Here is a 72,089-nt window from a genome sequence, read left to right as displayed (position 1 = left end):
GGTACTGTGCTTGAGCAATTACTTGCTCCTCAGTAACAACTCCAGCTTTAGAAACATCTTCAGTGATCTTAGGCAACAAAGATTTTACAAACCACTCGGCCAAGATCTGATCCAAAACAAACACCTTCACTAAACATCGTCGACATCTCCACTCATGAATATGATTTGAAATATAAGTAGACGTCGATTGATTTAACGAAGTTAACAATTCCGTGCCACTGTCATATCGGACTGGCAACTGAAAATGAGTTAAAAATGAGGTAGCTAACTGACTAAAATTATAAAAAGTGCCTCGCGGTAACTTAATGTACCACTTGGCCGCGAGATCAATTAGAGTGCGCTGGAAAAGTCTAAGACGGATTGAATCATCTAAAATGGAGTTAGACACACATCAGAGGTGGTAAGTCATCACATGGTTCGACGGGTCCTCTCCTGATTTACCTTCGAACTTGGGAATGTCACTGGGAAACTTATTCGGCATTGGCGGTCAAAACGAAAGATAATTAATGGGATCGTTCGTTAGGCGCGACAATTCAAGCAAGTCCAAAGTTGCAATAAACGGTAATTGCCGATTAGGATCCCTAAAACTCTAGGTCATGAGACCAGCCCCAGGAGGAGGATATCCAGGATAACTAGGAAAAGGAATTGCGTTTGGGATATTGTATCCTCCCGGAAAACCAGGATTAACCGAACCGTAATGGGGTTGTTGAGGTTGTTGATAAGTGTACCCAGGATACGGTTGATACTGATAGACTGGCTGCTGCACAGCAGGACCGAATTGGTACTGTCCCTGGTATGGTTGATAAGTAAATTGTGGTTGACTTGTGACAACCATACTTGAACCAGGTTGTCCTACAGGCATCTGAACCGAAATTTGAATCGTAGATCCAGACGGTGGTAAATATGTCTGAGGAGTAGATACAAGAACAGTAGAAACCAAATTTGTCGATACTCCAGAAGTAGGTGGGGTAGATTGAACAGATGTTGCGGCAGTTGTAGCAGTCGTTTGAGGCGGAGTACGAGGTGTACTAGGCCCAGGCTTAGAAACTACCGAAGGTACATAAGTTTGAATGTTAGACTGGACTGGTTGCTGGGGTGCACCAGAAACTAAGGGTTGTCCAGTTTGAGATGACAACTGTACATTTGGCTGCAACACCTGTTGAGTTTGTGATGGACCGCACACTATATTCATTCCGGGGTACTGACCCATAACAGGTTGAGAATACTGAGGACCATAACCGGGTTGAGGGTAGGATTGATAATTGAAAGGTACATTTCCCGTTCCTTGAACATAAGTTTGACCGAAGGGTGGTTGGAAACCTTGGTTCGAGTACTGAACTTGGGGTTGATACCCTTGAGGCACGTACTAATACTGGGGTTGACCTTGAGGTATAAATTGATACTGGGGTTGACCTTGGGGTACATATTGAGTCTGGGGTTGACCTTGAGGAACGTACTGTCCCATAGGTATGTACTGTCCTTGAGGTGGCCCCCCAGATGCAAATTATGTACCTTGAGGTTGCCCCCCATGCGAGAATTGAGGTTGCCCCCCAGGCGGTAACTGGCCACCTTGAGGTTGAGGATTGGGAATAGAACCTGACATCATAAGAATGTCTTCTACGCTCAACGGCTTAGTACCATTGCTTCCAGTTAATAACCCTTGCTCAATGGGTTGAGGAGATGCTCCCGAAAAAGTACCAGAAAGTGACTGATACCCGGAGGGAACAGAAGGACCGCCGTACAAAAAGGATTCAGGCAATTGAGTAAACATGGATGACTGTCCTGACATATTTACGGGAGTATAAAAACCTCTAGGTGTTGGGTGATAAGGAGCGCGAGGTGGTGAAAAACTTAACCCTGAGTTTTCTAAGAAATTAGTCAAAGAAAGATACCAAGAACTGCTCCTAGGTGGACTGTAAAAAATTGATTCACGCTCCCTTAGCTCAATAACAGGTTGATTTTCAGGGATAGGGATGCCTACTTCTTCTTCCGGAGCAAGTTCTTCAATAGCAATAAGTCCAGAAGGAAGATCTTGGGTGATTACTCTTTCTACCCTAGGTGAACCAGGACCACTAGAAGCTGGAGAAACAAACCCCGATGTCGGAGTAGCAGCAAATTCACTTTCAGGCTCGGATATTTCAGGTTCCTCGCCTATATCACTAGTAGATGAAAAACTACCAGTAACTTCGGAAACAGACACTGACTATGGATTATAATCTGCTACTAACGGTTGAAAATCAGGATGTACTATCAAAGAAGATTCTCCTTCTTCAGGTGACCCAACTCTACTGTCTCTAGGAGTTACGATGACTTTCAAGCCTTCAAGTTGGCTCGGTACTTCCTCAGGAGGTTGGCCCCGAAGTCTACGGGACTTCTTCAGTAACTCAACCACGTTTACAAACTCAGGAGATTGGCCCCGAAGTCTACGGGACTACCTTGGTAATTCAGCCATAGTTAAAAACTTTTAACTAATTCACACGCAAACAAAGTAAAATCTCAATGAAAAGCACCTAAAGTCTCTAAAGAACCAGACAAATTTGAATCACACGCCTAAAGAATCTAGGAGATCAAACACACACAAACAGTAACTTTCCGTACTGAAAACACTAGTTGGTGATGAAATCCAACGTCGCAGAGTTCAATACAGAAATGGCAGTTGGAACAGTTACCCCGGCAACCTGCTTAATGAATAGACTGGCACAAGTTCCTCCACTTAACTGTCTCGAGTGAAGAGAACCCCCCAGAAAATCCAAGTGAGTCTAGCCGACGTCTGCTCCAGGTACATTGGGATCTTCCCACCACTGTCACCTCAGGAAGAGTCCTAAAGAATATGGCCACTAAGGTTACCAACTGAAACAAATATACCTGGGGGAACAGTCTACGATCCGATACGCACGCAAGGGCAGAGTAGCAAGCTCAATCCCCTTGAAGGCTCCTTGACATAATCCAAGGATTACCAACAAGTGACCCCAGGCTCCTCGACAATGGTTAATCCGAGGTTTACCGTTTTTAATACGTGAATATCTGGCGTCGTTCCCAATGAGGAAGGATTGATTCCCACACTAGTTCGGACACGATCCCGTGCTTCTCCTTTAAGAGGAGCTTTCCCAGAGCATAAATGCAACAATTGGATTTCTTCCCTACCACAAGATACAGCTACTTGTTTGTTTTTACTGTCTTGGAGAGTTTATTACTTTCCTACTCCAAGACACTAGCCTAAGCTAAGTTGGTGTATCAGAGCCCTAGAAATAAAAAATGTTACTAGTTGAATTTTACGTTAAGCGTTATTTTTGTTGGTTTTTGTTTAAGTCCAAAGGTGCGGAGATGAAACTCGTGGTATGAAGACTCGACTCAAAACCACTAAAAATGCACCTAAGATGATTTAAACAATCTTTTTCTCTTCGATGAACTTCTAAACTAAGAAAGAGTTTGAGAATGCAAATACTTTTGTAAACACAAATCTTTCCTAATCAAACAAATTAAAAGAAGAGTTTTGTCCTTTCCAATGCACTCAAAACGAGACAACTATTGTATAGAAATCTTCGGCAAAATCACATAACCAATATTTCGTCGACGCGTTTCGAACCAACCAGTGTGGTTCATCGTCAGGACAAGATGAAGAACTGATCTGGCGTAGCGAGAATAAATAGAGTGTGCAGAGATTCCAACAGCTAAATCCTAACGGCTAATTTTGACCCGGTCAAACCACTAAATTAGTTAGTTAAAATTTCTTGAAGAAAGTAAAATAAGGTAAATTAAGGAAATTCAATTGCTAATTTAAGGAAAAGAATAATATTAATATTATCCCAAATATTAAGAAAAAATGATATTTTAATAATAATGGTCATATTATATAATAAATAATCTCTAATCCCTTATAACCCATTATTAAAATTAGAATTTATTTATCCTAGGTAATTTATTGATAATTTTCTAATGGTAAAAAAGATCGTGTTTTTTAGAATCAATCATAAATAATGTTTAAAAACCCGGGTCAATATGATTATTACATCATCTATATCCACCAATAGTTAATATTTCTAGAAAATAGTCACAATAGGTAAATCCCTAATCTAGGGTTATTGATATTAAAAATAATAATAATCCTAATATTAATACTAATATTAATAATATTAATATTAATATTATCCTAAATATTAAGAAAATTATAATAATGATGGACATACTATATAATAATTAAGCTATAATCAAATATAACTTATAAGTAAAGACAACACATTATTAATATTATTCGAATTTTATTTACCCTAGGTAATTTATTCATAATTATCTAAGGTAAGATATATCATGCTTTTTAGAATCAAACATATAAAGTGATTAAATTAATTGGTCATTAATTAATTATAAACAATATATGTCTACTAATAATTGATATTTCTAGAAATAAGTTCCATTATATAACCTCATAATCTAGGGTCATTAACACTAGGACTATTAATATCATAACTAATAACTAAATCAATATTAGAACTATAATGTTATAGGTAAGTAAATTAATACTAATAGAAGAATGACGAAATCTAGGGTTGATATATCAAAATCCATCCTTAAAACTTAATGGTCAAAATATAAAATATAACTATTTTAATTCTATATAATTAACTATGCCAATAATAAGAAACATAAAAAGTAAAATTAAAAATATATAAAGAGATAGGGGAAAAACTCATATGCCCAATAGTATGAAAGGTTAATATTACTAAGCCCGAAACTCAAACAAAGCAAAAAAAGGACCCAAACCACAAATAATAACAGGACAAACCAGCCAAAGGAGAGAAAAAAAGAGGGGGGAAAAAGGTTAGGAAGACAAGGCAGGGACCCAGCAACTGCTAATCTTCCAGCCATCATCCCTATTAAGATTGATCGGCCTTTTTTCAATCTCCAGGGCCTCTCTAAACTTGCGGTGGTGAAACTGCGCAATCCTGGCAATGACTTGAGCATCCTCTATACACACATGATGCATAGTCTTTCCCACATGCTCAGCCAGGGCCGAGGACTTGGTCCTCCCATGTCTTAAGTCAGCCGAATGCTCGCTAATCCGCTGATTGATCGAGCGACCAGTCTCACCAATATAGGGGGTTCCACAGGAACAAGGAATGATATAGACGCCCTTCATGTCCTTAGGGTCGATCGGGTCTTTCACAGATCTGAGGGATCCACGGATAGTACTGAGAGGTCTAAAAGTAGTAGGAACATCATGCTTCTTCAGAATCCTCGCAATCCTGTCCGTGGTTCCCTCGATGTAAGGAAGGTTCACACCCAAGATATGACCATCGGGATTCCTTCGGATAGAAGGCTCCTTCTTGGCCCTGAGGAAGGCTTTATGACCGAGGCGTCTATTGTAACCATTCTTCTCAAAGACATCAAGGAGGTGAGCCTTCTCCTTCTCCAAGCTCTCCTCATCCGAAATCCTAACGGCACGGGTGGCAAGCGTGCTAAGCACTCCTAACTTCTGAGCGGGGAAATGATGAGAAGAAGCATGCAAGTATTGCTCAGTATGCGTCTTCTTTCTATAAACTTGATGAGAAAATGAACCATCCACCTTTTTAGAGATGAGAACATCCAAGAACGGAAGACAACCATTAACTTCTTTTTCCATCGTGAATTTAATGGCGGCGGATTGGTTATTGAGATGACAGAAGAAGCGATCCAGCTCGGCCGGACCATGAGACCAGACAACACCAGTGTCATCAACGAATCTTCTCCAAAGCTTAGGTAAGAGACGAGAGGAGGCCAAAGCCTTCGACTCAAAATCCTCCATGAAGAGATTAGCTACGACAGGGGACAAGGGGGATCCCATGGCAACTCCGCAAGTTTGCTCATAGAATTCTCCCTCGAAGCTAAAAAATGTAGAGGTAAGGCACAGCTCAACTAACTTAGCCGTATCCGGGTCAGTTAGCTTATTAATAACCATCAAGGCCTCATTGATAGGAATGCAAGTATAAAGAGAGACCACGTCGAAACTGACCAAAATGTCCTCGGGCTCAAGATTAATTTTCTTAAGATCCTCAATAAAGGAAGCCGAGTCTTTGACAAAGGACTCAGTCTGCCCAACCAAGGGTCTCAACTTTGCAGCGAGGAACTTGGCCAGGAGGTAAGTAGGACCACCGATGGTATTGACAATGGGTCTAAGGGGGACCCCATCCTTATGGATTTTAGGAAGACCATAAATCCTAGGAGTGATGGGGTTACCTTCAATAAGCTTCTGGGCCAGAGGAGTCGTGGAATTGCACGACTTGATCGCAAGAGCAACCGCTCTGGAAACCTTCTTGAGGGGATTCTTCGAAAGCTTCTTATAACTCCCACTGTTACAAAGATGGTCCAACATCTTACTCCTGTAATCCTTTCTATCCATGATGACAGCTGCCCCACCTTTATCAGCTTTTAAGACCACTACGTCAGGATTGCCGTTCAAGCTCTTCAAAGCCTCAAACTCAGCCTTGCTGAATTTGAATAACGAGACAACTAGTTATTTCACAAAAAATTCCCTTTTTCATTTCAAAGCACTCAATCACTACAAAAGCAAACCTTTTTTTCCAAAAGAGATTTTTTATATTTTTTATAAAACACTCAAAACTATGAAAATGACTAACTTTGAGATCTATAAATTATAAAAACCTATTTGAAGTCAAAGCCTACTAAAAGTCTTTTTTAAGGATGTTTTACTTAGCTATATGTAAGCTAAGGACCAATTTATGCAGAATCACAAATAAGTCAAGAACAACCAATTTTGTTTTCTTTTTGAAAATGAAAATCCAAACTTTTAAACACAATATTTTCGAAGTTTTGTAAAGAGAAAACTCAAAGCGGATTCCTCAACAAGGGGAGATTTCATAAATGGTCAAACTCATAAGAAGGCTGGTAGACACTAAGGTGATCTGAATTCCCTACAACTTCTAAGCTCAGAGCCACTACACAACCAAAATGAAAATCAAACCCAACAAGCAAAACTCCTAAGAATTTCACCTAAAACCCTAACACAAACGAAATCAACCTAAAGAAAGCTTCTGACAAGTTATATGCAGGTCTGGGCAGTGGATAACAATTTCTAAACAAAAATTAAGTTGGCTAACATAGGAAATCTTAGGTTTTTCAAAATTTTGACAGGGTCCGCAGGCCCACAGTTGACACAGGTGCGGTCCCGCTCTGTGCTAAAAGCCAAGCTGCGGGTAGGTACGCACTATGTCAAATGGATAGGGTGAGGTCCTCTCCCAAAGCTATGAAAAACAAAAAATAACCCTGGATCTACAAACTCTACCCAATTTTACACACAACAAGCCAAAAACAGAAACAAAAACACAGTTTCTCAAGTCAAAGTAAAAACAAGGAAAACAATCAAGTCCCCAGCGGAGTCGCCATTTTGTCACACGGAATAAGCCGATCTTGTGGACAAGATAGACCTTCCTAGAATCTAAAGAAGACCTAATGACAAGCAAACCAATCAGACACTATCTTTCTCTAAATATGCTTTTATAAACAATGGCAAACAAGTGTTTTTAGGGCCTACCTTAGGTCCAACACAAGTTTGTGGATGCCCTCGCTCCTTTGATCCAAATGAGCTCCTTTGTCGCGAATCTGCAAACACAAACAAGGCAAACAAATTAAATAGCACCTGAAAAGCCAATATCATAAAACATATTTAACATGAAAGTCAAGGAGTCCATGAAACAAATAACATAAGATACTTGTTGAGAAAAATGATTTTGATTGTATTAATTCAAAAGAATAAGAACTTTACAACCTTTGCCTTGACGCTGTACAAGCTCCTCCCAGGGTCCAGCAAGAAGTCTCCTCTACTTTGACAAGTTTCACTCACTCCCCAATGAAGCCAAAAAGGTATGTGATCTCTCCTCTTAAGCTCAACTAGAAAGTCTTGATTTCACCAGCATTTACCCTCAAAAGTGTTCAGCTTCTAACCTCTCCAACAACCAGCCCAATGCCTGTATTTATAGTGCAATGGAGGGAGGTTACTAAGTCCTCCTTCAAAGGGATAAAGCCCTCCTTCAAAGGGATAGCTCCTCTCATCAAGGGATTAGCTCCTTCTCTTTTGGGATGCATGAACCACCTCAGAGCAAACAATCCACGTCAAAATTCCTTCTAGAATCCTCTAGAATTAACCCAAAGTGAGTTTTTTAAGATAAAACTTGTGCCTTTTGACTTTCACAGGGGTCCGCACCCACACCGTTAGGGACAAAGCGGGCAGGTCCGCAGTTTTTGTAAGCAGAAGGTGCGGGACCGCAGGTGACAGTGAGAGAAAGTGCGGAACCAGAGTTACATTGATTTTTAATGTCTTTCTCTCATTTCCAAAGCTTGACTTGAAGAGCTGAGGTCTGAGACTTGCTTAGGAGGACAGTACAAGTGATGATAGACCCATACTAACTGCAAATAATCATGGTGATGATATTTTTGTGTAACACCAAGAATTCTCCCTCGGGATTTATCGTGTATCCCACCAAAACCAATCAAGGGATTCCTAGGCCTTTGGGAATGAACCTTGAGACCACCTCTGCCCTAGATTCTAAAATCCATACGGAAAACCAAAGCTAAAACTGAGATAAACATCCCAACATACCATGGCACCCGGAAAAAGGAAAGGCTAAGCTAAAGACCACTGTCATAACCTAACAAAACCGTGCCACCGACGGCAAGAGAACCATACACCAACATGAAAATCCATGGATGTCAAAACCAGCTAGGAAATCACACATGCAATACGTTACCTGCAAGTATTCCTGTTAAACCTACCTAATCATGTTCTTCCTTCCTTGATCCTTGCTTTCCTTCCTTTCCCTTTTCTTGCTTTTCCTTCCTTGATCCAAAGCTAGAGTGCTCCAAGAAAACTCTAAGTGACCAAGAGTGAGAGAGAGAGAATAATGAGAGAGCTCCAAAACTTGAACTAACAAAAGGTTACCAACTAATCCTCAGAAGCCTTTTATTTAATGCGGCCTCTATTTTCTTCATTTTCCATTATTTTCCTTCAATTTTCTCCTCACATGCAACCTATGACCTTTCACCTTACTTTTCTCCTAATTTCCTTTATTTTCGTAAATAAATGTGCCAAAAATGAATTTTTTCCTTTTAATGTCTTTTCCTTTGCCAATTTCCTTAGCCATAAACACATCTAGCGATGTCGACTAGGATATATTTTCCCAACATTCAGCTTGGAATAAGTATCCCCTAGGCGTGGTCTTATTTTGCCTTTATTAAATTTTATCACATGAAAGTTTCACTAGGGCTGTTATAATAATTCCCCTAGAAGAGGGCGTTTTATTTTCGGTATTTTTCAGTGCCTGAAAAATCATTTTAAAATCAAAAAAAGGCTAATTTTGTGAGTGGTCATTCCATCGGTGAGTGCTCTAACACTAACACTGACATTGTTAAGCTATTATTTTTCCCAATGATGTTAGAACTCATGAAAGTCCCTTACATAGGCAGGGGGATTGAAAAAATATCCATAAAATCAATACATTGTGCGAAGTACAAAGGCGCCGAGGAAGAAATGAGGGGGTGGGTGGGGTGGGGGGTGGATTAACAAATATCCATAACATTGATACAATGTGCAAAGTGCATAGGTGCAAAGTAAGCCTTTTTCTTCCGCACCTCCACACTTTGCACAAAGAATCAACATTTCATGTCAATGGTGATGCTTAATATCAAGAGCAGAAATTAATATCCTCATCTGCACTACCAAAATATGACCTTCCAAGATTCTACATCTTTCATTCATATTGAGCTCCATCTTATATTGTTTCTTGTGATTGACTCTTCTGGCACAACGCCAGGTCTACTAGGCTTTGTGTTGGAAATCCATGAGGACAAGGATATGCTTTGAACTTCAGAACATCGTCCCTTAACATCATAACTAGAAAATTGTCATGGCTATGTAACCAAAAAGAAAACACTCAGTTGCCTATTATTTATTCTTCCTCGTGATCAATTATGTTTGTTCTCCTTTCTTCGCCATCCTTTTCTACTCACTCAGCTTTGTTTTTTTCTAAGTTCAACTACTTAAATTTTCCTCTCAAATAATTTAAAGGAAATGACTAGGAGTCATGACACGTGGTTACATAGGTATAAGGTAGATCTAGCACATGAGTTCAAAACCCAAAATAGTTCATCCATCATATGCAAGAAATACACTAGAGAAGACCAAACGTTAAATACATAAAGGCTAGAGTTGTTAATTTTGTTGACACCTAATCATCAAGATTGGGTGAATAACTGAAATTGATGTAAATAAATAATAGAGAATATGAAATTTCACCAGGAGATGAAATGAACAGTCTCTCCCTCATGTATATAATAAAGACCAACCTAAATGAATATCAACAAATTGTTTTTGAGGAGTTACTGCCTGGTCTGACATGGTATCAAAGCCAGTGCCATTTTTGGCTTCCCTCTGCTTTGTAACTCCCTATGCTACCTATGTTCTGCCTTGCATACAAAACACTGCTCTCTGTCTTTTATTCATATTCATATTCACCTACATATAAAAGCGTTGCTGCTCTACTCTGCTCTGATATATAATACACTGCTCATTTCCCATATAATATGCTGCCCATGGTAAATGTTGTGGTATGTTGCTGATGGTGTCAGTGCTTGAAGCATGTTCCATGCACAGTATATGTTTTATTCTTGCAATGAATAGTCCACCCTCCAAACCGTTCTGTTGGGTGTTAGTATACGTTTTATTCTTACAGTGAATAGTCCGCCCTCCAAACCGTTCTATTGGGTGTTAGTATACGTTTTATTCTTGCAGTGAATAGTCCGCCCTCCAAACCGTTCTGTTGGGTGTTAGTATACGTTTTATTCTTGCAGTGAATAGTCTGCCCTCCAAACCGTTCTGTTGGGTGAATATCGTTGGATGAGCACAGTTACAGTGTTTACCTTTTCATAGACCTTTTCTTATAGATTTCTCAATCGTTCCTAGTGCCACATTGCAATGGTGTCTATATTGTTTCTATGTTATGTCGAATCAGCGTAGTTTGTGAAATCTGTGGTGAGGAAAATGTCAAGAAATCACCAGAGGTGCTATCAATCTCGCCATAGAGGTTAGTTCTAAATACGGTCCTCTTAGCCCTGTCTTCAACACTTTAGGGTTGTGATTTGTAAGGGTTCCGTTCTCGGTGGCCACGGTCTAGGCATGTTCTTGTCCTGAAAATTCTCTGATCCATCCTCTAGTCCGCACTAACGCCATTGCCCTCACTAAGCCAGAAACTCCAAATGCAGCTTCACTTCATTACATGAAAACGTTCAAATGTGTTTAATCATGCCATTATCTATATTTACCAGATTTCTCATATATAAGTGCGGTGAAGAGCGTGATAATAAATCATGATCAACGCACTTAACTATAACAGCATGCGATGAAGAGCGTGATAATATATATTGCCCAAGATGGTGCTGGTGGTGACGGAAACGGTAGTGGAGGCAGTTGTATCAGTTTAAATTGTATCAAAGCCTAAATCATAAGATTTGAGCTTTCATGCATTTGACCACTCACTTATGAGAAAAGCATCCGTCCAAGTTTTTTTTTGGCAAATTCCAATTTACATCAAAATTCAAGTTATGATAGGTGTTCTTTCACTTTTGAGCAGTTGATATTGTTTATCTTGAAGTGCAACCATATTCTAATGCAAAAAAAAATGGTGATATTTTATATGGATAGAATACAATTTTACTCATTGTATATTAAATCAATTTCTTACCTAATCAAGAAGGAAGAATAAGGCTGTATTATTCTAAAGCACATTTTTTGCTCGCAGAATTTTTTTTACAATACAAGATTTTACAATGCATTCAATCATATCCATTGTGGGAATAGTTCTCACTGGAAAGGAGAACTATCCTGAGTGGTCCCGGATGATAAAACACACCCTCATTTTCAATGAGTTATGGAAAGGAGTGTGTGTTGGAGACGGGGAAAAAGAGCCAGAACAGCCTACCTCAGACAAACAGTTTGCCATTTCGGAAAACAAGAACAGCAATGCCAATGCATTAATTGTAGCATCTGTAAGTGAAGAGGTGAGTCACCATATTTCGCCATTTTCAACTACTTTCGAAGCCTTACAAAAGCTGAAAGAACTCTATGACTCACATTCTGCACTTGAAGTTGTTCAACTCATGATTAAACTCTTCACTCTTGAATTACAAAATAATGATCCTCTTGCTCTTGCATCCGAAGTAAAATCTAAAATTCATGATACCAAAGCCACTAAGGTTGAATTAGATATTCCTCGCTTTTCTCAAGGCACTTTATCCTACTTACTCCAATTATCTTGAGTCGTTGCAAGCAAATGGAAATCTCAAAGATGTTACCTTTGACTCTCTTGTGAAAAAATTTGTTGAAAGAGAGAAAGCTTTTGGAAAGAAGACAGCCCCTAAATCTTCTGAAGAGGTTGTGTGCCTTGCTCATAAAGAAAAGAATCTTGCCCAAGATTCTTCTAGAGGAAGAGGTGCTCAAAGAGGAAGAGGAAGATATTTCAAAGGCAGGGGGGGCAAACACTCTCAAGGATAAAAGTCATATTTGCACTGCATACGCTGCAAAAGAAATGGATCACATGATGCCTCCACATGCAAGTTACCTTGGGACAAAATTGAGCAGCAAAGAAACCAACAAAAAGGTAAAACTAATGACACAAACAAAGGTAAAGCACCTGAATCTGCTCATTATGTTGTGGCACAATGTAATATCGGAGTAAATGAAGATTTATTTAATGCTTCACTTGCTTCTTGGAAAAATGATTGGTTTCTTGATTCAGGAGAAACTTGCCACATGGCTCATAGAAAATATTTTTTTGAAAAATTTACTGACAATGTTGATGGAGCAGTATACTTTGTGGGACCAATAAAAAATCAAGCCATCAGGGCTTGGCAGAAAATCGGGCTCAAATTACCTGTTCTTCCAGACTTTCTTCCGCATCATGTTCTATATCTCCCATAGCTGAAGAGAAACTTTATGTCCTTCATCCACATCCACCAACAAGGTCACTCCATTCATATGTTTGATGGCAAGCTTGAGGTGAGAAAATCATTTGACCACTCACTTGTCATGAGGGGAATAGAAGATGAAAGGCTTCTCAAGCTGCAAGGTACCTCTCCTCGTGCACAACATTTCTCATACAATTCTCATTATGAAGAAGGTACACTTCCATCAAGTTTATTATGGCATGCTAGATTTGGAAATTTGGACTATGACAGCCTCTACTTGTTGAAGAAAAATGGTGTTGCTGGTTTGCCTACAATTCCTAGGAAACTTAAGCAATGTGATGCTTGCATTCTAGGAAAGCATAGCAAATAGTCTTTTCATGATTCACATTCAAGAGCACATAGAAAACTTGAACTCATTCATTCAGATTTATGTGGTCCAATGCATGTTCCTTTTGCAAATGGAAATAAATATATGATGACATTTATTGATGACTACACCAGAATGTGTTGGGTTTATTTATTGAAGAACAAATCTGATGTTTTTCAAACATTCAAGGACTTTCATACATGGATTGAAAATGATGCACAATCTCATATTGGCTCTATTCACACTGATAATGGAAAAGAATACACTTCAAATGAATTTGAAAACTATCTTCACCAACATGGGATCAAACATCAAACAACTATGCCTTATAATCCCCAACAGAATGGTGTAGCTGAAAGAATGAATGGGATAATCTTAAATATGGTGCGCTCCATGATGTTTTTCAAACTTGTAAAGTTGATGTTTTGTGCTGATGTAGTTCTATGTGCTGTATATATAAAGAATAGATGTCCATCTAATGCTATTAGAAACAAGACTCCCTATGAAATGTGGTATGGGCACATTCCTTCGGTAAAGCATCTCAGGGTCTTTGGTTCCACCTATTATGCCTTGATACCAAAGGTACATAGAAACAAACTTGGTGCAAGAAGTCGTAAGTGTATCTTCCTAGGTTATTCAAACACCTCCAAATCATACCGTTTCTATGATGAAGTCAATAAACAAAAAAATTGTATCTAGAGATGTAATCTTTCTTGAAACATCCAAAACTGACAATGTTGTTGAGCGACAACTTGATCGCTTGGATAGATTCGCAAATGCAAAATCATTTCAAGAATTTGATAATCAGATTCCACATCTTAAAGGGGGGATTCCTATACTAGATCAACATGTGGAATCTTCTTCTGAAGAACTCTCTCCCCCACATGAAACTCCAACAACGGATGATACTTTAAGTGATGTGATTGATAGAATTGGGAGACTCAATCTTGATTCAGTCCCAACCCAATCAACGGAGCAGCCTGGACCATCTGAGAAAGGTCTCCCAAAGTGGCTGACAAAGACACTTGAAAGTGTTCATCCAGATGAGGTCGGAAAGACAAGAACTAAGAATTCAAACCGGCAAAATGGAGGTGATGTAGATGACTCTAATTCACCTGTTGATATGGATGTTTCTTATGATTGTGAATTGAATTTGTCTACATATTTTGAACCAAATTCCTTCAAAGAAGTTGCTTCTCATGATGAATGGAAAGAAGCGATGCAAAATGAGTATGATGCCCTGATAAAGAATGGCACTTGGAAGCTGGTTGAACCTCCATTAGGAACCAAACCAATTGGCTGCAAGTGGGTCTACAAGAATAAGTATAAATCAGATGGCTCACTTGACAAGCACAAAGCTAGGCTTGTGGCAAAAGGTTTTTCATAGAAGGAAGGGGTCAATTATGAGGAGACTTTTGCCCCCACAGCAAAATGGGCTACCATCCAGAAACTCTTTGCCCTAGTAGCTCAGAACAGTTGGAAAGTCCATTAAATGGATGTAAAAACTACTTTCTTGAATGGAGATCTAAAAGAGAATGTTTTTATGTCCCAGCCTGAAGGATTTACTGTGAAAGGACATGAACATAAAGTATGTAAACTTGTGAAATCCTTGTATGGCCTCAAACAAGTACCGCGAGCCTAGTATGAAAAACTAACTGAGCATCTTCTGAAACTCAATTTCCAACATTATGATCTTGATGATGCAACTTTATTTGTCAAGAAAGTTGGCAAAACAGTTGTGTATCTTGTGGTATATGTATATGATCTTTTGATGATAGGGAACAATGAAAGCTACATTGCATCCATAAAGAAGGAACTGGGAAAGGTTTTGAAATCACTGATTTGGGCTATGTTCATTACTATCTTGGTATTGAAGTAACTCAACATCCGAAGTCCATATTTCTTTCTCAAAAGAAGTACATTGGAGATCTGTTGAACAAGTTTGGCATGACAGAATGAAATCCTCTTACTACTCCAATGGAACAAAACTTAAAGCTCACATCCATTGAAGGAAAAGAATTTGAGGATGCAACAAAGTATAGACAGCTTGTAGGAAGTCTCAACTACCTAACTACTACAAGACCAGACATTTCATTTGCTTTTGGAATCCTTTCCAGGTTTATGCAAAAGCCTTGTGAGGGACATTGGTCTGCTACAAAAAGAGTTCTAAGGTACTTGAAGGGAACTCAAGACTTTGGAATCAAGTATACACAGATGGACGACTTTAGCTTGATTGGATACTCTAATTCAGAATTTGATGGAGACAAAGAAACTAGGGTATCTACTTTAGGTTATGCTATGAGTCTTGGATCAGGTGTTATCTCTTGGAGATCACGCAAACAATCACTTCCAGTAGATTCCACAACAGAAGAAGAATATGTGGTAGCAGCTGAGGCAATAAAAGAAATTGTGTGGCTCAGGAAAATTCTTGAAGATTTGCAAGTAAAACAAGTACAATCGACTCCACTCATGATTGACAATACCTCGGAAATAAAGTTTGCCAAGAACCCAAAGTTCCATGATCGAACGAAGGACATCAATACTAAATATCATCTGATTTGACATCATGTTGAGGCCAAAACAATCCATCTCCGCCATTGTTCCACTAATGAGCAAATTGCAGACATCTTCACCAAAGCGCTTGGAAGAGAAAAGCTTAAAAGATTCAGAATGATGCTTGGACTCACCGACATCCCTTCAGATTAAGGGGAGAATGTTGACACCTAATAATCAGGATTGGGTGAATAACTAAAATTGATATAAATAAATAATAGAGAATATGAATAGTCACCGGGAGATGAAATTAACAATCTCTCCCTCATGTATATAATAAATACCAACCTAAATTAATATCAACGAATTGTTTTTGAGGAGTTATTGCCTGGTCTGACAAATTTTTTCATGCCCTTTTAACAATAAGTTTCCATGGAACAAACAAATTTCAACCTTCAAGTTAAACACTCTAGAAGACTTGGAATATAAAGATCTCCATTGAGATACAAGGATATATATTAAGATGTATGAGTAAGAATGATGATACAATTGGGAGTGAGGGTCCTGTATATATAGCCAGGTTAATACCCTTTCACGAACGGTCATGTCTTTAGGACATGCCTCTTCCCTACTAATTATTAGGTAATTAATCATTGTTTATGTCTATTATTATTTATATTATTTTTACTATTTATATATATTTTATTCATAACATTGCCTTCCTCCTCAAAAAGCTTTGTCCTTAAAGATTATTGTTGAAAGACTTGATCTCTTTTTCTATTTTGAATGTCTTCTTGTCTTGAAATGGTCATCTTCATTGAAATAAGACAATATGATCCTCTAAGTGATAAACAAAATTGTCACATTGAGAATGGATCTTATCATCCTAAATTAATCTCTTGTGGAATCTTGTGGTTACTGGATACTTCATGTGAATTGTGATCACAATACTGAATTGTACTGACATTAGTAGTCTTTAGAACATAAGTTTGTTGTCTATGTTCAGAGTGATACAGATTCGTAGATTGATTGAGATGAATGTTCTCATGATTCGGATGTAGATAAAGAGTTATTTTGGTTTGTCTTTCCCCTATCATGTGTGTGGCAATATTCTAATTTACTTCAGGTGACGATGTTGTTGAGTTTGTTACAGAACCTTCACTTGGGATGTTCATCATCTGAAATGCAACATCTAAGTGTGTATTTTCTTCAACCGGTTTGACTTCTTCTTGAGTTATATATTCATTGGATCAATGTTTATTCCTTCCTCTTCAACTTGGACTTCTACATTCGATGCTTCCTTCTCGATAAGTTGTTGTACCCAGTTTTCCAATGACTTGTTGTCCTTTTTAAGCTTCTTAATTTTTGTCGGTAGTTTTCCACTATGGTCTTTAACTCGCGAAACTTCTTCATTTTTTTCAGCATTGATCTCGTCAACTTCTCTTTGCATATTTTGTAGTATTTTTTTACCTTCTTGAAAAAATAATTTTGAGATATCTAGTATGTCTTCTGGTATTACTGAATTCAGCTTCATTGTAAGATCTTGTAGTGTTATTTTTTTCTTTTTGTAAGAAAATGTAAAAAAATTATTCTTCGTATTCAGGATGAAGGAACCTAGGGTTTCCATCTAGGGTGAACCTAAAATAATGTCACCTTGATCAACCCATAGATTTTAAACTGAGAATTGTGACATGAATTTATAATCTCCAATGTTTAATTGTAAATTGGTTGTTTCATATTTTTTGTTCTTATAACAGTCAATTTTTTTAATTATATTTGACTTGGGAATCACTAATTGCTTTGCGATTTTAGCTTTTACGTAATTTTTATCTTCGACTAGCGAGATAGTGATAGTAACATATTTTCCTACAATAGACCCTTTAATTCTAAATATCAGTGAGGCATAGTTATATTTAGTTTTGGGGAATCTTCCAGCCTTCATTTCTGAATTAGACTCCATTTTCCTTTTTTCGAGATGAGCTTAGGGTTTTTAAGGTAGCCCCTTCCTAAATTCTTATAATAAATATTATTATTCTCTCTTTATTTTTTTTACTAACTTTTTTTTTTGTTTAGCTTGGTAGATCCTCCTTTTTCATTAATAAAAATAAAGTTAACACCACATACAACAGGCTAGGTGGCCTCAACTTTCCCAATGGGAAACCAAGTCTGTTGGCCACCTATCTGCATTATATGCCATCCAATAGCAAAAAATATTAAGTCTCTCTATCCAAGCAATATAAGTTTCAGTTTCATGTCCACATCCATACTCTAAAGTCCTACATTCATATGTAACTGCATAAACAAATTTAAAAGCTAGCCGCATATATAAACAAAACTATTAGTAAGTAAGCATTCTATTCATGTTGTTTAGTTGACGTTGATTCAACCAGATCTAGGTCTTTGGCATTGGGTCCTGGCAGCTCTGTCTGAGCCAGTATGTAGGGCATATGCTTCTCAATTCGGTCGAGGCAGATGTCTTGTTTATGCAGTTGGAACTGCACCTTTTGAAATTCCTGTTTGTAATTTGGCAATCCCTGAACCGTAACTACCATGCCCACTGAGATTTGTTCCATTGCCTTTCCCAACATGATTTTCATCAACCAGTACAAGTAGAGGGTCTATTTGTACTGGGTAATTCTCCCTCGCATGTTCTTGGGGTCCGGTACGAGGACTCTCCAATCCTCCAGCTCCATTTTTGTCTCACTCTCCTGCCTTTTCAAGTCTGCTTCCCATTCTTCTAACAGTCGCCTAACCTCCTCATTGGTTCCCTCCCGGTAGGCGGTTGTTTCTTCATTGATTAGGCTCTTAAAAGACTTTCTACCTCGTCGACTGCTCGAAGAGTTGGGTTCAGTGTCAGGTTTGGCCTCCTATGGCCTCGAGTCTTTGCTCGTCGTGCCATGATCTCACCGACCAAGCCTCTTGTATTGCATGGCAGTTTAGTCGATTTTCGAGCTTTTTTCTGGCGAGGACTGATGGTTCCATATTTTGGGGTAGGTTACCACTCGGTGAACCTGTTTTACAGACAATACATCCAATTGAGCAGTCAATTGTCACTGTGTTACTTCGTAATTCAATATTTCAATTGGTATAATTGTGTCGCTCCATCCCCCTAGCACTTGCAGTTGCATGCCCCCCTTGGCCGTAAGCATGAAATGCAAAAAGGCCATGCCCTTTCCTCATACATGAAGGTCTATGCTCCAATTGAAGCCCCCCTCTTATCTTCGCTCTTGCATGCATTATCCCCCAGGTCCCGGGTATAGTGGCTCGGCTGCCATCTGGCCACCAACCATACTTGTTTATGTTGCATTTTGCTGCCAGCACGGCAAGCATCATGGGTGCCCAACCCAGGCGGCCAAACATCCCCAAGCCCTGTAACACAGGATTTGTCCCCCCTCCTTTCTATTCTGACATAGTCTGTCTCTATTCCTAGACAGGTCCCATGCACACGACTTCTCTCATATGTCTTCCCAATCCCCTGGTCCCTGCATTCCCAGCCCTGACTGTCCATAGCTAAAAGACAAAAGCTTCCTACCATTATGCGGGTGTATAGGTAGACATTATCCCAATACCCAACCCCTCGAGCTTCTTTAGCGAAGCGACTACATGCTCCTACGCTATGCTCCCTGCCCATTAACAAAATAATTCCCATACAGGATAAGAGAATCTTGAAACAAAGCAAGATTGTTAAGGTTCCCATCAAATTCTAAATGAAATTGCAGGCTATCACCACCAACCCATGCCCCCATCCCCAATTATCCCAACTCCCCATCCCCTTATTTCCCTACATCTCCCGCAAACGAAACCAAAAACAGGGTAGCATAATGGGGGAAAGGAATGAAAAATACATACCCAGTTCCTTCGCTTGCAGTCGGTGGGTTCTCTGTCGCTCATGGAGCCACTACACCAACCCGTCACTCTAGTCCCCTTGCCTTACTTGGTCTTTCTGGTTATCGCTACGCTCCCCTTCTGGGGTAACTGCAAACAGAATTTCTTGCCCTCCTCTCACTGTCACCTTTCCTTATTACTTTGTCCATCTTCATGCAAAAGGCCACCGCACCCATCGCCTCAAGCATGTGGGGGGTGGTGGTTCTGTACCTTGTGGTACAGCACATTAACATTGTCTTAATGAGGTGATCCATCGGCTCGCACCCCGATCGAGGGTTTGGCTTATTGGTTGGCCATGTTGAAAGCTTTGTCTTTGATCCTTCTCTAGGATTTCTTCAGGGTCTGGTAACATTCGTCCTTGGGTTGTATTGGCCATATTTTCTCCATAGGGTCATTTTGGTGACTACATCCCTAGTTGGCTAGGAAATTTATTGCTTTTTTACCCTCTCATCTAACATGATTAGCCATTATGTAGTCGAAATTGTGAATCAAATCTCCTATTTCTTGGATTAGTCTTGCAGTTCTCCAACTGTGACTAAGCTTATCCCATTTGGTGCCATGATTCAATTTTGTCATCATATTAATGACCAGGTTGGAGTCACCCTCAACCATGATATTTTTGTATCCCATTTGGATAGCTATTTGCAGGCCTTGTTTGATAGCAGCAAATTCAGCTTCATTATTACTGGCGTACCCACAGTAGTCAGCATAAATTAGTCTAGTGTAGGTTTGGGAATCCCTGAAAAGACCACCCAGCCCCGCCGACCCTGGATTTCCCTTTGAAGCGCCATCAAAACTCAACTTGATGAACCCCTCCACAAGAGTTGTGAAGTGGTCAAGTGATGTCACTCCCATCCTGATTTCCTTCCAAGATGAGGGGGCTATCATCACTGATGATAGATTCAGCCTCTGCAAAATTCGTGCTTCCTGGGGAGGTACCTGCCAGTCCTCCTGATGCCATTGTTCAGCTAGGATTATTTCCCAGATGTTTTGGATGACTCCTTCCCAAACTTTCTCTTGGGGAAGAAGTTGGTTCTTAAAGATTCGACGATTCCTCTCTTTCCATATGGCCCACAGAGTTAATCCCAGTGCCAACCCCCATGCTCTATTTACCACAGGGCTAGAGAATATGTTGGCTCTCCAAAGGAGTATTGTTTCATGAATGCTTTGGTTGTCTCGGTCCATTCTTCTAATACTTCTTGCAACTGGCACCACTTTTTTTCAACAAATGGACAAGAGTTAAGCATGTGTTCAAGGTCCTCGATGTGTTGTTTACACAACAAGCAATACGAAGGACCATGGAAACCCCTTCTTTGGAGCTGGTCCCATGTTAAAATGCGGCCTCTACATACCAGCCATAAGAATTGTGTCACCTTCGGCCACCACCCTCCTTTCCAAATATTTTTCCAAATCAAGTTTTTTCCTCCCGGATCACTTCCCATCTGTAGATCATATGCCTCTTTTATAGTAAAGGTGCCTTTAGTGGTATATCCCCATCTAAGGATATCTGGGCCATTGAGGATGGTTAGCTTTCTAGATTCAAGTTCCTTTCCCAGTCGGTTCCATTGTTCTAACTTGGGTGCCTATGCCCAGTCTGATTGCCCCTTCCATCTCCTCCACCCTTCCTCCGCCTATCCTTCCTTCCAAAATTGATCAACCGTATGGAGATTCCTGTCACTGGTGTATATAAATATGTCCCTTAAGTCTTGCCTGTCAAGCAATCGCTCTCTTTGTTGCCAAGAATCCTACCAGAACATGGTCGTTTTTCCATTACATATTTCCCTTTTTTTAATAACTGTGAACATTACTCTCTTTTTTCCTCTTTTTTTTCCTTCGAAGAATTTTTTTATTTATTAAATAATAGTAATTTATTTTTTTAACAATTAAATGAATTATAGAAGAGTAATTATATATAATTATGTATAATTATATAATGTAACTAATATCGGCCTTTAGAATGTGAATGATGCAATGTGTCATATGGAAGGAAAGGTCACGGTGGTCGAGAATCAACGAGATGGTGGGGAAGACAAAGACGGGAGACACAATTTGTCAGATGGGGAGTGTAGGTAGGTGTTCAGGCTTAACGTTGGAGGAAGAAGTAATAATAATAGCAGTGGTTGTCTCATCAAAATGCTATGACGATGAAAACGAAAGTCGAAGTGTCTGCAATTAGTGGCAGGTATTGACCAAAGATTGCGGATACGCGCGGCTTTTAGACAGAATAAGTACATCGCCTTCATTTTGTTATGGATACTTGGGTCGAATTCTAGCAGCCACACCCATGTTTCACCATGATGCTTGGTTCCTTGTAAATCTGGTGTGTGATTTATGTCCACCCTATTTTGTTTCTTGAAACCCTTGCAGCATTCACTTCACTGCTTGGCCACCACCCAAGTGTCAATTTTTCCTAATGCCGGGCTAGCAGGTGGATCCTTCGTCAATATGTATTTTCAATCTAAATCATATTCAGTGTCACTTCTTTTATTATTGATAATATAATGGTAGTGTCTTGGGCAATTAAAGAGAGAGCGAGCAACAACGACTTCAAGAGTGGTGCAGAGTGTCGGCAACACTGCAGGCACTCTATCGGGTTTACATTGTAAATATTTTTATGGTTTTTATTTTATTTTATTTCTTTAATTATTTTTAATTTTCTTTTTTTTATAATTTTTTTTGTTAATATATATATATATATATTCAATTTTTTATCTTTTTTTAAATAATGGCCAAAGGCTTAAGATTACAGAATGGAGAAGCTCCAATTTTTGTGTAGTGAATGTTTCAGCCACAACAGCAACAAGGTTGGCGATTTTTATAGCCAAGGACTAGATCGGAGAACGTGCTCTATTCAGCCGCTGAGCGGCTAGAGGATCAAATTGCTCTGATACCAAATGGAATGAACAAAGTTTGTTATAGCAGAAGCATGGTAGGCCCATAACCCACAGGTCCTAGGATCGAAACCTGGCTCTTATACCAAATGGAACAAACAAAGTTCGACCTTCAAGTTAAATACTCCAGAAGACTTGAAATATAAATATCTCCATTGAGATACAAGAATATATATTAAAATATATGAGTAAGAATGACGATACAATTGGGAGTAAGGGTCGCATATATATAGCTAGGTAAGTACCCTTTCACGAACGGTCATGTTTATAGGTACATGCGTCTTCCCTACTAATTATTAGTTAATTAATCATTGTTTATGTCTATTATTATTTATATTATTTTTACTATTTGTATATATATTATTCATAACATTCCACCTACAATTACCCCATTTCTATAGGTGAAAGCAGAATATTGACTATTTGAATTTTCTGTTGTGTTACCTGTGAGGATGCAGGATGCATCTTATAAATAGAGAAACATAATAATAAGTTCGCAAATTGCAATCCAAGTCATTATGTCTACAATATGTATGCCACCCTTGAGCTCTCTCATCCACCACCATGTAATATTTAATCAAAAATTCCAAGTGCAGTGTGATTCAATCACAATAGCACATTTTTTTCATAGGTGCGAGAGATGTGAAGGAAGCTTTCATTGTGGTTCCTCCGCACCTATGTGAACTTGTAATCAAACATTGCTTAAGTGTTAAATCTCACATGTAATGTAGCATTGCTTATGTGCTAAATTTATACCCTTTACTGTCTATTCATGTCATTTTAATTCGAGCCAACGTACTAGGGAAACAAATAATTTGTCTATGAAATGTACATCTCTTGTTCCTTTCTTATCTAAACTATTGAAACCACAATGATGCAGTGACGAGGAGGATATATGGATCGTCATGATTTGAAAGCACATCGAAAGCATAATTTTTTTACATAATCAAGATTCCTTCGTATATAAGGCGGGATTCATCATCAGAATGGCCTTCAAATCTTTGAAATTGTTGCTTCATATCTATGGGACATATAAAACGAATAATGGCTATGTTGTGTAGAGGTGCAGAGGAAGCTTCTGCACACAACGAAAACACATTTCTCCACACCTCTACAAAGTTAAGGCATAACTACCATTGTTAGTAGTACACCTATGTACACAACAACACGAAATTTAAATAATAAATCACAAGACTTAAAAAGATAAATTGAGCACGCATGATGCCAGAGAAGAAACCACTATATAGAATATGTGTGGAGTAGTGAGTGCAGTCAAAACAACAATATATCACCTATGTTAATTCAGGACATTTCATTGGAAAATCAAATATCCTTTCACTACTAAGAGATGTAAATTTCACATCTAAAAGTTTAGCGAAATGTGCATGAAGGACTGTGATGGATTAAATTTGGTCTGTTTAACTTTAGACCATTGTCAGATGATGAACATTACAACTCTTGCATACATACGAAATATGTGTGTTCAAATATATTGCAAATGGTGAGGCTAAGTAGAAGTTCATTGGAAAAAAATAAAATATATCCTCTTGCCATGGGCAGGATACCGGGTTCTCTATCCACGATTTACCCTTTATTTCAGCAATCATTATTTACTGGGTTTAGATGACAATACAATAAAAACCAATGGCAACAGTTTCACATGCTTTCAATCAACTGGATATTGTTTGCCCTTACCTTAGTGAAGTAAATGTTTATTTTATTTTCATCATCGTTTTCAAAGTTTTTCCAAGTTGGTTAGTATTAAATTTTCAAATTATTTTTATCACCAAGTTATTCCAACCACTTTAGTGTTTTGTATATGGTGAATTTTCAACTAAAATTAGTACTTTCACATACGGTAAGACAAGACAATCCACTTGGTGGCAGTGATCATCTCTTGTCGTAGCTAAAGAATTCTTGCTTCACAACTAAAATTTGATGTATTCACTCCTTATGCATCTCCGTGACCAAACAATGAATCCTTATTAGAAGTGAATTAATAAAGGGGAAAATGTTGTGCGGAGGTGTAGATGAAGAAGGCTTCCTCCACACTCCGCACAAGGTATCAATATTGTTTCATATTTACTATTGTTCAAACTTTTTGCATACATACATCTCTTCCAACCACACAGTAAGAACATCTTGCCTCTATTTTGGTGTGCGAGAGTGTAAAGAAAGGGTGTATGGGGAATTTGTGTCCCTTTCTCCGCACACACATTCTCTCGCACTCCCTTTCTCCGCACACCAAAATAGAGCTCCTGCCTTTGCGGATTTGGTGGTCGTTGAAACTGTAATTGATTGTAGCAATTAATCCATTTAATTTACGTTATATGTGACTTGACATGATATTGAAAGTGGGATGCTTTTCAATCTAGTTTGTGAGTTTTCATGGTATATAGTTGTAGATTTTGGAATATCTTAAAAAGCTCAGGGACACAAAAAAGAGTTAATTATATATATTTTTTTAATATCTGTAAAAAAAATCATCTATATTATAATTTCTCACTAGTATACATATTGCATGTCTATCCCAAGGCCCTTAACCATGTCCTTGTGGGTTTGATCCCATTCGTGGGCATGCAAAATTGACTCTCTCTTTATCTCGATCTTATGTATTTTCTTATAAACATTGAAATGATCCCTATAAGAAGGGACTATTGTGGTAGTAGGAATCAAGCCCAATATCCACCAATACAATTTGGAATGATCCCCACAATAATTGTTGGGACTATTGTGGTAGCAGTGATTCGAGCCCGATCTCCACCACCACAACATGGAATTCTCACCATCACCACCAAACTATAGTTCACAAACTACCTCATGGATTGTCACCACCACCAAACTAGAGTTAAAAAAATTTAACTGGACCTAAACTTAGTAATTTGTAAAACCTATATTGATTTGCATCCATTTATGTGTTTCAAGGTTGTTCAATGAGATGAGTGGCCATTGTCTCTTTAGCTCAATGGGTTGAGAGCATAGTTGTTAGCAATGGGCGTCTAGGTGGTTCACCCATGACTATTAAATTTCAAATTTGTTTTGTCGTTTAACCATACTTTTGTATCTCACTAAATGGGTCTTAGAATAATATATGATTTTTATTTTATAGAAATGTATTTGAACCTAAACCCTAACTTGAAATTCAAAGAATTTTATAGGGAGTACTTTGATATTTCATTGCTTGAGAATTAGGGAATCTCTTGTTGCTCTCAGCAACAACACAACTTAATACTTTTCATGATTAGAGAGATTTATAAAAATGTAAACAAATACCAGCCAACTAGGACAATGTAAATTAATGTCAGAATGGTTTGAATGGTCGCTCGACATTCAAAAAATACGACCAACTGACCAACAATGTAGAATGGACAACAATTCCATTTAAAATGTAATCGACTGAGTGACATGAAATCCCATAAACATGATGTTCAGCTTCACAAAAACTAGAAACATTTTGAGTATCAAAGTTGAAGGTTCCTTGTGAACATTCGAGCATTGGAGCAAAAAATGTTGGATGTTTGATAATAGGTGCATTTGATAATAGGCATTCAAAGCTTTGGAGAATGTGAGAAATGCAAGTGCATGGAATGCATGTGTGGAGCAAGGGACACAAACTCCTCTGCACAAAGTTTTTCCCAACATGAAAATAGAGCTCCTAACTTTGCACAAAATGAATTAAAATGAGATGAGAATAAATGGATACTAGCTACCTTGGAGTCGCAAACAATCCAAATTAATTTATTATAAAATTATTTTTGATCGAAATTTAAAATTATTGTAATGGCCTGAGCTCTCATCTGCAATTATGGCTAAGTTCTACATTTCCTTTATGAAAGATCCAAAAATCCAATTAAACTCTACATATCTTTCACACAATCAATAATCCAACGAAACTGCATATATTATACTTTGGTATCATATCAAAAAACAATGGAATGTACACAATTTTTCATATAATTGTGGTAGGAAAACTTTACAAACTGATTAGAAAAAAATTTCCTCCTAAATAACAACATTCTTTTGCACTATACCCACAATGCTTCCACATCTACCAATGGGACTCACAGTCTTCATGTGTTCTAATTCTCGAGAATTAATCCTTAATCTAGTTGAGTTGTGGTCAATCACTCTGAAACAATTTTAAAACAAGTGCAATATTTCTATACAAAAATAATTTTATTAAAGATTGCAAAATTGTAGGACATTTTCAAATTAAAAAATGAGTAGAAAAAATCATGAATATAATTGACTATTCGACACCATTATTATATTAAATTCATAACCTCTAATCAAAGATCCAATGAGTAAAAGAAATGCTTTGGAAGCTCCTCAAAAAAAACCAAAAAGTTCCTCATAGGTTGCAATGATCAAAATTACTTGTTGGCTTATAGGGGCCTGACCCAGGTTCGGAAGAGTTATTTAGCCAAACAAATCCCGCAGCTACCGACCCTTTCGACAACTACTCGCGGAGCGCGGATTGAGGTCTCACCCGAGGTAACAGGGGATGGTGCTGGAACCAGGTTTCCACACCCTAGGGATGTCTTGGTGTGGTCTGGAGGTTTCGCACACTAGTTTACAGCTCCGCCCTGCTCGGTATTAGCACAAATCTAGATTGATTATATCTTTATTATTAGTGCGATATTCTATTGGAGGATGTGGTTACAAATTAACAGGATCTTTAAGCAAACATTTAACCAACACAACTGATTCACGCATTAAAATGAACCCACATTTACATACATTCATACAATAAGCAAATTAATTTAAGCAGATATTATGAAATTCAGATTCACGACAGCTCAGAAGGAACACATAATTTCAAAAGAAACTTATCTTTATTTCCACTTATCCTCAATACATCCAGATCCGCCCTGCGCACTCAGCTGCAGGGGTCCACGCACACAGCTGCGGACTTTCCAGGCCTCTGTGCACACAGCTACAGAGCCTCTACCTACTACCCCAACCCTTGACTCGACTTACAGACACTTTTAGATTATCTTCTTCAAAAACCCATTACATTCCATCTTTTTCCAAAAAGAATTGTCTTTCCCTCATAGAGTCACGCTCTATTATACCCTTCCTTAGCCCACGATCCCTGCGCGGGTTGACTCTATTTATATTTCTTTACCTTATTTTCGAGTGGACTACCCTTTGATTCAACCTATTATAATTTGCACTTCGCATACTTCGGAGTTTTTACAATAATTTAATCCTACTTTTTGGGCTTTCTACCCCATAATTGTTACGCGGGACCTCCGCTACCCAACAGTCCCCCAACACAATCATTGTGACTCGTCTCGAGTCACTCGTCGGCACAGCTAGACACTCTGCCTTGGCTTCGCAGTTCGCCTCCCTTTGAGTGACGCTCGTCGTCCTACTACTCCTTCATTGTCTCCTACAATGCTTCACCCAGCTCCTGCTTCAGTGTTTCTACCATGTCTCGCAACCGATGATGCTCATTCTGCTCTGCGCAGTTAACAAAAAACACCCCCTCATAGGATTTTAGTGCGAGCAGGGGAGCCACATACAGGACCGCCTGGTACCACCACAGCCACTTCTGACCTTCATATCTTCTCTTCGCACCGTCTGTTGCGACTTGTGTTGAAATTTTGCAAGACCCTAGTTGTTGTCCGCAAGGTCTCAATCGTCGAGGGATATCAGAGACGACTTATTAACTGCATATCTACCCGTCGTCACCGTCTGTCCATCCTTTCATTGTTCTGTCATGGTGCGCCGACCTGCCCCTGGGTGAGGCGACGGCATCCGAACCAATCTTGCTTCGTGTTTGCTCTTTTCTGGTACATCCCCTACTAGTGATGTTGTAGCCTGCGGGATGCCCGCAGCGGTCAACACCATATTCCTTAGACAGTCCTGCTTTCCATCGGCCAAATCACTACCTTCGGGCGCATGCCTCGTGCAGAGATAATGAACAGCTTCAGATGTGTTTTCAAAGTGTAGGCCGCCTAGTGGATTCCCCTTGGTGATTTATAAGCCATGTGAATTTTAAATTCACTTCTTATCGCCTGTTCCAGCTCGTGTAAACTGCTCGTGTAAAATCTGTGGTAGCTCATTTCATATCTAACTCGTACTATTTCTCTTAACTACCTGCCGCCCGCTCCCTTTTGCCATAATGCAAACATCTTGTCATGAATAGTGATATCAACAGTCATCATTCCTTTTATCAGCACATCCGCGTGATCCTTTTCGTGCAACCGCGATCCTTGTGTTTGGTCAAATGTACGCACACCGTAGTACTCGCGCATCTGTCCCCCATTCTGCTTTATCATCCCACGCTCTATTTCAACTGGGTGGAGCGGTGAGACTATCCTCTCTTTGGCTAGTCAGGTGGTCGGCCCGCCCATGTAGAGCTTTAGGCGACTGCCATTCACTCTTCCTGGGAAGGGGTCTCCATTGAGTTTAGCCAGCTGAACCGCACCCCCATTGGTAACTTCTTTGACAACATAGGGTCCCAACTAGTGCATGTGGAGTTTACCTGGGAATTTTTTGAACTTACTGTCATAAAGCAATACTAGATCATTTTCCTTGAAGGTGCGCACCTTGATATGGTGATCATGCCATGCTTTCTCATGTTGTTTTTGTACCTGTTGATGGAATCCAGCCAGAAAAATTCCTCCCCCAATTCTTCTAGCTGTGCGAGCCTTTCTTCCAATGCCTCGTGGTCTGCCATGCCTGTGATTGCCGTGATCCGCAGACTAGGCACATATATTCCATAGGCATAATGGCCTCCTTGCCATAGATTAAGTGATATGTTGTTTGGCCTGTTAGCTTCTTGCACGTAGTTCGATATTCCCATAGCATAGTAGGGATGCACAAGTCCCAGTCATTTCGTCACGCATTACAGACCTTAGTCAACGCTGTCTCTAAAATTTTGTTGAAGGCCTCAACGGTCCCATTTGCTTGTGGATGGTAGGGCGTACTCTGTTGGTGATATATCTGAAATTCCTTAGTGAGTGCGCTGATCGTTTCATTCAGAAAATGCATTCCCCTATCACTCATGAGAATTTTGGGGCAGCCAAACCTGGTTAGTACGTTCTCGAACAAGAATTTTGTTGTTGTCGCAGCCATGCATTCCTTAACTGGTTGCGCCTCTTCCCATCGGGTCAAATATTCAATCGCAATGATGATATAACACGCGCCCGTCTTTCCATGCGGTTCAATAGGCCCTACAAAGTCGATCTCCCACTTCTCAAATGGTTGTAGCACCATCTGTGGTTAAAGGGGAATTTCATCCCTCCGCGATGGTTTGCCCATCCGTTGGCATACATTGCAGGCCCGACAGTACGCTTTCGAATCTTGATGTAGAGTGGGCCACCATAATCCAACGTGAAGAATCCTCTGGGTTGTGGCGCAACCCACATAATGTTCGCCGGCAACCCCTCCATGTGCTTCGGCCAGGATCTATCCACGCTTGAATTCTGGTACATATCTAGGCAATATTTCGTCGTTGCCCATCTTGTAGAGGTGGCCTGCAATTATGGTAAAATTTGTTGCACGTATCACTAATTCCTTCTTTTGATGGACATAATACCCCTGTGGCACAGTGCCCGTGGTTAAAAAGTGGGTAATATATTCAAAGTGTCCATCTGCAATGCGCACGGCATATAACTAGGCGTCCGGGAGCCCCTCCTCTAGATTTGTTGGTTCTTCGCCAGTCTCAATTCGAGACAAGTGATCCAGACCTGCATTCAGACATCCCAGCTTTACAACAACCGCAAAGTCATATTCCTGAAACAACAGCAACCATTAAAATATGCGCCCCCCCAACACAGGCTTATTCACTAGGTACTTGATCACAGAGTGATTAGTATACATCTTAAAATGTCCTCTGAGCAGATAGTGATGGAACTTTTGGAGCGCGTATACCATCGCCAATCCCTCCCACTCAGTAGTAGAGTAATTCTTTTTTTCTTTGGACAACCTGCGACTTGTGAATGTAATCGGGTGATCGATGCCCTCCGCTCCTTCTTGAGTGAATATTGTACCCAATGCGATACACGATGCGTCAACATGTACATGAAATTCAACGTCCCACTTTGGAAAGACCAAGATAGGGGTAGATGCCATCTTTTCCTTAAGCGTTTCCAGGCTTTTGTTACATTCCTTGTTCCAGCAATACATAGCATCCTTCTTCAGTAACTGTTCCATTGGAGTCGTGATCTGGGCGTAGCTTTTTATAAACTTTCGGTAGTAGCCCGTGTGTCCTAATGTAGCGCGTAGCTGCTTTACACTTTGCGGTGCTTGTAGATTTAGTATGACAGTGATCTTTGCCGGATCCACCATCAGTCCTTGCTTACAAACCACATGGCCCAGCAAGTTCCCGAAAGGGACGAGGAAAGTACACTTCTTTAGGTTGAGCGCAATCTGGTGCCGACAGTAGGTATCCAGAATTAATCGTAAGCTCGTGATATGTTTATTAACCAAGCCAAATATAGTCCAGTCATCCAGGTAGACTTCTAAGAACTTGTGGATAAATTTCTTGAATGCGGCTACCATAATATGGGAAAATATCGCCGGCGCATTCTTCAGCCCAAAGGGCATTACCGTATACTCAAAAAAACCCCATTTGGTAGCAAACGTTCTCTTGCTCTGATCCTCTGGCGTGATCTTGATCTAATGGTACCCGGAGAACCCGTCTGTGAAGGAGTATGCTTCCTGCCCACCCACATTTTCTAGTACCTCATCTGTAAAGGGTGTTGGAACCGGATCGTTAACACACGGATCATTGAGCTTCCAGAGATCTACGTAAATGCGGATCTCATCCTTCTGTTTCTTCTCCTGCACGACCATAGGGTTTACCCAATCAGACTCCTCGACTGGTTCAATAATTCCTGCTGCCAACATCTTGTCCAATTCTTCACGGACCTTTGCTTTGTATTTTGGATTCAATCAGTAGGGTCGTTGCTTCACTGGCTTTGCATCTGGCTTCAAAGTTATCTTCATCATTCCTAAGTCTCCTAGAATCCCTTTCAGCTCTGTAATTTTTGTAGGGAATAAATCTCGGTATTCTCAGAGCAACTCGACGACCTTTTCCACCGTGGCGTCGTCCCAATAGTCCCCAAGCGTAGCATACTTCGGCTCTTCCTCTATTCTGATATTTACTTGCTTTGTTTTCAATGGCACCGTGATGTCTGGATCTTCTATCTCGGGGCCGCGCACCTCACGACTCCCTTCAGATTCTGGTATATTGATGTTACGCAGGTCATCCTCATCATCTTCTACTTGTACATTGTAACATGCTAAGGCCTGGCTCAACTGTCGCGACCAGTCTGACAGCACGACTTCTTCTAGTTCCGGCGATGTTCTGAATATGGTTGTTTTTTCTAGTTGTAATGCGTCGTCCACAGTATCCATCCATTGGTCTTCAAAGAGAAATGTCAACAGAAACCCTTTGCACAAGATAGCCCACTCTCCGGTGCCATGTCGGAGCTCTGTTTCCGTATACCAGTTCCTTGGAATGACATCCAGGGTATGATAAAATAAGTGCACCCATTATGGTTGAGGCTCCGCACCATAATCTTTGGTCCATTTGGTTAGGTGCAGGGGCGGATCATCTTGTCCATCGTATTTCTACATTATTCATACTCTGGCTTCCCAAATCTTATCTACATCAAGTGCCTGCAACTTCACCAATTTTCGAAGTTCCCTTCATGGGTGTCCCACCATCACGCTGGTGTCGCGCGCAATGTCCATTTAAGTGCATCAAACCGTTGGTACTCAGGTACTGCGCTTTCGAATTTAACCAGGAATTCATCCACTACTGTCAGCCCATCATACATCGGCAGCTCGTGGTTCTGAGCTTTAATGCAATACAACGATTTCGTCATCATATTACAGTGTAACGTGGTTACCCCGTTCACCCTATTTTTCCATCGCTCGTCCTCTTCATCTGAATTGCTGGTGCATGAGCCAGCGTAGCCCCGAGAGTCTTTGTTCCTCCTTTAGCCTATTTGCAGCAATTTTGTAGATACAATGGAATGCATCGTCCTTTTCTTCATTGTGCACAGGTTCTGTGTAGCACGGTCCGTCTGTTGGATCTAGCGGAACGACTACATGGAGCGACTTCTTCTCAAATATAATCTTCCTATGTTTGAGGTCAATAACCCCATTCATGTCAGTGACCCAGTCTATCCCTAGCAACGCAAGGTACGGGCTACTTTTGTCTATGATTTCAATCACTTCAAAATCCATTCGGGTACTTGTGCCATCAATGTCTATTGTAATTCCTTGCAGCCTGCCCATGGGCAAGATATTTTGTTGATTGGCCAAACGCAATTGGATAGGAGACCATTGTAGTTTGGGCTTACCCATGTGTTCCCAAGTCTGTTTAGGCAATACGTTTGCATCCAAACCTAGGTCTAGAATGACCTGATCCATCTCGTAGTCACCAATCTGCGTTGTTAACCGCATCTCCTAACCCATCTGCGATGTGTGTCTTCCTAATTTCTGGACTACGCGAGGTTCACCCCATCCTGCGCATCTATTAATCACTTCCTGTAACCCTTTTATTGCCCTGTTATCGTGAAGCAGTTTTATGCATGTCTCTAAGAAGGTAGTCAACATCGAGGGATCCCTAGCTAGCTTAGGTCAATCCCTACTACCTCGAGTAGAGATGCCTATGAAGCTTTCCCTAGCTTCCATATTGTTCTCCCCATTGACCGCTCCTGTGGTTGCGCCGCTCCACACTACCATTTTTACTGTGTGTTCGTTGTCGCATGGTTCAGATCTCATCATCTGCACGTTTTGCATTGTTGTAGGAGGCGCTGCCTTCTTGTCGTGAATCTGTGTTATCAACATGGGGCAATCTAGCAACTCATGATCGAATTGCTCACAATAAGGACATGATATTCAGGTTGGATTGGTACAATCTCGTGCTCCACCGTGCCCAGGAAGGAGACATGTTCGTGCAAAGTGATCCATAAGCTATAGGTAGGGGCCACTTCAAGTTCTTTGATTTTCTAGTAAGAATGCCACATTTTCATTACTCTCTCTATTTATGAAATAGACATCCTTCAGTGAAGGAAGTACAGATACGAATATAGAAGTGAAATCCAGACCCCATACCAAGAGTGTTGGGGTGGATTACTACCCTGATAACTGATACACCCATGCATGAAGTCTTCCCACTGAACGGACTTGGATACTCCACTGTGGCTGCTGCGCTATTTGAGCGCCCAAAGGGGGGAAGTGAACTAGTGTGAGGTGGTGCATCACCTGAAAACCCATGCATGAAGTGTTCCCACTGACCGGGAGACACAGACAGCCCGAGATGCCTACATCCTCAGACTGCACCTTTAGCCCTAGCACCTACAGCTTCTGATTAGAAATAATAACGGAGATCTCCTTGCCCCCCGGAGGGAACAAGCGGCTTCGCACCTTAATATATATATATATTCTATTATGCAATTATCTTAGTCTCTTAGATAAGAGTAGACAGGTGCAGGAAGCTCTAGTACGTGCCAAGTTGCCCCCGTGCCCAGTATTACGTGCAACCAATCATAGGCAACCGGTCATTCCCAGTCGGCCAATAGAGTTTCTCATTTTATGTTCCCATGGATATAAGACAACAGAATGAGAAAATATCTCATTAATGGAACAATCACAAATACAACACAAATGAATTAATGTCCTGGTCCTCCATAGTTGTAATAGATGAGTTGCCCGCGACCCCTTCCTAATCCCATTCTACCCCGTCCTCGACCCCGTCCCGGGAACCCACTGCGCGCCATCACCATGGCTGGATCCTGACCTCGCACCTCAATCTACATTCTATAGGAAAGTGCCTGATCCATCAACATTTGATAGCTATAGCAATCTCTTCTTCATGACCCACCAATCTACAAAAGTTGCAAAAGAGTGGTTGGGGGATCTAGTTGTATTTGGGTAATAGATGACAGTTATCAGTGTTGTGCTTTCCTCCTACCTGACAGATTGCGCACTAGAGTTGGGCGATCGCACTTGGCCCTGCCTATGCCTCTGTCGCAATGGTTTCGGTCCCCCCGTGACCACAAAATTCACTGAGAACAGATAGTGATCTTTATCATGTCCCTGGCTCCTACACTTTATACACCATACTTCTCCCAAAATTCCGAACGCGGTGTCTATTCTTGTTTTAACTTCTGTATTTTCAAACACAAATTTTGGACCTGCGCTTGAATTTGCTAAACTCCCAACCCTGGGTCTTGTACCGGGGTTTCGTGCAGCCGCATTGTTGCCTCCAATGCTTCCACTTAGGTTGAGATCTTTTGTTGTGACAAAGTTGACTTCAGATATGGTGTTAATGATGCGATGAACCAACCGTGGTGTTGTGCGTCCGTCAGGGTCATGTTGGCCTCGCGAATGGTGCTTTTCAACCTCTGATCCAAATCCCATGGGGCCTCACCAGGCATCATCGTGATATCTTTGAATCCTACAACCAACTGCGCTTCTGACTTTGGCCAGCTAAACTCCTTTTTTAATTCAATATGGATTTTCGCTATCCCCGTCGTTGGGTGGATGCTTGAATACTTCATGTACCATATTAGCGCTCGGTCTTGAAATGCACTGACTAATATGGCTTTCTTAATATTATCATCCATGACTTGTTGTGCATTCCATACTGATGTTAGCACAAACAAAATTGTTCTGAGTCTTCGCCTCCTGCTCCTTCGAACACTGGTAACTGAATTATGTTCGCCATAGTTACCCTTGCTCTACTACTGTCCCTGATCCTTTTGATTTTTCAATGTTCTTTTCTATAGAGTCCCCGCATTCCACACCAAACACCCCTTATGCACATCCTGGTCCCGGCAACAGAATCATTTGTTGGCTTATATGGGCCTGACCCAGGTTCAGAAGAGTTATTTAGCCAAACAAATCTCGCAGCTATCGGCCCTTTCAGCAACAGCCTACGGAGCGCGGACTGAGATCTCACCTGAGGTAGCAGGGGAGGGTGCTGGAACCAAGTTTCCACACCCTAGGGATGTCTTGGTGTGGTCTGGAGGTTTCGCGCACTGGTTTACAGCTCCGCGCTGCTCGGTATTCGCACAGATCCAGATTGATTATATCTTTCTTATTAGTGCGCTATTCTATTGGAGGATGTGGTTACAAATTAACAGGATCTTTAAGCAAACATTTAACCAACATAACTGATTCGCGCATTAAAATGAACCCAGATTTACATACATTCATCCAATAAGCAAATTAATTTAAGCAGTTATTATGAAAGTCAAATTCGCGACAGCTCAAAAGGAACATAGGATTTCAGAAGAAACTTATCTTTATTTCCACTTATCCTCAATACATCCAGATCCGCCCGACGCACTCAGCTGTAGGGGTCTGTGCACATAGCTGCGGACTTTCCAGGCCTCTGCGCACACAACTACAAAGACTTTACCTACTACCCCAACCCTTGACTCGGACTTACAGACGCTTTCAGATTATCTTCTTCAAAAACCCATTACATTCCATCTTTTTCCAAAAAGAACTGCCTTTCCTTCATAGAGTCGCACTCTATTTATACCCTTCCTTGGCCCGCGATCCCTGCGCAGGCCAACTCTATTTATATTTCTTTACCTCATTTTCGGGCGGACTACCCTTTGACTCAACCTATTATAATTCGTGCTCTGCATACTTCGGAGTTTTTACAATAATTTAATCCTACTTTTTGCACTTTCTGCCCCAAAACCGTTACGCAGGACCTCCACTACCCAACATTACTTGAAGCTCCAAGGAAAAAGCAAAAAAAAGTAGTTATAAGTAACAAAGTTCAAAATAAACCAAGGTTCATATTCTTGTCGATGAAAATTTAAATGAGTATAATGGCCCAAGCTCACAGCTGCAATTATGGCCAAAAATCCTTATAAGCCACGTATACTCAATTTCACATTCTTAACAGAAATCACATTTCTTGATACAATTCCAACAAGGTTCCAATGTCACTATGATCCACCTAAATTTTTATTACACTTCTCTAGGCATTTTGTTATGCAATGATGAGTGCAGAGGTGCAGAGAAGTGTGATTAACAATGCAAACACACCTTTGTACCTCAACATTCCGCATTGCATAAACAAAATTCCTCGAGATAAGGTTTGTTATCTGAGAAGGCTTTGATATTTTATATGAAGCCTAAACGTTGATGTTAAACTGTGAATCAAAACCAGACGTCGAATGTTAGTGGTGTGAGTTGCATCCTCGTAGTGATAGTCAAACATAGGCATGGAGATTAACCAATACAATGCCATAAAAAAAATATACAATGCTTAATGGTCTTATGTTTAATGGTTATTTTCAATTCGAGAAGGCTTTGGGATTTTATTTGGAGCCTAAACATTGATGTTAAACAGTGAATCTAAACCATACATCGAACGTTGGTGGTGTGAGCGAGATGTTGGTAGTGACAGTCACATTATACGGAATGTGGAAACCTCCACACTCAACCCAATGTATCAACATTATGGAGATTACCACAACATACCAACAAATGTGTACACGGAAAATTGTTTAAATTTAATCTAGTGTATTTAAAAACTTAGCTAATCACATCGTTGATTGCGGAAAGAAAGCGTCCTACACTGCCTTAATTGCGTCAGCATATCGATAGATACCAAAACAGGTGACAGCTTGTGAAATGCAGAGTTGCAGAGGAAGCGTGTGTGGAGGCAGGAATAACAATAGATTGCGGAAACAAAGCAATCTCGAATAACGATAAAATGTGATCTTTGCACTACCTTAATCAATTAATTAGTGGTAGAGACAGGGACTATGTTGTGTTGCAGTTATTAATCTTGTTGTTATTATTATTATTATTCATTGTGAGGTAGAGTTTGTCTTTATGTGAGAAGTATGTTTTATGTTTTAGGACACTGTTAGATATAGTTGTATATGAAGATTATCTCCAAATATTTAGCTCCTATTTTGGTGTGTGATTGAGATATTTCTCAATAGTTTTTTAGTGTGCTAAGATAGTGTGTCTATCTACAGACATGACTTTTTGTATTTGTATGTGTACAATTTTTTGTTGAATATATTACTTAACGCACTTTGGTTTGTAGAAACCATGCCTTCTCTCCCATTTATTTACATGGTATCAGAGGGGGACTAGGTTTAACTCCCTAAGCCTTTGAGATGCAAATCTACTACAAAAAAACTTAATGCAGGTGAGAGTAGACTATTTATTGAATGTTTCCCATGGTGTGTCATTGGCATTTTGTAAGCCATTATTTTTCAATGGTGTTCATTATTATATGAGTTGGTCATCGATTTGGTGTATTCACATGACTGTAGAAGGTTTGAGTTTGTTGAATGGAGGTTAAGGGAGAAGACCAATGGTTGATTTCTTGACATGTAAAATTTTTTCAAATTGAGGATGTTAGATAAATAAAGCTAACTAATTTGCTACTTGTAGTCTAAGGAGAAGGAACCCATTTGCAAAGAACTAATATCATCATATAGGAGGAATTAACCCACCATCTACATGTTGATTGCCTAATCTATTGACCTGACATCAAGCAAACATTTGAGAGGGCATGTTGGTTGGACATTATATGAGCCACCCATCACTGTTGTGGGAGAAAAGAAGTAGCCACTGTAGAATAAACATTTTTTGTTTAAGAGAGCTACTAGTGCTATCAAATTAGGAAAATCTCATAAAATGGTGGATTGTTACCTCTATAATGGTACCACAAGGTCTAGAGTTAAAATCTCATTATTGTGGAAGGAAAATCTAATGAATCCAAGGTTGAAGAATATGCAAAATATTGTCAAGATATTTTATTTTTTTAAGTTCTTGATTGATTTGTGTTGGATGTCTTTAGCTTATGGTTGATATCCCAACATAGATTGTGGTTATGGCGGATTGTAGATAATATGGTGGAAAGAATTGTTGATATGGGTTGAATATTGTATGAGCTAAAAACCGTGTGCATTTGCCTCTATTCCAAATATCTAAGAAGTATTATTGAAGATATGCTTTCTAGTTTTTGGAGGGAGCTTGCTTGTAAAAACGATTATTAAAGGAAGAACCCATGACATTGTTTATAAGATGATTCTTTGGATATAAGTATTCAACATCTGCTAAAAATATTAGGAAGACATTGAGAGAATGGGTAGACTTGTTGCCTATCACCGAGGAGAATGGGTAGACCTATCACCTATCACTGAGGAGACCAGGGGTCGAATCGTAGGGATTGTACTTCACAGCCTAACGCAATTTCCCACAAGCATGCTACATGGGTTAACCGAGTATCAAACTTGGGTGGCGCCCCAATATTGATCAACAAATGCTTTCTAGTGTGGGACATTCGCCATTTGAACCTCTAGCAAGAAACTTGACTTAGCAAGGGTTGACATGTCCAAAGACACACCCACGGGGAGAGTCCCACTCATGGGGGGTCTCTACCCTTCTACTTTTATCATAACATGTTAGAGTCTCATTGAAAATTTCAACCTAGGTGGGAAAAGTGTAAGACCTACCTCCCAACCATCTTGTTTAACTACCTAAACTCCATATATTAGCAATCAAATCGTTGTACAAAATAAATCTTTATTCCACAAACAAACAAAAAAATCTAATACATTAATTTAATATCTAACTTAATCATAGCCTTTAAATTAAATTATTATTATTAGAAATTTTAATTAACCACTCTTATAATTAACTAAACATATAATATTTCATTTCCATAATTAACCTAACATATAATATTTCATATTATGAATAGTCTCAAATTCCATAATTAACTAAACATGTGATATTTCATATTATGAATAGTAGCCTCAACTTTGTCAATGTAGGTAAAGTATTGAGCGTTAAAATCACGTGGAAAGTTTATTGAATCCATATTGATTTCCATGGACTCTTCCAAGATACCCTTCATGAATAAATAAAAGAAGTCAAACTCAAGATTGTTGGTCTAATAAGACATTGCCTTTAACCATGCGTCCTTCAAAATATGTGAGAGGTTGTAGAGGTTTAAGGTTTAGAACCCTCTTTTGCCTTTCTTGGTTAGAATGTACCTTTTGTCTTTCCTCAATAAATATATTTTTATCATGCAAACAACTTTCAACGTTCTCTCTAATGCTAACTTCAATAATTTATTTTTCTTATGTTACAAACCATTTGACTCTGAGGTGTGTGTATTTGCTCAATAAATATATTTTATAAGGCACACAACTTTCAATGTTTTGCCCGACGTTAACTTCAATATTTTATTGTCTTATGTTAGTAAAGTGCATGCCATTTGAATTTGAGGTGTATGAGGTTAGATGGTGACTAGGTATCTAGTATAGTATCTTGGTATTAGAACCTGGAAAATCTTCACTCATGATGAAACCTAGAATGTTTTGTTCAAGAAAGGCTTTGAGAAACTTGAGCTCTCAAGATATCCTCCATTTGTCTTTAAGAAATGGTTCAAAGGGCTTCGACACTTAAGATATCCTCCACTTTGTTATATATATATATATAGATAGCGGTGGGTGGACATTATCATATTAAGAGAGAAAGAAACATAGTGATATTATAAAAGTACAGCTTATTTTAAAAATATATAGTTTTGAAGTAATTCTATATGTATTTTCGCAATTTTAGCTATTTTATTAAACAATACAAATAACCATATACTTATTACTTTAATATTAATTATTAAAATTAGTTGTTTATAGCTATTATTTATGTATTAATTATTAAAAATAATGGAGAATAAAATAGAAAATTAATAAAATATAATTTGTATTTTAATATAGTTTACATAGAATAGTCTTGTTTTTATAAATGTGTTTGGATACAAAATGAGACGAAAGTATTTTAGCTATGTTTTTTTGTTTTTTCTCATGTTTTTTTGTGCACACTAGGATTAAATAGTTGTCTTTGTACTCCTTTCACATATAATGAAAAATATGACGTTTCCTTCTCTACAAAAAAAAAGGCGAAGGTTCACTTATCAGCAAGGTTTTGGGAGGAAGGGTGGCAATAGCGGGATAATATGAATCGAATCCAAACTCTTCATACAGTCCAACAAAGAGTGCAAAGAGCTGGAATGGAGTATGTACGGGATTATTGGAAGAGCGAAACAGTGAATGATATATGGAGAGTCTGGAAACGTCCAGAGGAATTGGATGAAACTATAAGTCAAGAGGTTGGGCAGGTGTATAACAGGGAATTAGAATCGAGAAAAAATAAAATTAGAGATGGGAAGGATATCCTTAGATGGGGCAAAGCGATGAAGGGTCTGTTTACAGTCAAAGAAGCATATTACTGGGCAACGAGGGAGGAAAGAGAGGAGGAACCAGTGGAATGGAAAAAGATTTGGGAAGGTAAGTGGTGGCCAAAAGTAACATATTTTGTTTGGCTGGTGTGTAGAGGGAGGATCCTGACATGGGATAATATTCATAAGAGAGGTATGTATGGACCGTCAAGATGCTATCTTTGTAGTAAGGAAATAGAAACTCAGGAGCATTTACTGAACAAGTGTCTATTTACTCGAAGTCTGTGGGAAGAGATCAGGATACTATTTGGTAAAACAAACAGGGATCCAGATAACCTCAGGAACACTTTGTTTCAATGGGGAAAGGGGAATTTTCAAAGCAAAGTTGTAAGAAGGATATGGACTCTGGCAGTGGGATTTATAATTTGGGAAACTTGGAAAGAGCGAAATCGAAGAATCTTTCAAGATAAAAGAAGTCATGAATCGAGAATTTGGGAGGTAATATGTAGATCGATCAAAGAAACGGTGCTGTCTGAAGTTTGGGATGAACAGGATTGGAAGCTGAATCCGGAGGAACAGCGAATTGTTTCGAAACTGAATATGGATGTAACAATGATTTACCCTAATACAAAGAAGAGACCCATACGCGGAGTGCAGAGCCCCAATCATTTTAGATTGCCCGGAGAGCGAAGGATTAAATTAAGTTTCGATGGGGCCTCGAAGGGCAACCCCGGACAAGCAGGTCTGGGAGGCATATTTAGAGATAGCAGCGGTCTTACACGATGGATATATGCTGAATTCGGAGGAGAAATGACGAATAACGAAGCGGAACTGTGGGCAGTATACCAAGGACTCCGAATAGCGGTTAGAAATGGTTATATGAATCTTGAAATTGAAGGAGACTCCCGGATTACGATAGAAATGTTGAGAAAACTAAGGGATGGCAAGCGCTGGGATCATGTTGCGAAGAGTTGGCGGACAGCAGGGATAATACAGGACCTTGAAGGACTGCTGAGTAGGATCGACTATACGATTATTAATCATGTATTGAGAAATGGCAACCGGGCAGCTGACTTATTGGCTAATTGGGGAAGTGGAGGAGCGGACAGGAGAGTGGACGGTAGTTGGATGTCGTTAAAAGATGATCCGAGGTGGATCGAGTTAAACAATATATTAACCCAGGATTTCAATGAAGCGAACGCACAAGCAGGGAATGCATAGTCACCTCCTGATTATGGTAAGGAGGGATAATCGTACAATAAATCATGATGGCGCAGAGTGTCTGCAGGCTCGCGCATATGAATTAAATGTTCAGGAGGGTAGGATTAATCAACCCAAGGGCCGATTGCTCATTCCAAGAAGGAAAGGGGACAAGGTACCGAGGACGGGAGATAGTTTTGTCAGAGTGATGGCGATCGCTCCCAATTATGATAACACAAATGGAATGCGGATTAATGACGAGGACGGGACGCAAGGAAGCTTCAAGAAGCTAAGGTGGTTGAGCAACAATACATTAAGATATGCATGCAGTCGAATAAACCGAAGTAGGAAATTAGTCGTGAACCAGAGCAAGGTGAGGGGAAGTGATAGGATTTTGGAGCAGACGGGGGTAGAAGAAATGGCAGAGGGTCAAGACAGAGACGTCGGAAGATGGACGAGAAGTAAGGAGGCTAGTCGAGAGACAAAAGGTAAGCGCCAAGTTGAGGAGACCATGAAGAAGATTTTGCTGAATATCCCAGATGATTCAGAGGATGAGTTTGATATACGGGATTATATTTTGGAGGAGGAACCCCGGCGAGTACAGGCAGGTAAAGATGGTAAGGGGAAGGAGTATAAGACGGAGGAAGAGGACCGGGAAGCAGACGATGAGTATAAGGAAGCGGACGAACAAACGACGGGTGGCCGACGAGGGAGGAGAATTGGAACGCGAGGGCAAAAGAAGGAATGTGTTAGCCAGCGAGGCAGAGGGGGATCGGGCGGACGAGGAGGACGAGTGAGTAGGAATGAAAGATCAGAGTTTGAAGAAGGAACTGCGAGTGAGGCCAGGGGAAGGAAAAGAGGTAAAAGAGATATGAGGAAGAAATTGCAGGAGGCAGAAGAGGCTTATTATCAGGATACTAACCCGAATATTCGAAGAATCATTGAGCAATTAGAAGATGAAGCTATGCAGGAGATCTCAGAGCCAGAAATGGAAGATTGGGAGCAGTATTTGCCTGACCCGGGGCATACAAGAGGGAGAATGTCATTGTATAAACAATCTTTACATGTTTATTGGGGAATGAAGAGATTATTAGCCAAAGCAATGGAGCAGGTAGCCATGGAAATGGTTGAATTGGCTCAAGGTATCCCTGTCCTGAAAAAGGAGCTGAAAAATATCCAAGTTACTTTACTGATGCAAGATAGGAAGATGGACGAGATTATGAAGCTATTCCAAGCAAGCGGTATGGGAGTCAAGACAGAGAAAGAGGCCAACCCGGATACAAGGAATCAGTAGAAGATGGAGCTGCTGCAAGGAGGTTTTTTACTTTCAGTTTTGTTTTGATATATTAGTTACTAATGACTCAGATGAAACTTAGTTTGAATGTAGTAAGATTAGATGGGTATTTAGCATGGACAGAAAGACTGGTTGTATACTTTTTTTGGATGGCTGTTAAAAATTTCAGGTGGTCAAGAAACCCGGTTTCCCTTAAGGGCGGGTTGAGACCTGCTCATGTATGTACTGTTCTTTTTTTCCAGTAATAGAAATATAGTATCTCGCCTCAGCTTACAAAAAAAAAAAAATTACATCTTTCACTTTATTTTGATGTTATATTTTACTATTATTATCCTACATTAACTATGATAGGCTATTTATTATACTCCACTTCTCGGTCCTTGATTTCTATATCATTTCCTTGTGGATAGTGTCTTGATTGTCCTCCCACTTTAAGAGAGGTGCTATACTAATTGTTTATCTCAAAGCACCCACAAAAACACCTTTTTCTTTTTGGGTCCCATATATCATGATAGGAATGCTACATAAGCATATGAAAAGGAAGATTTTGAGTAAATTGCCCAAAACAACAATGGTTCTAGCAACTTGAAGCTTTCTTGGAGACCATTCAAGTCCTATAGAAAAAAGAAGGAAGAAAACATAGAACTAGGCAATAACCTCCACATTTTCCAATATTTATGCTCTACTGCATGCCTTTTCTTTTGCATTGTCAATATGTTCTTCCCACAGGGGCTTCACCTTTCTAATCAATATCTTATCATGTTCATCATAAAAGTTATTAAATTGTGAAAAATAAATTCAATATATTGGGGGAGGGGGGGGATTATAGGTATTGGGGGGTATAAAAAACGGTATTTGGTAAAAATCAAGGATATCTATTAAAAATTGGGGTCATTTTTTTATTAGAAATATGTATTTGGAGGGGTTCAACATAAATATTTTGGGAGGTTTTTTTCCATATATAATGAGATTAGGAGTATTCTTTAATATCCCATGAATGCAGACACTATACACAAGTTGACGAAGTGGAGACATTGTGGTTCATCCACACATGCTAGTATATCATTCCAAAATTTACTACCATCGGCATATTAGAAATGATTCTTTATGTGCCCTCCTTTCGAACTATTAGTTATATTTTGTCATTATGTGAGGTTGTTGGGTCAAACCCACTTAGGTACGTAGAGTTGGAAGGCCTGGCGACAATAACATATAGAACATCACTTACAAACATGGATAGTGAAGGAATGGTAATTTACAAGCATAGCTTCATGCCCTGATTAAAATGATGTTCTTACTGATTAAAGAGCAGATAGAAAAGGGTCCAACTTGAAATGTCAATCCAAAAAGGAAAGATGATTCCTTAACATAAACAAGTAAGCCTATAACAAATGGAAGGGCATTGAAATTATGTAATGAATTGACCTTAAAAGTTGATAAAATGCTAAGTTGATTTGGCTTCTATTACTTTTATTCCATGGGGACCAGTGGAGCTTGGAATGGGGTCTAAGGTTCTTGCTCCCACCTCAAATCCACCACCCCTCCTACTAGTCAAGACAAACAAGACACTTAGATCATTGAAGACTCTTCATCAACAAACCTCTCAAAAAATGATCCATTACACGTTCTTTTATAGATATTCTATTCATTTCAACATTATCATGTCCAAAGATCTCCACAAGGTCATATTGTTTCTCTAAGTCGAGCTCCTTCATTGCACTGGCCTTTAATTCCTACACTCTTTGAACCTTGATCCATTTAGTCAATATTTTCATAAGCAAGCTCTCATGTCTCGATGAATTCATCAACAAAAACTCAAATAGAAGACATCACATGTTCAAATAATATATTTTTTGTATGAAGCTCTTGAAGCTAAAAATGGTACACCTTGAGCCTTTTTATTCATTGTCATGTTTATCAACAATAGGGTTTATGTTGACATCAACATGTAACTTCACATTTTTAGGTGTGCCCCATGGATCTAAGTATCATATTTGAAATATCCAAGAACTGAGAAAATATTGGCACCACAAGTTGTGCAAACAATATTGGAGTCAATACATTATGTTTTCAAACCAATTTAACATTTTTGAAATCCCTTATATGTACAGCCTACAGAACTAGCAATTTTCCATGTCTTTTCATTTAAGAACTAATTAACAACCTCTATGTATTTCACCTAGAGAGATTCCCCACTAATATCCATGCCATCTAGCACTTATTGTTCCTCTTGTTATTGCTTCGCGGTTTGCAATCCTTTACAATGAACCAAAGCGTCATCGGATAATGGACATGATGATCACAATGAAGAAGCTAATGTTAGGGATGTAGGTTGTTTTTCTTGGGGGGGGGGGGGGCAACAAAGGTTGGAATATCATATCTTTTTTATTTCTTGTGGAATACTTGTGACATCATCATCAAATTGTCAAATGGGAATAATAATATCTAACTTCAAACTTTTCAACTTGTAAATTGGAATTTTCTCCTTCTTTGGACCTCACATAAAATTTTAGCCACTTTCTTCATTCAATATTTCTACAAGAGGTCGGTTTTTAAAAATATTGGCTTTCCCCACTCCCTAATTGGTTTGGCTCTTAGAAAGTCATTTTACTCCATTCTTTTGGGTAGAATTAGTTGTATTTCCTTTAAAATTTGGCTTTACACTGGTTAGTTTTGAAGGTTTTTATTTTGTTAAGCCTTAAATAATGTAAATATTGTGTTGGGAATGATGACGAGGGGCACATATTTTTCCTATTCAATGGGTTATATAAAGGTCCTATCTAGAGAAGTGATGATAATGGTCAAGAAGTAATCAGAGGTGTGAGTTTTCTTCCCTCGCAATGTAGCAAGGGGGTACACTAGTGCTAGATTGTGTATGACATAGTGTATGAGGCATGATATAGTGATGTAAAGATGAAAATATTGAGGGAAAAGCTTAGTCAGGGAGCCAATAATCAAGAAGTGGTAATTTGTTGAATCTTGCAATTGTTTTAGGTGAAGGAACTGTAATGGATAAAGAGTTTGAAAATAAAGATGTTAAAGTAGTTGAATGGTTGTCTTTTTATATGTGTAATCAAAAGCCTTTGGTGACGTTGCACGATGATTAGAGTGGCCATAGTACTAGAAAAGGAATCACCACCACTGCAAAGACTATAAAGGAGCTTTTCCCTATTATTAACTTGACTATAAATGACGTAGAGAGAAGAGGTTGACTCTTATCTCAGCTATAAAATCCATGAACACAAGAAAAAAATTATAATAAATGAAAAAAGCATATATTCACTAATTGCTAAATAAAATAAAATAAAACAAAATCTTACCAAAAAAATGATAAATAAAATAAGGAAGCAAAATCTTGCCATATCTAGAAAAAAAACATGGAAAAAACAAATTCCTTATTCACTCTCCAAACCAATAAAAAACCACCCTAATATGAAACTAAAAAATTAATACTCATAATAATATTTTAAACCCAGATTTTACATAAAATAATATTACTTTAGCAAGTTGTTAAATATGAAATAAAATAAATATTCACTATCTCTCCTCCTTTATATTAGTTTATTATTACAAAATAACTGCATTATAATGTTTAATATTATTTACTTGTGTATGTCCCGATTTCAATACCAAAAATAACCAAGCAATTGTATAATAAATCACCACGTGAACAAAATTTAAACAAATTTAAGTTATAGAATATTAAGCACTATGTTTTATGGCATAAATAACTAGACCACTGCATAATAAATCACCACGTGAAAGAAACATAAAACTAAACAATTCTAAATTATAAAATATTAAGCACCATGCTTTATCATTGTACAAAATATTATTGTTGGAGAACGCAAGTTGTCACCGTCTCTTTATATTTTCATAACGCGAATAGTTTTATAATTATTTTCCAAGGGAGGAACGATATTTCACGGAGAGGTATCAAATGAAAAGCACGATGGCAATTTTAAATTAAGGCGAAGGTAATTATTGTTCTATTTATATATTGGTAATGTTGGTATGATGTCAAATGGTCCTGACTAATTTATTGATGTTGATTATGTTAATACTATTTTTTTTTGGTTGAATGTGAGTGTTACAAAGTTGATTGGAGCAAAAACTGAAAATGATGTGAAATGCAAATACTATGATAGTTAGTGTGAAGGCTAAACATTATTGATTGGATGTCATTGATGAAAAATGAAACATAATATTGAGACACAAGTTGGAAAACATATGCTTTCATTAAACAAGAAAATTGTATGGTACAAGGTTGGAAAATGTAGCGAATACAAATCTGATTTGTATCTTGTAATCATTACTATTGAGCTATTTTTATTACAAAAATTCTTTTAGAACTGAAAATGAAGAGACAAGTTTGTGAACAATTTTTGGAAGTCCAAGAAATAATGTTTCATTTCATATTCTTGCAAAGAATACAAACAACGAATATGCCTTGCTTATTAAATATAAGTGTGGAATGGAAACATAACTTTTTTGAAGTGAACCAGCCTGCATGAGAAAGTTGTGGAGTAGCAGCAGAAGAGGCACAGAGTTTAAAAGGAGAAGTAGTGAAGATTTGCAGTAGACTTGACAGCATAAGTTTATATCAAGAATCCATCGTTTTTGACTTGATATTGTGATTGAGAGATTGTTGTCCCTTTCTATGTTATAGCTTGATAAAGAACGAGTTGTAGCCTATTGAGGTAGGAGCCTCCTGTGGGTTGTAGCCTGCAAAAAATTTGCGGGAGTTAGAGCTTCCTTTGGGGTATGAGCCTCTTGTAGGTTGGACCCTACAAAAATATGATGTAATAAAGAGTAGCAAATTGCCTTCACATCACTTTCATCCTAAAGTTCGTGGTTTTCTCCCTTCAGGGTTTCCACTTATATCTGGTGTCTTCATGTGTTGGTTCTTAAATGTTGTGTGAATGTTCTTGAATTCTTGATAAGTATATTTGCAAACTTCTTTTTCTGACACCTGCAAAAGGCATCCAATAAAAATAGAGCACATACATAAATCATTATCTGCATAAGAAGAAAATTAAGTTGAGCAAAAAGTAATGTTTTAAATTATTGATTCACCCCCCTAGTAATTTCCAAACATAAATATCAATTGGTACCAGAGACAGTTCCTTCAGTAGCAGCCTAACAACTGGAAAGAGGTCCTAAGTCAGTAAAATGGTTAGTCAAGAAGGATGTTCAACAAATAAAACCCCTCTATTTACTAGTACAAACTATGTCTTCTAGAAAGTGAGAATAAAGACATATTTGATGTATCTAGGAGTAGAAGTTTGGGTTGTTGTGATGGTAGGGTATGAAGAACCAAAGGAAACAATTAGTGACAAAGATGTCAAACTAAATTTTATAGCTAATACAAAAGTTATGAATGCACTTCTTAGTGGTTTATGTTAGTTTAAATTTATTAAATTAATGCATTATGAGACAGCCAAAGATATCTCAGTTAAATTATAAAATATTCATGAAGGAATAAAAAGGTAAAGATGACCAAATTACAAGTATATAGAACACGGCTTGAGACCTTAAAAATGAATGAAGATGAAGATATAGCTAAATTATTTTTAAGAGTTTATGAAGTCGTAAATATCATGATGGGTCTAGGAGAAACAATCAAATAAAGTGTAATAGTTCATAAAATATCGAGGTCATTACCTTCTAAATGCAATCCTAAGGTTTCAGCTATAGAAGAAACAACAAACTTTGAGACTTTGAACAGCGATCAACTACTTGGCTCTTTGACAGCATATGAGATGAGAATTCCAAAAGGGAAGATAGTCACTAGAGAGGCATTTTTCAAGGCAGACAAGTCCATAGAAGAAAATGAATGTTCATGCTCAGGTTCCGATGAAGAAGAAGAAAAAAATGTCAGAAGGTTGAAGAAAGGCAAATGTAAGTACAAATGAAAACTTCCATTTAAGTGTTTTAATTGTGGAAAAGTAGGGCATTATGCTTCAAAATGTCATTATAAGAAAGAAGAAAATCAACCTAAAGGAAAATATAAGAACAAGTGTAATAAAATGCATAAAGAGAGAAAATTTAGAAGAAAATTTTTCTATGTTCAAGAAGATAGAAGTGTATTTGAAAGTTCCAATGAATCCTCTAGTGAATATGGAACTAGTGAATTCATGTTGATGGCCTTGGAAGAACTTGAAAAATATTGCCAGGAATATGAAGAAGAAGAGGAAGGTGAGGTAGACCTTGAGGGGGAGTTGATCAGTGCCCTAGATGAAATAGAAAGGCTTAAAATAAAGAATAGAAAGAAGAAAGAGATCTTATTGAAATATGTAAAAGAATAATCAAATTTAGAAGACATTATCAAGTTGAAAGTTGAACTTGAATAAGCAAAGAAGGTGGAAGACATTTTGATGCAACAAATAAAAGAGAAAAGTCAGGAGTGTGAAATATTGGAAGAAGAGGTGGTAAGTCTAAAGAAGAAGCTAGAGAAGGCACAAACTGAATTAAACATGAATATTCAGCAAATAAAAGGATCTGAAAAAATGGATGTGATATTAAATGCTCATAGGTCTCCACTCATAAAGACTGGATTAGGTTATGAAGGAGAATCCGGTAAATCCAAGGATGAGGATAAAAGGACAACCACCTTTGTAAATGTTGCGAGGGAGAGAATGATAGCTCACATAAATTTGAGAACAAAAATTTGAGCAACACTTCAACATCAAATGAATAGTTGCAAAGAAACATTTCCGGAAAAGTACAGAAGGTAAAAGGAATGGAAAATCAAACAACAAAATATCAAAAACCATACTTCTTCAGGAGACAGGATTATCAAATGTCAAGATGGTTATATTCTCAAACAACATCCACTACCAGGTACATATATTTTTTTATGGATACTATTCTTGTTGTAAAAAAATGGACATAAAGCCATAGATTGTAGAGCTTATGTCAGTAGAATTGATTTGTGAAATTCTAAGAGAAGTAAGTGTGGATTCACAAACATTAAAACAAACATGAATATAGACAAAAATTCATTTTCTCCTCTCCTTGATATCACCGAATGTTTCTATTGTCATAACTTTGGGCACAAGTCATATAAATGTCAGCTTAAAGACAATAGATTAACGTCTCAAAATAATTATACAATAATTGGATACATGCAATGGAGAAAGAAGGAAGAACAAAAGAAACCTGATAATTGTGACCTAGTTTTGTATGCTCAAGATCAAAACAATAAATGATACGTGACAGTGGCTGCTCTAAACATATGACAGGATATAAAAGAAAGTTTGTTTCCTTAGATGAAAATAAAACTGGAAATGTCACATTTGGCAATGATGAAGTAGGAAGAATCAAAGGAAAGGGCACAATTAGTCTGAATAATGGAAGAGGAAAGGCTCAAGATGTATTGTTTGTAGATGGTCTAAAAAATAATTTGTTGAGTGTAATTCAGATGTGTGATAAAGGTTGTGATGTTCTTGTTAGAGCTCAAATTATGAAATCAGGTCAACAACTACTGGGAAGATTCTAGCTAAAGGAGTTAAAACATAGAATAATGTATATATCTTAATGGAAGAGAGTGAATAATGCTACATCAACAAACAAGATGAATCATGGCTATGGCATAGGAGATTGGGGCATCTCATTTTTTATCACATTATCAAGCTCAGTAAGAAGAAAGAAGTTAGAGATCTACCAACAATAAAAAAAACCTCAAAACACTATCTGCAAGTCATGTCAAATGGGTAAAAAAACATGAACATCATTCAAAGTCAAAGATAAACTATCAAGTAGTAAGTATTTGCAGCTAGTTCATATGGATTTGTGTGGGCCTTCTAGAACAAAAGCACTAGGAGGAGAAAAATATTTCATGCTGATAATTTACTACTATTTGAGATTTATATGGGTGGCATTTCTCAGAAATAAGTCAAAAGAATTTGAGAAGTTCAAAATATTCAAGGCATTGGCAGAAAATCAAACAGGATGCAAGATAAAGTGCATAAGGTTAGACAGAGGAGGTGAATTTACCTCAGATGAGTTTGCAGACCTATGTAATGAATTTGGCATAAAATGACAGTATATTATTGTAGACACGCCTCAACAGAATGGAATTGTAGAGAGACAAAATAGATATGTTCAGCAAATGACCAGAGCCATGATGCAAGACAGAAACATTCCTCAAAATTATTGGGGAGAAGCGGTATATACAACAATACATATTCTCAATGAGGCACATCTCATACCAAACGGTGATAAGACACTTTATGAACTATGTCATGGTAAGCCATCTTCAATCAAACATTTTAAAGTATTTGGGAGTAAGTCATATATCAAAAATAATGATGAAAATCTAGGAAAGTGTGATGCTCTATCAGATGAGGGAATATTTTTGGGATATTCATCAAAACGTAAGGGATACAGATGTTATAATAAAAGATTGCATAAGGTTGTGGAATGCATAGATGTAAAGTTTGATGAAGAGTTACCTAATAAGAACATGAGCACAAGTTTTATCAATCCTCCATATCATCATCATCATGAAAGTAAAGAAAATGAAGTACAAGATGAAGAATTAGAAGATACATAAACTCATTCAAAAGGACCCTCAAGACACACTCAAAAAATCATCCTAAAAAACAAATTATTGGAAATAAAAGTGAAGGAGTACAAACAAGGAAGCAACTAGCAGAAAAATATGAGCAAGTTCATATTGCTATGTTGTAACAGATAGATCAAAAAAAAATTGATGAGGGAAGTAAATACAAAAGTTGGATATATGTTATGAAAAAGGAGTTATACCAAATTGAGAAGAACAAGACTTGGGAACTAACACCAAAACCTGTCGGAAAGAATGTCATTGGCACAAAATGGGTATTCAAAAACAAGATGAATGAACAGGGTCAAATTGTTAGAAACAAAGCCAGACTAGTGTGTAAGGGTTACTCACAAGTGGAAGGTCTTGATTAAGAAGATACTTTTGCACAATTCACGATGTTGGAGGCAATCAACATTCTTTTGGCCTTTGTGTGCTACAATGATTTCAAGGTATACCAAATGGATGTGAATTTTGCTTTCCTAAATGGTGATCTTGAGGAAGAAGTGTATATGGAACAACCTAAATGTTTTGCATTATCAGATAAACCTAACTATGTGTGTAAGTTAAAGAAATCATGGTATGGTCTTAAACAAGCACAACGGGCGTGATACTCTAGACTGGATAAGTACCTTCAAAAATAGGGTTTCAAGAGAGGAGGAGTTAATAGTAATCTATACATAAAGGCTAATGGAGATGAATTACTAATTGTGATTGTGTATGTGGATGATATTATGTTTGGCAGCAATAAAGATCATCTAGTAAAATGGTTTGCTAAAGAGATGAAGTATGAGTTAGAGAAGTCAATAATTGGAGAGCTTGCCTTCTACCTAGGGTTACAAATCCTACAAAAAGGCTAGAGGCATATTCATATCTCAAGAGAAATACCTAAGAGATATGCTGAAAAGGTTCCAAATAAAACACTGTAAACATATCTCAACCCCCATGACAACTAGATGCAAGCTATGTGCAAATGATGAATTGCTTGATGTTGATCATAATATTTATAGTTCTATGATAGGAAGTTTTCTATACCTAACAACTTCTAAACCAGACATAATGTTGGCAATCAGACTAGTGGCACAATATCAATCAACACCCAAACAAAATCATTTATTAGCAGCAAAGAGAATATTTAGATATTTGAAAGGGACTACAAACTACAGACTATGGTCAAAAGGTAAGGACTTTACATTGACAACATACACAAATGCAGATTGGGCCTATTAATGCTCGAATTTGCCCCAGGCTGAGGAAGGCAAAACTCAAGGCCATCAAACCACGCTCAGCCTCGTAGCTAGCCCTACGAGGACAGGAGAGGGCTCTCTCCGGGTCAATCTCGGAAAAATATAATCAATGAGGCTCGAGATGACTGAAATTGTAACTAATCTTAGGCTAGGTATTAAGTGCAGAGGTTTAAAGGTGATTTTTTGGGGTTTTTGTTGAATCAAAGGGAAAGGCAATTTTGGGTGCGGGGATGAGACACAGTTTCTGCAGAGGTCTGATTGGAGCAAGGTAGGCAATTGTTTGATTCCTTAAAAGCTAATGAGGTGAGTAGATCAGATAGGTGAGGAGCTAAGGAGAGCAAGGAAACCTCAAGAATTCTCCTTAAACAGATGAAAACATAGGAGATCAAACAAACTTAAAGGCAAAGCATTACAGATTATGAATTCTACCTTAACACTTCATTTGTTCAATTGCAGAAGATGAGAGAAGGAAAATGATACACATAACAGCTTACAAGTACTGAAAGAAGCACACCATCAAGACATAAAGCCACATGAATTCCAAACAGTGCTACAAAACCCTGGTCTTTCCTTTGCCAAAATGCTGAAGTAAAATGTACAATAGAGTCTCAAAACCTTTTCCCCAAGAGTCCAACCATGAAAATGACTAAGAAAATACATAATATAGGCAAGCCAACCCATTCCCTTGCCTCTAGGGGTCGAGCTCTTCATCCTAGGAGTTGTTTCAACCAATTCTAAACAAAGCACTACAATCTAGGCAGTCAAAACAACTTGCCTCTATAAGGTAGGAAACTGATTCATTCATTTAATTTTCACTTTTTAGTGAATGAATCTTCTAGAACAAGTAATAAAGTGCCAAAATTACATCATGTTTCATTAATTACATCAAGAGGAGTGAAAAAATCACATCACAAGTCAAAACTGGTCAAACTGGCTTCGTTTCCTGAGCTGAAGATGAAAATTGTGCCAAAAAACCCTGTGCGCCGCGCGCCTGAGCCCTATGCACCGCGCGCCTTTCCACCTGTTTTTGGGGCACTTCCCGGCATCCAAATTGAGCTCAGGTTGGCTTGTTGGAAAGCCCTGGATGTCTACTTTCCAACCCAAGTGAAATTTTCCAATTTGGTGTCCATTTGCCCCTCCAAAAGTGCATTCTCCCGGAAGTACTTCCTGCTGGTGCAAAAGGTGGCAGAAAGGTGATTTTCATGGTGTTTTTGAGCCTTTTGGTCACCCAAAACTTGATGAAATGCTTTGGCCATAGCTTAGCATGTATATTTCATCATAAAAAATCCAACACTACAATCCATTTGTGATTTGGACCTCCCAATCTTATGGGTCGCGCGCGGTGCGCTACGCGTTGAGCCAAAAAACCTGTTTTTAGGACAAAATTTTCAAAAATGACAAAAATTTCTTCGAATTTGCTCAAATTCGGAGTAAAGACCCTCTATCATGTATTGTGCCCCGCCAATGAAGCCTCGGCCAAAATTTGGAGTGGATCGGGCTTTTTCCGCCGTTTTAGTGCCTTGCTCAATCGCCTCTTAAGGATCTTCATTTTTGCTTTGCAAACATGCATGCGAGCCCAATAGTGAGTTTTCATATGATGAAGCATTTCCTTGTCTCTATTTGCCTTCGCCAACAATTTCTCCAAATGAGTGTTCACCCGGATGAGCGTAGACTCTCGATCAATCGATGTCAAATCACCGGGTCTCTTTCGGGCCAATTCTCGGTCTTCCCGGATTTGCCGTAGCTCATAAAGTGTATGTTCATCTTCCAGCTGTTTGTTGCGCTGCTCCAAGTAGTTGATCGTCCACTTAGCCATCTACAATTTCTTTTGCAGCGAGTCATTTTCAGCCCTTTGCTGTCGGATGATCTCTTTTAGCTCCGAGCTAGGAGAGCTCGCATCAAGATCAATGATATCCGTGTCCTGACCTCCTGAAGGACCCTCATCAAACATGGGCCTCTTGCCCCTATCCTGGATCTGTACCTGTGCTGAAGAAGAAGGCGAGACCCTTTCCACATGATGTGGAGATAATACTCACTGTTATGATGAAGTCAACGAGACCCCTTCCAACCCGGGTGGAGATAGTACTCATCATGTATATGCAAATAAGGCCCTGTGGCCTCGCTGGTATGTCACATATGGAGGAGCACTTATATGCTCAGTCTCGAGAATGCCTGGCTGGTGTGAAGGTGCTCCCTCATCGTGAACTATCTCGGGAGGCGGCTGTAGCGCTGCGAAGTAATCACGGGAGATGAAATCCTCCCAAGTAATGCCCTGCTGTGCCAACTGATGCATCACTATGATTTTGATCAATGCATAATGATATATGCTCTTATGCTGATGTGCTGGGCTCTTCCTTTGTACTAAAGGCACCATCCTCTCTATGTTGTGACACATGAAAAACGGAATGTTCATCATACGTACCCTCGTGAAATGCATCAACAAACAGACATGGTACGCATAGAGACGCGAGAATCTGCCCTCGCAACTGAAATATTGAATGATGAGTTTCATCAATGGTGCATACTCATCCCTCAGGAATCTGAAAGGAAAAACTGCGCTCAAGTGTCTCATATACCCGGGTTTGATATATGGCTCATAGTAGAATCTGTCTAACAGCTGACGTTTACTCCATTCCTCCCCTACATTTGGTATCCTGGTGGCGTGAGAAATAGTCTCGGGTGACAAGGTGAAATTCACTTCGGCAAGGTTTACATGACCATCCTGTAAATGTAGAACAAATAAACGGACTAGTTCCCGATGATGCTGGATTTGTGAGATCATCTCACAGTATTGGAAACATGATTGACGCCGAAAACAATCCATTGCAAGTGGGCAAGCTTGCAATTGGGCCAAAGAATTAGGCTCCTCCCTGACATGCTGACCACTTTTGCCACCTTTGTGATACCTCCGTGGCACATTTGGCACATTTACCTCCGGTGTAGAATCACTATCATACTCTTGCTCATAGACTGACTCGGTCTCTGACATGTCTTTGAAAACAAGATAGCTGGAATATATATGCTGATGTATAAACTGCGTGCACAATTGCCTGTAAACTGTTCTTTTGCCCTAAAAATGCTCTGACCAAGGGGACACAAATGCACAAGGGAATATTAGGAAAGGGGAAACATTAGGGAATTAGGGAATTTGGAAATAAAAACAAGGGACTTAGAGAAGGGAAGGGAAATGATAAGGATAATGTGTTTTGTAATAGAGGTGAGGGACTAGGATTTGAGGGATTATAGTGTAGGATGAAGGAGGGAATTAATGGGGAAAAATAAGGGTGAATTTGGGAATGGGAAACAAAGGGGAATGGAGAAATAATGACAACCTTGGTTACACTCTGTTTTTGAAACCCTTACAGCAATTTTTTGCATTCAAACCCTACAACAATTTCATTGACAAGGAGGGCTTCCACTTGGATTTCTAAGGCAAACATATCATGAACCCATTACATTTATCTTTCAAAGACCAAGCACAAGTGGTGGATGTGAGCCTACCTGCAATTTTGTGCGGAGAAGAGGCGAGTTCATGCGCTTCCAAGCAAATTTTGGGCTTAAACCCCAGTGCGCTGCGCGCCTCACCCAACACGCCGCGTGCCTCTGATGCGCCGCGTGCCTAGTCCAATGCGTCGTGCACCCCTGAAACTGCTCCAACTTCCTCACAAACTCACAATTTCGCTTTGGAATGATGTTCTTCACTCTTGGCATGCAAAATGAGTTGAAAATGTCATGAAATATCTTTATAAAGACTCCCTTTTGATTTTTGCTTGGTCCATGACCCATTTTGTAATGTTCTATCGTTGACACTTTTTCATAATTAATAGACTTCTGACCTTTTTGGTTTCCTCCTTAAATTTGGTTGAAATAATGATTTTGTTTGCAATTCTTTGCAGGGATAGCTGTGATATGATCTGGCAAAGGAGACCAAGGCTGCGCTTGGACAATTCAAAAACTGAAATTTTTGAAGATTTTTAAAAAAATGAGATGACGACTTATCTTCAAAACAGAGTTTTGAAGAGAAGTCCTAATTTATCTGTATAATGATGAAAATTATTTATGTAACCACCTATCGAGGACATCCCTCTGGCCTGCTGGTCTTCTTAGACTTTGCAAAACAAGACTGACTCAACCCAAGACCTAATGACCAAGAACCATTGTTATGACCCAGAAATTTGAAACAGGACTGTACATGACCTTTGAAGACTTGTTTTTATGAATAGACCTGAACCAGCAGTGCCAAGCACGAGGGGAATGAGTAACAGAAACCATTCCGTCAGAGTTATGGCATGCCTAACGAAATGCAACTAATCGAAACTGATGGGACACTTAAACATGAAATGCAAAAAAGAGCTTTGATCTCTGACGGAGGGATTTGACAAGACGGAGTCTAACAGGGCCAACTATGTGGATGATAGAAATAGTACAATTGGTGGTTCATTATACCAAGGAGTGCCTTTGGTAGCATGGTTAAGCAAGAAATAGTCATCGGTTTCTCTATCTACAACATAAGTTGAATACATAGCAGCTGCCTCTTGTTACACACAAGTGTTGTGGATGAAACAAACACTTCTGGATATGAAAGTGTTGACAGTGTTGGACCCACCAACATGCCAGGGGAACTCCCTGGTAAGAAGTCCCAATTAGACCTAAATTTTTTTTGTGTAGGAGTCCTAGCAGTGGGTCATACGATAATGCCTTGACCGCGATTTCGCACAGAGGCAAGTAAGCTAACTTTGTTGGTAAAAAGGGTGTGACAAGTGCAGTGAGACAAGGAAGGTGCATGAGAGGTTCTAACACATGGGGGTTGAGATGAGTGCACCCCTTCGAAACCTGTGATAGCACGTAGTTAAGAAGGGAACACACGAGCAAAGATGCATCACAACATGGAAGGAAAGTTAGCTAGCAATCCAAAGTGATGGTTAAACCAACATCACATTTCAAAAAGATTCATACATACATACACAGATATCTATACATGTATGCGTAAGTAAACGAATACATATATCATTTAGAGTAAACCAGATAGCATAAAATACAATACAACATATGCATGAAACGTGTTGGCTATTGTTATATTAAGAAGCGTAAGTTCCAGACATATAATACATCCATGTCCAACCACTGGTTCCGACCGTGGAATGTTACAGACACAACCGCCTGCTCCTCCAAAGAGATGTGCTAGCTATGCGCAGTGGAGAAGCCAAGGCTCGTTACAATACTATCCAATCTCTCTCCAAGATAGTCTTATCAGAAGCTTGGTTGACTAAAATCCTATACAATGATTTATGGGGGATTATTTATAGCAAAGGGTGGGGTGGCCCTTGACATTCCCCTTTGTGACAGTTCAACTACCCTCATAACTCTTCATCTACTCTATGACTTTTACATCCAACTATCGACACTTGACTTACACTTGACAAGACATTACATTACAATGCACATGTACCCATGTAAGAGAAATGGCTTGAGAAATCCATGCTAGACAACCATGGAAGTCCAACTCGTCAACATCCTCGCGCTAATCAACAGTATCATACTGATGCTAAGATCAGTAGTTCGCGATGGTGTATATGTGCTCCAAGGTGACATATTTCTAGAACCTGACTTTTGCCTCCATAACATCCAGGTACACTGCTCGGGCTCCTCTATCCAACTCGTCTGTAAGCATGCACATCATTGTTTTCAATGCGGTTGGACTAGCAACATACTTGTGCATGATGTCTACACTGATGGGCAAGTATGGGCTAGTGGCAATGTGCATCAACTCATCGAAGTACGAGTCAAGCTCTAGTTGGACCTATGCCTTTGTCTTCACCTGGGTGAGGATCCAAATATATGGGATCGCATGTGCGCGTACCACAACATCCATAGTCTTGAATACACGTGCATGGGAAGCCTGTGTACTAGTGGTGAGCTGCAAGAGCTCTTCATAGTTCTGGATTTGACTCCGAGTACATGCCTTTAGCTCGACCACATTCGCCTTCATCATCTTAGGTAAGTGCAGCAAGGCTCCCTTGTATCTCATCGTCCATGTTTGCATGCAATCAATAGAAGCATGCAATTTCATCAAGATACATGCTCTTCTAGCACATCATTGTTGCCATCTGTTGAGATGGACGACTGCCTTATGCACGTTGCCAAACTTGGAGTACAATGCTTGCATAACTATGTCAAGGGACAATACTTTATTTAGTATTGCCTTCTTCAGTTTAGCTCAGGCAGACTTTGTCACCAACTCTCCTCCTTGCTTGGTCGTCTGTAGTTCCTTATCCATTCGCTCATTCCTAGCTATTAGAAAGCGAATACTTGAGCCAGTGGCTTTGGCATACACTTTGGTTGCATCGACCAAGGCTGACGAGTGTTTGCGCACGTCAGACACGATCACTCATTCCTCAACTTGTGCAGGAGATGTATGATCATCCGGAGTCGACTCTCTGCGAGACTGCACAACTCGATGTTGAGACTCGTCGAATGAGATGTTGTGCATCTCTCCTTCCAATTGATCTCCAAGGATCTGAGTGCCTCCTTGATCACTTGAGACTTGCTCATTATATGGATGTGGTGAAGCAGGTAAGTCAACCTCTTAGTGACGAGGCATAAGGTCGGTGTCTTGTTCCAATTCCTGCTGCTCCATATCTGTATCCAATTGTTGAAGTGCTTGCTCTATCTCATGAGCAAAGTCCTACTCCTATGATGGTTCACCCTGTCTGCCTGATCCCAGTTGTTCTGATGAATCCACTACCTTTACAGACATTGTTTCAACTATTTGCACATGTTGCGCCCCATGTTGTACATGTTTTTGTTGCACTTCCCTCTCCTATTTGCGTAGCTCTTGTTCCTTCCAAAGTTGCTCCTTCAGCTCATGCAACTCCTTCTCTGTTTCTTCCATTCTTCTCTTATCCCTCTACATTTGCGTGATTCGCTTGTCGCTTTGTTACCTCTTCGCCTCTATAACCATAGCTGCTTTATCAACCAGTGGATCTGCTAGGAACTTGTAACTTTTATCTTCCTCCATGCAATCGAAAATCTTCCTCTTACCCGTGTCGCGCACTAGTATGCTTGCCTCTACTGCTACTGTTTTTGGCGTTGGTGCTCCCCGGGATGCTGCTTCATGTTGCTTCGCTAACCACTCCACACCAAAGCTAACCTGTTCATTGGGTCTAGAGAAATTGTAACAATATCTCCATGGGTCCTCCTCGTCCCAATGAAATTCCCCATGGATCTAGTTGAACTGTACTCTCATGCAATGATCTTTCACAATACAATGTGGGTCATATGTATTATAACTTCGGAGGTCAAATGGATACTTCTTCATCTGTTCTGCTTCAACATCCGCTAGCTTGAATCTTTGGATCTCATATAACCAATCTGCAATGGAAGAGCGGGTCAAGGTGCCTTGTTCTTCCAATGTAGTCTAGTTGTCAATCTTGCCGAGATGTGATATGATACTTCCTGCATGACATGTCCAAGGCAAACTTCGGTAGAACATGTGGAGGCTTCTCCGCACTAAAGATTCGTATGAAGGTGTTGAACGGTGAGGCATACCAATCAGCAATGTCTATTAATGCCTCCATTATTGCCCTCGACTTGCAGGGTGGATCATGTTCGAATATCATCTTGTAAATTGGGGTGACAAAATTATTGGACAACCACATGATTACTCCTCTAAAACTGCATTTGGACAACAACTTACAATATGTATTCATAGCAGTCTTCGCCGGTGACCATGCTCACCCCAAGCCTGGGAACTCCTGTTAGGAACAGATTGCATCTAAGATGTAAGCAGACATGTAGATCTCTGCTTGCATACCTCCGGGTGACTGTCGAGCCTTCATTGCCTTTTCCTTCAGCTCATGAGCCAACATTGGTTTTCCCTCTCTGGCCAGTTGGTCCAACGCAATCACCCAACTCTGTGGGAAGTTTTTCGTGCTTTCTTGCCCATATAGTCGACATGCAAATATGACCAAGTATTGATACACCTTCCACCATATCATCATCTTGTAGATCTGGTTGGGTCTCATCCTAAATCTAGCCAGCTCTTTTACCCAGTTCTTCATAATATCTCTAGAGTTGGCACTGTTGTTGGGTAAGCTGAAGGGAGTCTCCATGATAGTCGCAGGCTCTGACATCTGATACATCTCATTATAATCCTATTCCCAGAAGGTCGCATTCTTTGTCCCGCTAGCCCTACTCAAAGTCATTGTCTCGGGATCAGTGTGCGAGAGGATCCAGTGTATCCCGTCCGTGCATGGGAATGCGAGGTATCTGCATGCAATCCGGTACAATTTGGACTTGTGAATGTTCACATACAACTGACGGTCTTCGAGGTTTTCCCTAAATGTGCCTGCAAATGCTTCATTGACCTCTTTCCATTTCAGCTTGATGTCTTTGTCTAGAAACAACTTGGTATCTTCATAGATCTGTAGACATGCAGACACCTGTTCAATTGTTGTTCCAGTTGCACTTCCGTTGGTGTCCTTTGATCCTACTCTCTTGGAGGCCATTGATCATGTATTGCTAAGAGGCATATGAACACCTGAAAGATTTGTAGACAAAGCAACATGCAAGGCAAGAAATCTGTTAGCGAAAACCAAAGCAAATTCGGGGAATGACATAACACATACCTGGGGAATGATAGGCAAAGATTGTGTAGTTTCTTCTGGGAGGCTGGGTGACTGGCTACCAGAACTGCGCAAAAGGTAGTCTAGGCAGTCTGGGGAGGCTGACTGGCTACTGGATTTGCGCAATGCGCAATCCAGACTGACTGCTGATTGTTGGGATTATGCAATGCGCAATTCCAGCTAGCAATGACTGCAAGCTCAGGGACTGCATTGCACAATTTTTTGAGCCAGCAGTCACTATCCCTCAAAAATGCACAAAGTAGTCCTGGAGGATAGTGTTTGGGAAGAAATGCACATTTCTAGAGAGGAAGACAAAGCCTTCCTTCCCCAGATTGCGTAATGTTGTCTCAGTGAGGTAGAGTCCGTGCCAAGGCTGGCTAAACTCATCGACGGGCAACTGAAAGAAAATGTGAAAGTGAATGCATGACACTAAGTGAAAGCATAATTGATTGATCATACATGCAAACATTGAATGAAAGATTCAGAAAACAGAACAATATGCATGTGGGTGAAGCGAGTCATCGGATCGGCGACCGTTCGTGCAAAACAGTTTCATGCATGCGACAACAATGAGATAGCAACAAAAACTAAAATGGTACTAGTACAAGCTAGTATGCATGTAAATGAAAACAAGCGTTCAAAGAAATCAAGCAAACAACACTCACACAAGTGAAAACAAAAAAAGCGACAGAAATACTGAAAAAGACAAGTTGAGACCACTTACCCGTGAATAGTTGAGTTGGATGTGTCGAAGAGTCTTGGATGTGCTGTGGGATGTCAGAGCTCCAAGATTGATGTGAAATAATGAGCTCTGATGCATCAAATAAATAAGTTTGAGCTCATGACGCACATGCCACAAATCTAGGAAAAAGTGACACTTGGAGGAAAGTTTCTAAAACAAACTTTGCATGTAACCTCTAGCTGCTAAAAATAGCTCCCTGAATCAAGGGATGCTTTTTTGCATGTTTCCTTTTGCTATTCCGAGAAAAAGAAAGCCATGCATGCAAGTCAATTTTCCTTGGTCCAGGCAGGAATCGGTCAACCCAATTGCTCATGCATGAGGCTGCTCAACTGCTAGGAGAAAATGTGCATTTATGGATGGGAGATGGGTTGGCTGCCCAAGAGATTTGTGCAATTTCTGGGCAGAACAACTAACAGTTGCCCAGGATTGCGCAATTCCTAGGCTAAGCAGCCCTATTGGGAAGGATTTCATAGTTTTTGGGTGAAGCCTGACTAGCAGGACTGCGCAATTATGGGGCCCGACAAGTTGCCAAACAGAATTGTGAAATTTTTGGAGGGAAGGTTGGTTACCCTCCAGAATTTCAAAATTTCTTGGGGGAGCTACTCAACCTGCAGTTGGACCAAGTCCAAATGAACAACTTGTGAGGGGAATGCATCAAAATTTGATCGATAGGTTGTCTTTGTGCAAGAAAAACATTGAAGCTTGTGTACTTGATGAAGCAAGACAAGGTGTTGTGAAAGGTTGGTAGGGAGGCTCCAAAACAAAGCTAAGGCAAAATTTTGGAGGGTGGTTGTAGCCGCTACAACACTTGGCAACACACTGGTAGAACTCCAGCTCTCTGAATGGACCTTGTTCGTGAAAAGCAAGTCTAACACCTCCGGAAGTATTGTTCAGTTCTCAGTTCGTCTTGGTTTCACACTAGCTTGATTGTAAGATGTAGCATCTGCCAAACTCTTGGTCGATTGACACACATTCCAAGCCAAGGCAACACAGTTGTTTCGATTGGGGTTGAGGGGTATATTGGTGCACAAGCAGTATAGTCGTCAGAGTCTTAGTTTCATCTCTGGTGTTGCTTCGCTGCTAGCAGGCCTGGATAGTACCCCAACGGAGTCACATAGGAACACAAGCATGGCTCCACTGCCAACAAGCCTGGTCAGTACCCTAGCAAATTTATTTGCATCACCACCCTACGCAGGAAGCCTTTCTCTTCTTTCGCCTTATTAATTTTCATTTTTTCAAACTTTTTCCACTTTTTCATTTTTTCATTTTCGTAAATTTTCATAGCACTTATTCATTTTAGAGGCTAAATAGGGATCTCGACTTATTGAGGGTAGAAGAGGTTATTCCTACAGAGAAGTAATTTATTATACCTCTAACGTGCCTATTAAGGTTCCCCCCCCACCTTACTCTACTTGACTGAGCTGACAAGGGTTAACCCAAAAACAATTGACTAGAGTAGGTGACACTAGTTAGTGCGCAAGTGTTGTGTTTTCACCAAGGTTCACTTCGAACAGTACGTATTTTCCTTCGACATATCATGGATTAAAAGTAACAAGTTCTTCATACAGAGGCAAGATCACAGATAACCAAGTATTGATAGCTGCACAAGGCCTCTTGTACTTTACCTAGCTTGTTTCAAAGGTCATACATGGTTTCATGTGAAACTAACCTACGAAAAAAACAAGAAAACTAACAAACAATAAAGAAAATCATAAGCAAAAGCAAAATCGAGAGAAAATCGAGTAAGAAAACAAGCGAGCAAACAAACAAACAAACAAATCAAGTAGGCAAACAAGCATGCAAGCAAACTCACTGAAAGAAAACACTACTCCTACTCCTAAACTAATGGTGCATGGGCCTGATCACATGAAGTGATATTTGTAATACAACCACCGGCGCATTGGTTGACCCATGTTGGTGAAGGCTTGGTCCACGAGCAACCCAATTATGCAAACCGGTTAGCAAGAAAAGATAATAGAATGAAGACAACCACACTTCCTGTTTGAAATTTCCCACAGGACATAAGTAAGTGGAAGTGCATGACAAGCAGTCTGTGAACTTATCATGGTGTTTTGCAACACTGTGTGCAGCTTTAAAGCATATACACACTCTTGACTGTGACATGCAAGCAAATGAAAGAAAGAAATACAACTTGCATCGTGCACGTGTGCTTGCAACATAAGATTCCTCCAATGCATGAGCGATAGGATCGTGCATTCTGAGTGGAGGAAGCATGATCTGTGTATGAGATTGATCTTCAATATATACAGATGAGTGATGAGGAGCCTCAGGTGATTGAACAGTTTCTTGATCGGAGGTGAGACTAACCCCAAGAGAGCAAGGGCCTGACATAACCATCAGCTTGTGCTGAAGTGCCTCGACAGTCTTGGGTGTTTCAACTTCATCGTCAGATAGATCATCATAGATCGGTGGCTTTGAAAAATCAACTGTGATAGCATCATGATCGTGATCAAATACAGGGGTAAATGGATCACGACCACCACAATCAGAAAAATCAATGATTTCATCGGCATCCTCATGATCAGATGAATCAAACAGAGGGGTGGATGAAAAGTGAACAAATTCATCCTCCGCATCTCCGGAAAAGGCAGATGAAAGATCAATTGGATTTTCAATGAATAACTTATCCTCTCTATTATCGAATGATGGACTGACATCCAGTGTGTCCGGGGAGTGAGAAACAATGGGTGCATCCGTGGATGAAGATACACATGTGAAATCATGGATGGTCGGTTCACCAAAGATGTTAGGAAAGAAGGGAGGAGACTCAGACGGAAGGGATTCATCCTTCGCTAAGTGTTGATTCTCAAGCTACCACTCATATTCTTCATGAATGAAAGCGCATCCTAGTTGTGCAATACTAACTTCATCAGTGGCTTGTTCCTCGTTCACAACAATTGTAGAGTTTGGAATGGAAGAACACAAGACAATATCATCCGGAGGAACAGCCGAGTGCGATGTGGAACAAAATTCATATGAAAACTTGATGGACTCACAACCAAATCTGTGTGAAAATTAAGCGAAGTGATGTTGGGAGAACGTGAAAGCTGAACAGATGTGTGAGCATGATCCTCAACATCACTCTGCAGTGGTGCAGTTGTTTGATGAGGGGATGGCGAAGAGTCACTTGTGACAGTGAACGCATCCGTCTGAGATTGCGTAGCTCCATCACTAAATAATTCTTAGCGAGGCTTGATTTCAAACTTCTTCTTGGGATGAGCAGATTTCTTAACGCAATACTCAAATCGATCCCAAAGATATAATTTCATCTGGCTCTTCGATGCTTGAAACTGCAAATCACGAAAGTCGTACCAAAAATCCATAGTCAATTCATGTGGATCCTTCCGTTGTTGTAGCAGTTTTTGGTCAATATGGTCTGGATCAAAATGATAGAAAGTGTCTTTAATGAGATCACAGAAGTGATCAAGTGAGTGCACACTGTCAATTGGTAGGCTGCACAACCACCGATGTGGAGATTCGCGAAGTGTGTATGCAAGCAACAAACTAGCCTGTTCGTCAGAACATCCATCTTCCTCATGAAGCATGGAAAGAAATTCATGTAGAAACTTAGGCCAGGCCAGTTCGCCTTCACCATCATACGTGTAAGTGGACAAGGGATCCAAAAACTCCCTCGTGATGGTGTCATCTTCGTGGTTTGAAAAAAATCGCGAACGGAGAAGAGTGCAAGAATCCATGATAGATATGCAAAGGTTCAAAACAAGATGAGAGAACACGTAATCTAGCCCTCCTTCTAGCGCCAGAAATATTGACGGTGCTGGACCCGCCAACATGTCACAGGATCTCCTCGGTAAGAAGTCCCAATTAGACCTCTGACCGTTTGGTGTAGGAGTCCCAGCATTGGGTCGTACGGTAATGCCTTGACCACGATTTCGCACAGAGGCTAGTAAGATAACTCTGTTGGTAGCAAGGGTGTGACAGGTGTAGTAAGCCAAGGAAGGTGCATGAGAGGTTCTAACACACGAGGGTTGAGATGAGTGTGCCCCTTGGAAATCTATAATAGCACGCAGTTAATAAGGAAAAACACGAGTAAAGATGCATCACAACATGGAAGGAAAGTTAGCTAGCAATCCAAAGTGATGGTTAAACCAACATCACATTTCAAAAAGATTCATACATACATACACAGATAGCTATACATGCATGCATAAGTAAATAGATACATATATCATTTAGAGTAAACCAGATAGCATAGAATACAATACAGCATATGCATGAAACGTGTTGGCTCTTGTTATATTAATAATAGTAAGTTCCAGTCATACAATACATCCATGCCCGACCACTAGTTTCGACAATGAAACATTACAGCCACAACCGCCTGCTCCTCTAAAGAGATGGACTAGCTCTACGCGGTGGAGAAGCCAAGGCTCATTTCAACACTTTCCAAGCTCTCCCCAAGATAGTCTTATCAGAAGCTTGGCTGACCAAAATCCTATATAATGAATTATGAGGGACTATTTATAGCAAAGGGTGGGGTGGCCCTTGACATTCCCCTTTGTGACAGTTCAACTACCCTCATGACTCTTCATCTACTCTATGACTATTACATCCAACTATTGACACTTTACAAGACATTACATTACAATGCACATGTACCCATGTGAGAGAAATGGCTTGAGCAAAACATGCTAGACATCACTATGACTCAGACAACCATGGAAGTCCAACTCCTCAACATCCTCGCGCTAATCAACAGTAACATATTGATGCCAAGATCGGTAGTCCGTGATGGTATCCATGTGCTTCAAGGTGACATCTTTTTGGAACCGACTCTTGCCTCCATAGCATCCGGGTACACTACTTGGGATCCTATGTCCAACTCGTTTGTAAGCATGCGCATCATTATTTTCAATGCGGCTGGACGAGAAAAATACTTGTGCATGATGTCTGCATTGATGGGAAAGTCTAGGCCGGTGGCAATGTGCATCAACTCGTCAAAGTATGATTCAAGCTCTAGTTAGACATGTTCCTTTGTCTTCGCCTGGGTGAGAGTCCCAATAGATAGGATCGCATGTGCATGCACCACAACATCCATACTCTTGAATACACATGCATGGGAAGCCTGTATACTAGTGATGAGCTGTGAGAGCTCTTCATAGTTCTGGATCTGACTCCGGATACGTGCCTTCAGCTCGACCGCATTGGCCTTCATCATCTTAGGTAAGTGAAGTGGGGCTCCCTTGTATCTCATTGTCCATGTTTGCATGTAATCAACATCAACATGCAAGTTCGTCAAGATACGTGCTCTTCTAGCACATCGTTGTTGCCATTTGTTGAGATGGACGACTGCCTTATGCACGGTGCCAAACTTGGAGTACAACGCTTGCATAACTGTGTCACGGGACAATACTTCATCTAGTATTGCCTTCTTCTGTTCAGCTCGGGCAGACACTGTCACCAACTCTCCTCCTTGCTTGGTCATTGGTAGTTCCTTATCCATTTTCTCATTCTCAGCTATCAAAAAGTGGACACTTGAGCTACTGGCTTCGACATACACTTTGGTTGCATCGGCCAAGGTTGTTGGATGTTTGCGCACGTCAGACATGATCACTCATTCCTCAACTTTCACAGGAGATGTATGATCATCCAGAGTCAACACTCTGCAAGACTACACAACTCTATGTTGAGACTCATCGAATGAGATGTTGTGCATATCTCCTTTCAGCAAATCTCCAAGGATCTCAATGCCTCCTCAGTCACTTGAGACTTTCTCATCATCTGGATGTGGTGAAGAGGGTAAGTCGACCTCTTGGTGACGAGGCATGAGGTCAGTGTTCTGTTCCAATTCCTGCTACTCCATATCCGTATCCAACTGTTGAAGTTCTTGCTCTATCTCATGAGTGAAGTCCTGCTCCTATGATGGTTCACCCTGTCTACCTGATCCCAGCTGTTCTGATGCATCCACTAGTTGTACGGGAATTGTTTAATTTGTTTGCACATGTTGCGCCCCTACTGTACCTGTTGTTGTTGCACTTCCCTCTCCTGTTTGCGTAGCTGTTGTTCCTTCCGGAGTTCCTCCTTCAGCTCATGCAAATCCTTCTCTATTTCCTCCATTCTTCTCTTCTCCCTCTCCATGGATCCTCCTCGGCCCAATGAAACGCACAGTGGATATAGTTGAACTGCACTCTCGTGCAGTGATCTTTCACAATACAATGTGGGTCAAACGGATTGTAACCTCGGAGGTCGAATGGATACTTCTTCATATTTTCTACTTCGAAATCTGCTTGCTTGAAACTCTAGAGCTCATATAACCCAATCCACAATAGAAGAGCGAGCCAAGGTGCCTTCTTATTCCGATGCAGTCTAGCTGTCAATCTAGACAAGATGTGAAATGCTACTTCTTGCATGATGAGTATGTCCAAGGCAAACTTTAGTAGAACATGCGGAAGCTTCTCCGTGCTAAACATTCGTATGAAGGTGTCGGACAGTGAGGCATACCAATTAGCAATGTCTATCAGTGCCTCCATTACTGCCCTTGACATGCAGGGTGGATCATGTCCAAATATCATCTTGTAAACTGGGTGACAAGATGATTGGACAACGATGTGATAACTCCTCTGAAGTTGCATTCATACAACAACTTACAATATGTATTCACAGAATTCTTCGTCAGTGACCATGCCCACTCCAAGCCTGGGAACTTTTGTCGGGCATAGATTGCATCTAAGATGTTGGCGGACATGTAGATCTCTGCTTGCATACTTCTGGCTGACTATCGAACCTTCGTTACCTGTTCCTTCAGCTGATGAGCCAACATGTCAGACCAGTTACATCGTTTTCCATCTTTGGCAAGTTGGTCTAGCGCGATCACCCAACTCTATGGGAAGGTTTTTGTGCTTTCTTTGCCATACAGTCAACATGCAAATATGACCAAGTATTGATACGCCTTCCGCAATATCTTCGTCTTGTGGATCTGGTTGGGTGTCATCCTGAATCTAGCTGACTCCTTTACCCAATTCTTCAGAATGTCTCTAGAGTTGGCACTATTGTTGGGTAAGCTGAAGGGAGTCTCCATGATAGTCACGGGCTCCAAAATCTGATACATCTCATCATAATCCTATGCCCAGAAGGTTGCAATCTTCATCCCACTGACACTACTCAAATTCAACGCCTCAGGATCAGTATGCGAGATGATCCAGTGTATCATGTATGTGCATGGAACACGGGGTATCTACATGCAATCTGGTACAAGTTGGACTTGTGAATGTTCACATACACCTGGTAGTATTTGAGATCTTCCCTAAAAGTGCCTGTAAATTCTTCATTGACCTCTTTCCATTTCATCTTAATGTCCTTGTCTAGAAACAGCTTGGTATGTTCATAGATCAGTAGACATGCAGACACCTATTCAACTGTTGCTCTAGTTTCACTTCTATCGGTGTCCTTTGATCCTGCTCTCTTGGAGGCCATTAATCCTATACTGCTAAGAGGCAGATGAACACCTGAAATATCTAGAGAGAAAGCAAGATGCATGGTAAGAAATCTATGAGCAAAAACTAAAGCAACTTTGAGGAATGACAAAACACATACATGGAGAATGATAGGCAAAGATTGCGCAGTTTCTTCTGGGAAGTTGGGTGACTGGCTATTAGAACTGCGCAAAAGTCAGTCTCGGCAGTCTGGGGAGGCTAACGTGCTGCTAGATTTGCGCAATGCACAATCCAGGCTCACTGCTAACTATTGGGATTGCACAATGTGCAATTCCAGCTGGAAATGACTGCATGCTCAGGGACTGCATTGTGCAATTTTCTAGGCCAGCAGTCACTGTCCCTCATAAATGCACAAATCAGCCCTAGAGGATAGTGCCTAGGAAGAAATGCGCTTTTCTAGAGAGGAAGATAGAGCCTTCCTTCCCCGGATTACACAATGTTATCTCGGTGAGGCAAAGTCTGAGCCAAGGTTGGCCAGACTCACCGACGAGCACCGAAAGAAAATGTGAAAGTGAATGCATGGCAACACTAAGTGAAAGTAGAAGTGATTGAGCGTGCATGTGGACATTGAATGAAAGATTCAGAAAATAGAACAAGATGCATGTGGGTGAAGCGAGTCGTTGAATCGACGACTTGTTGCAGGGCTATTTGGGCACATCACTCCCATCATTCAGATCAGTACTTTTAGGGCTCATCAAACCCTAATTTTGTTGCTACATTCCCTAGACAATTCATCACATTGAATGCCATCATTCCTGAGAGTTTCCTGGCCTGGAGACATCCTGAAATGACTCCTTGAGGGACCAGCGCACCCTTGGCCAAGGGTAACTGTACTGCAGAGCACTTAGGCCCATTCAAGCCTGCTCTACAGAGCACCTAGGCCCACTTTGACTTGCGTTGGGCGAGATTGAGCGAAATCTTCATAAGGTTCTAGGAATATTCTTTCTAAACCATTCTAGAAGATTCACACCTCTTATCCTCTCCTATGAGCTTGAAATTGGATAGGGAATGAGTCAAATAACCTCCTATCCTCTCATCCCTTCCTCCATGGAAACTAACTCCCGAATTGGAAAGCCATTCAATGACCAATTTATGACAAAACCACCTCCATTTCCCTATAAATTGAGCACTCATCATAGTGATTAAGGTCTAGACTTTGAGAATTTGTAAGGAGACACTGTTGGTTTGAGGTTTGAGATTGTAAGCAAGTATTATTATGTTGTCGGAGTGTTGTGCTTTTGGTGTGATAAAGGATGGAACTCACGCTAGATGAGTGACATGGGATCAGACTTTGGTTGTAACTCTTCATTCTACTTAACAAAGTTGTTTACACCTTTTCCCATATTCTCGTCCTTATGTATGATGATTATATGTGTAAATGTTTTTTATTCCATTTGCTTATAGTAGATAGATCTCTTGCTTTGATTGGTTTTTGTCCTCTGTTTATGATTGTAGGTACTTATTGAGCGGATTCAATTTGAGAAGGAGCGACGGGAGATATTCAAAGGAGACAAAGGGAAGCTAATGATAACAAGTAGGTCCCTTGTATTATTTATCTTCTATAAGAAAAGGCTAAACTCTTTAAATATGTTGTTCTAGGTGTAACTACCCACCTAGGGAAATTGTGTTTATCCGTAGATGCAAAATTCCACATAATAAATTAGTGACCATACTGGGGAACGATCATCATTTCGGGTAGTTTATCTTCATCCTAGTGCACCCTAGTAGACTTTACTTGCCTCCATTGATCTTATTTCAGCGTTTTTGAAGTGTTTTTTGGTAAAAATTGTGCTTGAAAGTCCCTAAAATGACCTCTCTGGCACCAGCGTAGGCTTGGTCAGGACATAAAGCACTACAGAGCACCCTTGGCTTGAGGACAGTGCTCTAAGGTGCACTATCTCCCATTCAGGGCTACGCTGATCCTACTTAGGTCAAAAATACCACCTTTGGCTTGGTTTTTCCCAAATTTCCTTTTGTTTTTGCTTGCTGAAAGATCAATGATTGTTGTGTCCCTTAAATCAATTTGTATTTCTCTTCCTAGCACTACTTTAGCCTTGATTGTTTAGTGTTTCTTAAATGATTTCTTTATCATTATCAATTCATTGTCAAAGTTAGCTTATAGTTGATTAATCTTTGCTCAAAATAAGGTGTCGTAAAA

The sequence above is a fragment of the Pinus tabuliformis genome, chromosome 7, assembly GCF_031772625.1.
Source record: "Pinus tabuliformis cultivar Carrire ecotype Pingquan chromosome 7, CPIR1, whole genome shotgun sequence".
Classification (NCBI taxonomy): domain Eukaryota; kingdom Viridiplantae; phylum Streptophyta; class Pinopsida; order Pinales; family Pinaceae; genus Pinus; species Pinus tabuliformis.
Note: the sequence above shows the minus strand (reverse complement) of the source record.